Source organism: Porites lutea, chromosome 4 (assembly GCF_958299795.1).
Source record: "Porites lutea chromosome 4, jaPorLute2.1, whole genome shotgun sequence".
NCBI lineage: Eukaryota > Metazoa > Cnidaria > Anthozoa > Scleractinia > Poritidae > Porites > Porites lutea.
The window spans coordinates 45,180,881-45,251,687 of NC_133204.1; the positions used below are offsets into that span (position 1 = coordinate 45,180,881).

Sequence of the window (70,807 nt, forward strand, 5' to 3'; positions counted from 1 at the left end):
TTGAACTTAGCATGTGAACACCCTATTCCTAAAACAAGATAAATCGAAAAGAATTAATCATACAGAAGTCCAAGTTGTTTGCCTAACCTCAACACATATTAGTTGTTTTCATTCAACCCCTGTTCAATAAGAGGCGGCTCCTTTTGACTCCTGTTTTGTCACAACCCAAAACCTATTATTATCATTGGTATCATTATTATTCCTATCATTACGATACTGAGTTTACGTGTTTTTTTTTTTGTTTTATACTTTTAAATTTTTTTTGGAATATTTTCCCCAAATTTTATCTCTTATCATAAACTGAATAAATATGATCCCCTTAGTAAAAACATTCCCCAGTATAAATACTTCAAAAGTAAAATGATTAAATATTTGAAACTTAAAATGATTAAACGTTCGGGTGTAGGTTAAAAGCAAAGGACAATATGTGTAGACACTTCAATTTCAACTCCTTTAATTTTATGTGTTGAATTTGAACCGGCACTTCTGTCGCACCTCGCTCTGACATTTTTGTCATCCTTCGTTTGAAGTGGTCCTCAATGCGACTATAGCTCTACCCAACAACCCGACGTCATGTTTGTTTGCTCAAGAGACCTTTGTCCTAAGCACAAGGTAAAATAGTGAACACAAAATAAATAAAGATCCAAATAGAAAATAAAATGTGCGAAAAATGTGTGTCTACAATTTAAGCGCAAAAATAAACGGAAATCAGGTTTTTAGTTGCAACACGGTTTAAATTCGCGTTTTTAAAATCGCGATTCGTTCACGATGAAATAAGAGTGAGATCGATTTTGTAGCCTACCCCAAAAATACAAAATGGTGCGCGACAGGAGAGTTCAAGGAGCAGGTTTAAATTTGGATTATCAAAGTGAAAGCTACCGTTCTATGCTTCCTATCATGCATTTCTATGACGCTTAATACTCAAGGAATAAGATTAGACATGTTTCGGCTGTTCCCCTTAAGTGAGGCCCGTTTCAAACGTCGTGCTACTGCCGTGCTAAGCTGGCTCGACTGTAGCTCGACTGCAGCACGACACTAGCACGACTTGGTTTTAGATGTCGAATTTAATTCAGTCGAATAGAACGGCTGTTGCCGAAAACAAAACACAGTAATAAAGAAACGGTTCAGCAAACTTTTAAAAGTATTCTAATGCATTTGTAATTTATGAATTGAGTTTGGCACGGCGATAGCACGACGTTTGAAACCAAGTCGAGCTACTGCCGTGTAGCACGGCAAGGCTTGCCGTGCTACACGGCAGTAGCACGACTTGGTTTCAAACGTCGCGTTACTGCCACGCTAAAGTGGAATTTGATTCGATCAATTGAGTTCGGCACGACAGTAACACGAAGTTTGAAACTGGCCTGAGCCATAAACCTTAATTTTCGGGTCTCAGCTGATAGACTAGAAGATTGCCTTACCTCATCTGGAGGTCTATGATTTTCCACTTCATAAACCAACGCCCTTTTAATCTTGTGAAGGCTGATTCGGCCGTGCGTCGATCTGTCTTGGCTTGCTTTAATGCGGGTTCGTCCATATGCTTTTCTTGTCGACCAGTGTTTTAGTAATCACAGGAGTTTCTTTTTCTGGCGGCTTGCAGAAATTGAATGAAATTTTCCGCGTAGAAAGTACTGCCAATGAACGGATCCACCACAAATCGTATAATTTGATTGTTGTTTATTAAGGTGATATTGCAATTATTCGATCTGGCAAAAGGATAATACAAAATCGTTTTGTAACCAGGGAGGTAACTATCTCATACAATGATTTGACTCCAAACTAGCGCAAAAATATAATTCGACAATCATATTCTACTTGCTTATGTGACGGGCCGTTGGCCACAGGTTAGCCTGATTCGGGTTAGCAAATTAAAACTAGACCTTTCCTGACTGAAATGTGATCTAAAGTACAAAAGCTTAAATGTCAATCAATGTTCTTAATCCTCTATTCAAATCAATGTTCTAAATCACGTGATTGTCATTCATTGTGAATTTTAAGCTCAGTCATGTTTTAACTTGTATGAAGGACCCTTTTTAATAATTCCCCTTCCCTAAAGACACAATTTTAAGCCCCTCCCTCCCCTCACCTTAACAACAGAATAAAATACAAGACAATAAAGAAAACATTTTGTCAAATGAGGACAACCCTGATTACAGATATAATTAGCACTTTCATATGTGCCGTTTTCAAAGTATTGACAATACGATTTGTATGCTGAAATCTGCATATTAAGCAGTCCCCTTCTCCCATTCTCCTCTTCAGAAACTATAGGAAGAATGGGTACAAACTTTCAGCGCAACGATTCGTGGGATCGTTTGGATGGACAAGGGTTACTTGTGATTGGTTAATGGTTGCCTTGAAAACCATCGACCAAACATAGATCCCCAACACACAGATCGGATCAAAATCCACCAATCACGGATCACAAACCTTGACCTTTTGAACCTGTGTTTCCTAAGAGGTCCGTTAAGATGATTGACGGCAGCGAAAAACGCAAACGTCAGTTGGTTTTTTAACTTCAGAGTTCGTGTGTTTATGAAAAGCGCAGTAAGCATAAAAATACTGCTGTATACCTGAAATTAAATTTGAAAATATTCTAAATTGTTGTAAATCCGAACTCTAATTTAACTTTCTTACCATACGAGTAGCGTAGAAGCCGTATATAGCCAAGTATTTTTCCTTTTTATGTTAAAACAGTGAAACCGCTATTAAGAGGACACCTTTAGGACCTTCCCAAGTGTCCGCTTAATAGAGGTTGTAAAAATTGCGCAATGTTTGTTAACGAACAAGATTCAACAGTAACTCTGTACTGTGATAAAGCTGCTTGTTGTTAAGGAAGCTGAGATCGGAGTTCAAGTTCATTACCTTTCAGTACCAACTTTAATTTGTTTGTAAATCCCAAAAAAATTAACTGATTTCAGCACGTATTTCAAGGACGTAATCCAATACTACTATTGTCAATTTAGTCCGGTGTCCGCTAAGTAGAGGTTTTTAACAATAGAAATTAACCAAATTCAACTTATTTTACTGTCCGCGTCCGCTTAATAGAGGTGTCCGCTCAATAGGGGTTCGTTATAAAGGGAAATGTAAGACGTTAATTTCGGGACCCGGCTTAGTGTCCGCTTAATAGAGGGTGTCCGCTTAAATGGGGGTCCGCTTAATAGAGGTTTCACCGTATTCAATATATAGTTGTTGTTGTTGTGAGAAAGTTGATTTACATAACACACTCGTAATTTGAGCTTGGGATACCTGTGGTGTTTCTAACAGAGATGTGAACGCCTAGAACGGGCATCCCCGTTTTTTGGGCGTCTGCATTCCCAGAAACCCTAGTGATATGGGCATTCCCTTCTTCTATTACTTTAGGATGCCCACTTCACTAAGGTTTTGGGAATGGTGATGCCCTGAACGCAGGGGATGCCTATATCATTGTGACACCGCCACCATGTTAGGGAGCTTTAGCAACGACGACAGCGAGGACCTCAAAAAAGCAATAGGTTTATTGCGCAAAACAACAAGTTTGCCCGCGCATCACGCTTTTTTGTACATTTCTTTACCGTCCTTGCACGACTACGACGTGAAAATGCCTAATTGCAAGTTTATCTCTTTTTCTCTCTCTAAACTTGAGTGCGGTCCTCTGGAAATCAACTCCAGGGAAATTCGCCTACACTTGCCATTTTCAGCAAATTGGAATTAACGCGTCAAAGTTTGAAAAAACGGGAATTCATTTTAAAACTGACGTTTTCGCTGCAGTTGCCGTCGTCGATGCTAAAGCTCCCTAACGACAATCGAAAATACGCGAAGACAACCTCGTCCCCAGGATCTTCTTGGAAAGCGAGAAGACCCTGGGGACGAGGTTGACGAGAAGACCCTCCTTGCGTGACAACATCTACGGCATTCACGAGTTTTTTAGTCACGAGAGTCCCCTCTCTCGTTTGGTTGAGACAGCTTCGGTATGGCTCGGATACTTTTGGTTCTTGCAGTTTTAGTCCCTCTTCTGTGCTTTTTGCTTGCGAAATATCAGGACGCAGATTTTATGCTCATGATTTATGAACTGATCGGTCAAAATCCCGCCGTAGAGTTGCGCGGGAAAGTTGTGTGGATCACTGGAGCTTCAAGTGGCATCGGTGAATATTTAGCTTACGAACTGGCTAAATGTGGCTGTAAGTTGGTGCTTTCTGCACGACGAAAGGATGAATTAGAGAGAGTCAAGAAAAACTGCGCTGGTAAGCTATAAAGCACAACATATACTGTTCGTTTGCAACTAGCTGATTAATAATGTGACTTTTTCGAAAATCCGTTGGAGAGGTCTTGGAACTTGTTGTTGATTGAGGTTCCGCCGGCCGGCATTTCGTTCAGCGTCCAAAGCAAAGGCGTATGCAACAGCTGACCACGATTGATTTCAAAACAATCCAAGGAGATGAAAATTTATAATTAGAACTTAGGAGTAAAAAATAGAAACAGGCTAAATACGCTAAAGCGTAATTTTTGGAATTTGTATACACATGTATATATATGTTGAAGGAATCCAGCCGTGAAATTATGACTAACTAAGCTCATTTTGGACAATTTTAAAAAGCTTGTGTTAGTTCCATTATTGGCAAACCCATTTTGTTCTCGTACGCTTTTGGCAAACGGCGTCAACACAATTCCCCGATGAATAAAACCAATTTGGCCTGAAATTGAATGCATGCCGGACATATTACTTGTTGTGCCACTACACAAGTACTCAGGTTATCTCTGGTGATCTGGGTCAATTTTAAGACTGTTCGTGGGTGATTTATTCACCATTTTAGAGAAAGAAATGGCGGTTCCTGCCATGCTGATGAAGGGCTTCTTTTAGAGCGATTTTAACCTAACCCGTAAAGTAGGTTAGTAGAATAGTATGCTCTATTATGCAATAATTCCATTGTCTTTTGTTCACGGGTCAAGTAAAATCACTCTATTCCCATTATCCAGTTTTTCATGAAAACACATTACATGTAGTAGTGCAAGTGGAATGGTAATTAATGAAGACTGCGTGTTAGAGTTCTTTGGCATATATTTTTGTGTGCTTTTTTTTGTTTGGACTTAATAGCATTATCATTTTTATCTTATTGACCATTCAAAACGTCGTGTGATTTATTCAGTCACATGCAATTATATTGTTATTTTATCAACAAAAATCAAAGAATTATGCAGAGTCAGGGACCTCCCAACAATAACTGCATCATCACTGTTTTTATCTGTGATGTTTGCTAAAGCAAAACATCCTTTCCTGAGAAAAAAATCAAAATTTTCTTTGTTACTGCTGCATTCAAGAATATTCTCACTAGTTACAAAGTTTTGTTTGCATATTCAGAGTACCATATGAATCAGATATACAGTCAACTCTCTCTAAGATGGACACCTTTGAGCCCAGCACTAAGTGTCCATCTTAGAGAGGTGTCCATCTTATAGAGAGTCGAATAAAGGGAGTAAAGAAAGGCAGGGACCAACTGTAAGTGTCCGTTTTACGGAGGTGTCCATCTTATAGAGGTGTCCGTTAAGAGAGTGTCGACTGTCTCCCCTTTTCTATTTTTGTTATTAAGCACCCTGTTCAGAAGTGCTTGAAAAAAAAAAGCCCAACCTCTCCCCTCCAAGATGGGTAATAGTTGATTTATGGTAGTTCATCATTTGAGATATAATAAAATCAAGCCTTAGGATTTCAAATCCCATGAATAACAATTTTTCTTGGTGTGCAAAGAGATCATAGGAAACCATTTGCATCTGTAACAATTTTTTGGTTCCTTGAAAATGTAAAATTAAAGGACATCATTGTGTACCATTATGATCCAGCAAAAGAAGTATAGTCACTTGAAATGTTCCGCGCTACAGATCTTGTCTTTTCATAAACAGATTTGGGCCTCATCATTAGTTTCAACTGTGAAATCATCACTAAAAAGACTGCCTTCTAAATGTTTTTAAACTTTTGGAGTCATATAGTTTTTCTTGGCACTGGAAGTCATAACAATTACTGTTGTTAACTGGAAAACATCTTTTATACGTGAGTCATCAGTAACATGCAATGCACTTTGAGAACATGCAAAATAAAAATAAAAGATGCTCTACTACTATATTTGTGCAATTATGATCCCTTAGTCTGAATATATCAGGATACGTCACTGGGAAACTATTTTTCGGTTCCGTTATTTTAAGGTCACGGTAATGACAAAGTACTGGAAACGATGGTTACTGTGAAATCCTACGGCTTGTAAAATTATGAACTTTACATCTTCCATAGAATGCTGCAAGGGTAGTGCCTGCCATGTACCATTGGACAGGGTATGGTTTTTGACCTGTCTGCAGCATGTAAAGAAAGTCGTGGCCGATAGCCCGGGGCTATTGGATTTTGCTATCGGGCTAGTGATTTTTGTTCTTAACTTGCCCAACAGGCAAGTGCTGTTTTTTGGGAAAATTCAAATTACAGAAGGATTGTAATCAATCCTGCTAATCAAAAAGGGTTTAGGGGCTAGTTCAAATGACTTGTGGGCTGGTACATGCTAGCTACAGCTTGCCTAAATGGCTGGCTGTAAAACTGGCTTCCTTCTCAGCCTGGTCTGTCCCAAACAGGGTATATAATTTTGTTTGAGTCTGTCAACAGATAGATAGATAGTTTATTGATCAAAAACATGGCAGCCATGCAGAGGCTGAATTACCGGTACATATGATTTACAATAAAAACAAAAACTTGAAATCTAAAATCGTGAATTTAAAAAATATATTTGGGACTATTGACATTATTGCCGTATTGACATAGTTATGGATAAACCCTTGCTAGCACTGCATGATGGTGTGGGGGCACCTTGTGGTAAAAGTTCACTTGTTCCTTAAATTGACCTCGCATTTGTTGAGGGTAGTGCCTGTATGATTGATTTGATTTGCTAGATGGATTTTCTTTGTACTCCAAGTATACAGAGGTAATGACTAGAACATGAATTTGCTTTGTTGCAATTTCAATTAATAAATGGCTTAAAAACAAAACACTTGAACATTTTGTCCTTTGTCCTAAAAAGGGAAATAAATAAACAGCTGGGTATGTATTTTAGGATTTTTTTGTCCTACAAAGGGTCAGGGTTTCAAACTCTCATCGGCTCACCTATACTCAAATTAATATTGGTCAAGTACCACCCAGGACTGCTTAAGTCTCCTACCACCACTAACACATTTATGAACTTTTAATCATGTTCCAGGTATTTCAAATAGTCAAGATATTCTTGTTCTTCCTCTGGACCTGCAAAAATTTGACACACATGAGCAACTAGCTCAAGATGTTCTGAAACATTTTGGAAAGGTTTAGAAAAAGTTACTTATTATTTTTATGATAATTAATACTGGGATGGAAAGGGAAGGGCATATATTACACTTTTAAAATTTTATAAACAGTTTTGTATATAAATTCTCTTGATAAAATTTTTATTTTCCTCTTTTTTTTGTTGAAAATGGGTTAATTGAATCTGAAACAGCACAGAAAATGAAATGCTGTTTTCACCACAATTACTGAACCTTGCCGTACTGTTATAAGTGCAAGTGCTTGTATAAGTTAAACAGAACAAAAAGGATGACTATAAGGATTACTATAAAGTAACCTGCAAAGGAGAACATGTCATGGTAAGTTTTCTGTGCATTATTATTTTTGTTGGGTTCCTTGATACACCTTTTACTTGCATGACACCGGAATATAAACAAAGCAATACACTAGCTATAACTTCTGTACTTTAAGTAATAATTAACAATTATTCTTCGAGCCCGAATGGGCTATTGACTCAGAGACCATGAGGGCGAGAGGAATAATTGTTTTAGTAAAATCCAACTAGTTGGTCAAAAATATCAAGGATAAAAAAAATTTAGCTGGTTAAAGCTAGAATCCTTTTTTCCCACCAAAAAGCCCACGCTTTTCGCTACTAGTAGGCTATAACATATAGCCTAGTAGTAGCTCAACCAATCAGAATGGAGCATTGATAATAGACCACTAATTGGATTTTACTAATTACTGTCATTATGCCCTTGTGCTCCATCAATCCCTCTGTAGCTCAATGGATGAGTATTTTCCTGATGTTGGGCAGGTCTAGCTTAGGTGATATTGCAAGATCTCATGATATATCTTATCACTTTTATGCTGATGATACACAGTTATATTTATCTTTTGAACATTATTGCCTGAGGATTTGTCAACATGAAAATCTGGTATTGAAGAGGAAATTCACCTTTGGATGTTAGAAAATAAACTAGAAATTCACCTTTGGATGTTAGAAAATAAACTGAACTTTCTTTGCACTGTCATCTTTCAGATTCATTTTCCAGCTTTAGGTTATTTTTCTGAGTAATACCTTGTTTGCTTTTTAGGTCGATATTCTAGTCAACAATGGTGCTCGATCACAGAGGTCATTAGTGAAAAAAACATCCCTAGAGGTAGACAGATCACTTTTGGATTTGAACACTGTAGGAACAATATCCTTAACTAAGGCCATCCTACCACACATGATCAAGCGTCGTGAGGGAGAGGTTGTTATCGTGAGCAGTGTCTTGGGAAAGTTTGGTAATTGTTACTTCTTTCTGACTGAAGCACATAATTTGTTAATGTTAGTGTATGATTTTATTGAAATACTGTATCTGGTATATTATTTCTGATAGGAGTGCCTTATGAAGCTACATACTGTGCCAGTAAGCATGCACTGCAGGTATGGAGTTACAGTTAACCCTTTAAGCCCCAGTATCCAAATACAAATTCTCCAAACTGATCTCTATACATTTTCTTGAAGAATAAGTAGAGAGAATTTGATAATAGATCAAGGCATTTTTTCTTGTGTGATCATTTTATTAATTCTTATAACTTATCTCTTGACAGTGTATGGATATTGTGAGGAGAAAATTGATCTTGGTCACTATTGGGACTTAAAGGGGTAATCGGATTCTAATAGGTTATTATTGTGGATAAATTATTACAGCCCTAACACTCAGGGCCAGGCAGGGGCTGGGCATTTCCCACGGCGCTTTCATAGGAAACTAAAGAAAATAAAACCAAATGGACTTCTCAGGAGTTCAATTCCCCGCATACTTATTTCGTATACTCAGCATCATGAAATCCTAGTTTTAATTTTATTCTCAAATAGAACAAAAGAAAAGTGACTGAAAATCCTGAGAAGTGCCTGGATACAAGGCAGAAAACACTCACTTTAAAACTTAGCGCTCCTTAATCACTTGCTATAAAATTACACCTGTGCTGATCCTTACATGTTGTTTGTCTTTGACTTTTCTTTCAGGGCTACTTCGACACAGCTCGCATTGAGTTGGCTGAGTACAACATTGGAGTCCAGACAGTCCTTCCGGGGCCTGTCAAGTCAGAGATATCTAAGTATGCTTACACCGAGGACATAAATGTGGTATGTAATAAGGAGTTTAAAAGTTGCTGCATCCTTTCAACATTCTCACAATTAAATTGAAGATCTTAGCCAAATTAAGTAGGTACACTGGGTTCATCAGCAAGTGCAACCACAAAGATGATAACAGTGTAGCTATTTTTAAAAACTATACCTGACACTGTTCAATTTAGTTTAGTAAGTGAATTTTATTGGATTGAAGCTTGGTTGAACAACATTTTTTTGAGAGCAAAACTGTGTTGCTACCAAATATTTCAGCATGTTGCAACATCTCAAGCCAAGGTACACTTACAACATTTTTCTCAAAATCATTTTTTCAAGATGCCAAGTACTGGCATATATATATATATATTTATGGCCGCAAAGTATGTTTCAGCATGCCCTTAAACAAGCATTTTGTCACTTTTGCAGGCTTTTAAAGACTCACCTCATTACTTTGATGGAATGGCACGAATGCCAACAGAACGCTGTGCGAGACTGATGGCAGTAAGCATGGCAAACAAATTGGATGAAGTCTGGATATCAGAATATCCAAGTCTACTTAATGTCTATCTAAACCAGTACTTCCCAAACCTCTTTAGATGGTATGTGTGTCTTGTAGTACATGTAGTAGTTTTTCAGAATTGTTCACTTTGATCCAGTCTAAAATTTACAGTTTTCAATAGAAATTTATCACTATTAATTTGAGTTAAAATGAAACTGGATATACCTGTAAGTATGCGAAGTAAGATGTCTATCCTTCAACACTTACGTATCGTTTCCCCCTCCCTCAATCTCTTTCCCTTCCCCATTCTTCTTTCCCCCCTTCCCCTCCCCATTTCCCATTTCCTCCTTCCCCCTTTCTCTACTTCCCTTCCCCCTCATTCTGTTTCTCTTATCTTCCGCTTCATCTTTTCTCTAACCCCATTTCAGCTTTTCCCCTTTCCATTTTCCCTTCTCCCATTCCCCTTCCCTTTCCCCCTCTCCTCTCCCCGCCCCACTTCTTCCCCTTGTGCCTGACTAATAAATTTGAACCTTATCCTGAACGTGATTGTTATTTTTTCTTTAGGATTTCCAAGAAATATATGTTGAAAATTATGACAGAACTGTACATGAATGCTGGAGCAAAAACCACTGCATAGTCTCAGAAAATAACTTGCAGTAATCCAAGGACCGCATCAATACTGAGCAGCTGGGGAGTGAAGCTGAATCTCGGTGTGGGGACCTTACTATGATAAGACTTTAAACAGACCTGCCAACTTCTAATGAAGGGAAATCTGGAGACTCATGAAAACAATCTGTAGATTCTACACAAAGTAGTGAAATTATATTTTTCCTCGATCAATATTAAACGAACCTTTTTTTCCATTGGGTAAATTAACTCGTTATTTATATATTACCTTGCTTTATTTGTGGTCCCTCTCAACAAGATGGGAATTGAGGGCATATAAACTGAGACAAAACTTGCAGCAAGGGGTCCGGCGTTCGATTCCGGATATTAAAAGCAACTTCATGGCCAAAATGTTTAGGTAACGTGCCATCAAAAATGATATTATCCCAAAAGAGGCTTGTCGGGAGGCCATGAGAAAGAAAATCTTAAGACTCACGGCAGTATAAGCGTGAGAGTTGGCAGGTGTGCTTAAAACCAAATGCAAGGCTAATCAGACAAACTTGTATTTTTGATAATGATGGCACTTAATTTTGTCGAGCTATAGTACTGTCATGTTCTGATAACAAGCCTCCAAAATTCGAAACGCACGAAAATCCCTTCTGTAGAATGCGCCTTCTTATGCAAATGCAAATAAACCACATCATGTCAAAACTATAGAAGAAGCCATTCTCGACGCCAGTGCTTACGGGTTTGGGAAGGCTCTTGATCGTTAATCCCTCTCCTCTACATGTGCAGAAGAGCTCTGGGTCGAGATTGCCTGCCAAGCAAGCTTTTCCACTCTCGTACAAACAACCGCACAAACGCTATTTTTCCTTTGTCCCTTCCCATGAGTCCCTGCGCGCCTGATCATCATCATCATCATCATCATCATCATCATCATCATGTCTCGTCGCTTCTTAAGGCCTCCACGCTGTCTGACCAACACTTTCTGTCTCCTGCAACCGCTTTGGCTACTTCCCACCTCTTCTTTCTTGACAGTCCTTCTCCAAGTAGTTTTTGGTCTTCCTCTCGCCCTCCGACCTTCTTGTATGTCCTTCTTGTGTCCACCCTAATATAATGTAGCCTGCACCACAGACGAAACTAAACTCTGCTTATAAGTCCGTTTGCGAAACAGCGCCGAAATCCTTGTTCTGGGACTCCTTTTCTGGTTTCCTTCCTTTCTTCCCCGCCCCCTCCCCGCTCTTTTACTTGCGCCATTTTTCGCGCGGTCTCCGACTCTCGTTCCTAGTTCTTTGCTCCTAAACCGCGCTAACCTGCGATCAGGCGTTTTTTTTTTTTTTTTTTTGAAGGGCGGACGAGGGGAGAGGAATATAAAAGGGATAATAGGGAGAGGGCATGATCTCAGGCTAAAACCGCGCGGAAACGCTTGCTACGCAGGCTAAACTCTCCTTAAGAATATTGTTAAAATTACCACAATATAATACACAAGAAGCAAGACTGATTTTACCGTAGAGAATATATATATATATTTTTACCAATATTTCGGAAGGCATAGCCTTCCTTCTTCAGAGTCTTCTGTATATATCCCCGACTGTTACATCAGCCTTGCTTATATTGTTTTTTATTTTCACTTATTGCTGATCAGATCCTTTATTAGGATCCAGTCCTCCTTTTTTGTAAGCTGGTCCTTGCTTCAAAAATTGAATTTTTAAAATTACCACTCTCCCCCCCACTGATAAAGAAGAATTGCTCACCCGCCCCTTCCTTAAACTGGTGCAAAAAATGGTCTAAAAAATACTCTTCTTGTGAGTATGTCTAAATGTCGCGGGTTGCGACTCGCGCGTAGGGGTCGCGGGTGCAGGTAAAGGTCGCGGGTAAACATAAATCACCAAATTTAACATTAAATTGTTAATAAAATAAAGGAAAATTTGATTATCTTTCGAAGAAGATTTGCAATACTTTAAAGCTAACAAAGGGCGATACAAAGGAAAAAGTCACTAAAGAAAAATCCACATGATTAAAACTACATTGGCTAGTTAACATTGCACTAAGTAACCGAGCTACCTGCGTTTGGGATTTGTTGGGGAGGAGGTTAAAGTTCTGATAGAGAAAAGAAAAGTATCAATGGATATGTGATGACTTGTCTTGGTGGTTGATTCAAAAAACCTTCCGGGGATTTCACCCACTCCCCTATCTTGTACGCCCAGGGGTTCTGAGGGTTTAAGGATACTAAGTTGCAATATTACAAAAAAAGTAGTTGGTCCTTTGCTGACCTCTATATTACCTATATGTAGCAGCGAAGTGTATTGAAAAGGGAGTGTAAAAATTCAGTGCCCGCCTTAAACAGCCGAAACCGTATCGGACTGAAAACTAACTTTAAAAAAATCCTTCTTTTTTTCTTTTTTCTGCAAATCAAGACAAATAAAATTAATTTTGGTCGCGTAAATGCGTAATCTCCCAGAAGGTTTTTTTTATCATTACATGTTACGAGTAATCATTCTTAAATCTTGTTTCCTCTATGCCTAGTGCATTTTTATCTTCATTTTTGAGGAAAAATGGAAAAATCCAAATTTCGTCAACACCTCCCTCCCCGCCCTATGACCTGGAAATGGCAAGTGAAACTAGGGTTTAGCGCTGTGATAGATTAGACAGGAAAGAGTTAGAAATAGCAATTACATTTAAGAAGATCTTATAATACTTCAATAAGAACTTTTTTTTTTTAACTACGAGCTCTTGAAATTAAATACATAGAGATGATTAAGACCTCCAGCAAGATCTTACAAAGGTGCCTACTTCTTTGAAGAAAGAATTCTCCCCTCCCCTTGAACGACATTCTTGACCACCCCTATGTTTCTCTCTCCCTCTTGACCCTTTCTTTATTCAGTGTAGGCGTTCGCAGTGTCAGCTTATGTGACTTGTTTACTTAAAAGAAATGGTTTTCAGCCCTATGTATATATGATTCAGAAGACACAATTTGGTTCATCGAAAATACAGCTTTGACTTTTTTTTTTGCACTAAATGAGACTTGCGTGTACTTAATTCCTCACCAAAAAGTATGAATTGAGAGTTGTCATTCGTCGTTCGTGCTCAATTTTGGCGCGATAGCACGAAAGAATTTGCCATCCTGGTAAATCGAATTTTTCCCACGTTACTGGCGGCTTGATCACGGCAACAATACCCGTGCACGTGGGTAAAACTTTCACACTGACAAAAAGGAAGAATATTTCCAGGTTTACTTCGATCCATTCTTTATCCTGATGGAGTTCGATAGTTCCGTTGAGTTTTGGGGGGCCATACGATTAGCGCTGATCGTATGGCCCCCAAAATATAACAACACGCAATAACATTTCGTATAACGTCCGTTTACAGCATAGTTAAGTTATTATTCAAACTTCTATCGGAAATTTTACTTACGCAGAAAACGTGTTATATATGCTGTTCTTTGTCAGTTGTATTCATTCCCTGAAGAAGTCTTAGTAGGAGACGAAAAGTGTCGGAGATAAACGAAAAAGCGTATAACTACAGTAAGTCTTCCTTAGTGTTGCTAACTAGTCTTCGTTAAAAAATTTAAAAAAATTTTTTTTGTTGTTGTTTATTTTATCTTTTTGTTAAATTTGGTGATTTATTTTTACCCGCGACACTTACCCGCACCCGCGAGTCGCGACCCGCGACATTTAGACATACTCCTCCAAGAAATACTCCAGCAGTCCAAGGGTCCATTGGTCCAGTCCGCTCCTGTTTGCACTTTGGATTGTGTCACGCGATTGGTCACACACCCTTGTTTATTTGGTGGTCTTTTCATTTAGCATCATGGCTCGAACACTTGGTTCTTGCAGTTTTAGTTCCTCTTGTGTGCGTCTTGCTCGTGAAATATCAGGATGCAGATTTTGTGCTTATGATTTATGAACTGATCGGCCAAAATCCCGCCGTAGCGTTGCGCGGGAAAGTTGTGTGGATCACTGGAGCTTCAAGTGGTATCGGTGAATATTTAGCTTACGAACTGGCTAAATATGGTTGTAAGTTGGTGCTTTCTGCACGAAGAGAAGGTGAATTAGAAAGAGTCAAGAAAAATTGTGCAGGTAAGATCAACACCTTAAAAAATATGTTTATGTTTAAAAAATATATTTCCAAAATTTACGGGACCTTGGTAATCAGGTCACCATGTAACGCGATGAATCCGGTGAAACAGGGAACGTCAATAAAACGAACCTCGAAGTCCTCTTTGTAACGAAAGATTTATAGTATAATATATAAAAAAGTTCCTCGATATAACGAACCTTCACCACATTCATGGACTATGAATCGTTTAGTTATTCAGCTTACACCCTTATTTAGCAGCCATAAAGGGCTTTACGCCTCAAGAGAGGTCAAAGAAGTCAAAGAAAAATAAAGCTCTTGCATCACAGGGAAAATACTGCCGACCAGAAATCAATATGCCTGCCATGATCTCTAAGTGTGAAACAAGCGGCAAAAATCACATTTGCTCAGCCGAAACGTAGAACCCTCTGGAGCATAATGTACCCGTCAGAGCTGAAAAAAATTTTTGGAACAAGCAGCATTTTGGCACGAGGTTAAAGTTGTGTACAGTCGAACCTCGCTTTTCGGACACCTCTCCAATACCGACAGTTTCCTATGTACCGACAAAATTCTCATACATTTCCTCTAAAAGAAACCTCTATAATACGGACCCTCTCGAATACGGACAACGGACACAAAATCTCGGCCCTTGGGAGCAAATCTATACAAACTTAAGCTTAACCTCTTTATTACGGCCACTCCGGGGACCAGGTGTCGTTAATTTGTGGTATGTACGTCCTGTCGGCGGTTACACAAACATTAAAATTTTATCACTTTATCTTGAGGGCAGTATTTAGTTTGTTCCAAAATTCGTTTGTACATCATGTAACTGAGAAATACAAATAATTTTAATCACTTTTGAATCAGAAATTAACAATACACTGAATTTTGGGCTTGATTTTAGATCATTTTAGTTACTGAACACTTAAACCTGTCAGTGGGGTCTTAAAAGTGACGTCATCATAGTGACCTCTCTTATATGTACACCTCCCTAATTCACTCTGTCCCATCGGGGTCCATTAGAGAGGTTCAACTGTAGGCCTACCAACCTCTTTTATCAAACACACAAACACAAAACAAAATTGACAGTGTTAGGTTTTAAAGAATGGTTGGTTTATTAAGATACAGCCAGTTTGAGATGAGGGTTTTAACATCAATTACTACTTACACGGGGTTTTAACATGTTCAAATTTTTCATGATACATTTTTTTCTTCTTCAGCTCCCTTTTGAGGCCCCTGAGATAGTTGATGATATGCCTGTCAACTCCATGGGCTTGTACTCAGCTTTAGTGTGACCGTTTGTGTGCAAAATGTTGAGAGTGGGGGCACTTGACCCAAGTTTTAGAGTATAGCTAAAGCAAACTTACTGAGGGTTTGGAAGTTGTGATGGGGGGTGGGGGCAGGGTTTAAATCTGCCACCTTCTACACTTGCATTCCCCATTTCCCTTGGCTTTCTCTATTTACCCTTTTTTTATTGCAAAATATTAAGCTTTGTTGAATAAATTCTCTCTATTTCTGCCACTTTCCACTTTAAAGAACTCCCTGCCTTTGGCTCTTTCCTCTTTCACCTCCTGACCTCTCCTGCTTCCTATTCTCTCAGGTTCTCACCCCTGTCCTCCCCTACGAAGATGACCCTCAGACCTGCCAACTCTAACGATTTTTTGAGTTTTCTCATGGCCTCACAACAAGCCTCCCAATCTCACATTTTTGGTGGAAATATTGTTTTGAATGAAAAGTTACCTTGCTGAATAAAAAGAGAAATTTAAAAGGGGAATGCTAGTACCTGTTTAAGCCTTGATGGTACTTAGTTTAACATCTTTGGCCATGAACTTGCTCATCCAAAATCAAGTGACCCCTTGCTATAAGTTTCTAATTCCCAGTTAAATGTGCCCCCATCCGTCAGGCCTCTTAGAGTCATCAAAGAAAGCGACATCTTGTTAAAAGAATGATCACAAATAAAACAAGGTAATATTTGAATAAACAGTCAATTCACCCAATGGAAAAAAATGTTTGTTTAATTCGATTGGGAAAAAAATAGATTCTCACTACTTTTGGTAGAATCTCCAGATTTTCCTTTGTCAGGGGTTAACGGATTTCAGGACCTGGGAGAAAAAAAAACATTTGCCAGGTACACAACAACCACCTCCCTGTTTGAGCTCTGTTTAGGGAAATGGACAATGGACAAGTAAACATTCATGCCCTGTTCTTGAATATAGCCTGTGAGTAAGCTCTCTGGAATGCTCTGGTGGTGGGGCGGGAAAAGGAAGGAGAGCTTGCAACCGTGTCTCTGGAATTTGAATTCCACCTCCAGTTCCCCTGTAGCTCCCCGTTGACTGAGCTTTTAGATTTCTGTCAATCAGCGTGAAGAGAAAACGAGCACGAATGTAAACAAACATTGAAAAACACGTGCCAAGGGTAATGTTTTGATTGCAAATGTCATCTCCGCCAATCAGCATTTCTCAATGCAGATAATCAAATTCCAGAGATGTAGTTGCAAGCACTCCTTCCTTTTCCTGTCCCGCAGCCAGAGTGCCCGGAGAGCTTGCTGGCAGGTTATGTTCTGGACGATAGAGAAGCAACAAAAACACACCTTGTCCAGCAGCATAGATATATTGACAAAGAACCCCATCCCCTTGAGGCCCTTGAAGTCTAAATGATGCCTCAAAACATTGGGCAGAAGCAAAGACTTTTTTATATGCTGAGCTTGATCTTACTATTTCTTTCTCATCAGCAATTTCCCTTGCCCATGATTCATCGTTTAAAAAAGATCAAGATATTCTAGTCCTTCCATTGGACTTGCAAAAATTTGATACACATGAAAAAATGGCTCAAGATGTCCTCAAGCATTTTGGAAAGGTAAAAAGAAACAAGTATATAGAGGGTTGAATTCAACAGCAGTTGGTCTGAGTGGACAATGTCAGTCCAACCGTGGGTATAACTGCTTTTAATTGAGTAGTCCCATCATTGGCCAGCAGGCCATGCTGTCTGATAATTACTGTCAGTTTGAATATACAACACCAGACTTCAAAACAAAACAAACTTACATCTATTTGCAAAATTCATAAATATAAAAGCTTATTGTTAGTTATATAATTACAAACTTTGGTTTTCTCAGCAAGAAAAAACAAACAGCTTTAACTGTCAATGGTCGCCATTATGACAGATGCATAAATATCAATTAGTGCTGAATCCACATCGGACAAAGACACTCATATTGATTTTCATAATTTCCATGACACATGCTAGATATACAGTTGACCTCATATTTTGACAAGACAGACAGTAATATAACTATGCCCCAACAGACCAGCAAATGGCATGCTGCCAGGTCAAGAGAGCACGTGAAGAATGTAGAAAATTTTATTGACTTTTTCACAGCCATGAATAATTTTCTTCTATCAGCTCTTTAGGTCTTTAATTTACAAATGAAAATGATAGATTTTCCCTACCTATCCATGAAATCCCTACCCTTTTTTATACCTGAGGCCTACACGTAGACTGTGTGGTAGTGCAAAAAGGGGAAGCAGTTGGGGATAGGGAAAAAAGTGCAAAAGGGAAGGGAGTGCCTGCTATTTAAGAGCCGGTGTTTTTGTATTCTGCCAACCAATATCTTAACTAATCTGATAACTTCAATAACCATGACCAATAACGAGGAGGGAGCTCTTCTCAGGATGGTCCAGACTTAATGTTGTTACTTTGTTTGGACCAGAAATTGTCAAGTCGAGATGCTATTTTCAAGTGATATCATAATCAAGCCAAATAAAACATTTTTACTGTTCTTGCACAGCAAACACGACAAGCATGCAATGATCAATTTTGTGTGAATAAAGGAAAAACTTTTGGCCTTGCCTCATCAAACACATTTGGTCACAAGTACAGAACAGTCACCAGCCTGAAACGTGAATAATTTATAAAAGAAGAATAATAATCATTTGTCAAAAAGCTCAACAGACAGCTGTTACCGAAGCTTCAGCACTCTCCTTACGAACCATTTTGAAGGTCATTCAAGGTGGTATTAGATTTTGCGGAAAAGTCCTGTCTCCAGCTTCTAAAATTCTTCCAATGCTAAATAATATTATTGTAACCCGGTGCTCTTGTGAATATCAGCTTTGTAGTTACCTGACAAGAATAGCAATCACTTTGAACTGCTGCTCAGTGCTTGGACAAATCCAGTGTACAAAACCTCCTGAATATCTGCTGCTTCATAAACAAGCTATTACAGTTGGTTCTAGTTCGGGTTTCAGCATTAAGTTCCTACACGACTGACGTAAGTTTGATCTTCCAAAGCTTTACGCCAGTAAAACACACATACTTGCATTATCATGATGGTTGTTTCTCATTAATACATGCTACTAAGTTACTCATCTCGGATCAGCCAATTAGGAATTTGCGGACGCCAGCAGGTGCAAAAATGAACAAAAGGGGATTCTTATAGCAGGCATCCCTTACCCTCTCTTTCTCCAATCCCCCTCCCTTTTTTCCTTCCTCCCAACCCCTACCCCATTAGCTGCCTGTAACACAGGCTACCTGAGGCCTAAAAAACGTACCCTTTAGGGTGGAGCTCCCTGTATAGGCCATTATAAGGAGTACCCTCTGGGCTTTCCATGTAGTTTTATTAAGCTGTCTTGATTTCTTCCCAGGTTGATATTTTGGTCAATAATGGCGCAAGGGGCCAGTTTGGCTTATTGAGGAAGACGTCACTGGAAGTTGACCGAGCAATTCTGGATTTGAATACTGTTGGCACTATTTCCCTGACAAAAGCAATTCTTCCCCACATGATTGAACGCCGTGAAGGACAGATTGTTATTGTTAGCAGCCTTTCTGGAAAGATCGGTAATGTTCCTATAAGTCTGTACACTGTTACCATATTAACTCCTGATCAAAAGCTGACAGTAATACTTTTGGAGACTTAAATGGCTTAAGCTCAAATCATGTCTCTGATTGATTTGTTTACCCTGCAATCACCCCACCCATGTACCCTCTCCCTAATTTTGTAGTTTTTTCACCCAGTCACACACCTACTCATTTGCTTAAGTTAGCTCTTCCCTACAGTCACACGTACACCCACCTTGACAGACACATGCACTCTCTCACTCTATACTAGCTCTATTACTTAGTGGCACATCTACTCACCTGTGTAAGACCTCTTTCGGCCCATAGTCACACACCTACCTAACCATAAATTATGTTCATCTGCTAACTGTCACCTCCTTACTAGCTCTTTTACTTACCCACACACCCACCCACCCCTGCATCAGAAGCCTGTTCAGACAGGGGTTGACCGGGGTCAAAGACTGGCCACAGTCATTTGTGTGCAATTGCACATTCACATACTTGCACCACAGCCCATATACATAATTCTTAGCTACAGCGAATACATACATGCAGTTTATGTTGTGTTATATAAATTAAAAAAAAAAAACAAGCATTTATTCAATGCAAGCTATTGTGAATGACCATGAACATTATTTTTTTGCAAAACTTGCAAAGTATGCACATATATAAAAATGCATATGACTACTTTAATATATTTCTGTAAAATTATCTGGCAACCCATTTCTGGCGTTTTTGTATAAACCTTGTAGGTTTATTTTTTAGAACTCTGTAAGTTCATTTTCTGGAGATATGATTATAAGAATGCAGAAATGAATATTTAATACTATTATTCTTGTGCTTTTATGTTGACATTTATCTTTTTTCAGGGTCGCCTTATACCAGTACATACTCTGCCAGTAAACATGCATTGCACGTATGTATTCCTCAAAAAAACAATCAGATGTTTCTTTATTGTTGTGAATGTGTAGCCAATGTGTGTGATGACTCATTTAAGGAAAAAATTAATAACCCATGGACCCTTGATCTTTTACCCTTGGTATTTAACAGAAATAGCGTTTAACATTTCATTAATTCCTAATTTACATATTGATTTCCAAGAAATGAACATGTGTACAACAATACACTTAAAACGTTTGGCTTGACAACTAGCTTGCATGATGCCCAACTTTTGTTTCAAGCAAACACAAGCTTAAATGTTACTCTCAATGTTCATGAATATTCAATTGGAAAGTTATTTTCCAAGCACCTCGTTTTTATTCTTCAGTGTAAATGATGAAATATTTTTCTACTGACATTAGTTATTATACAAATTTCTTTTCCAGGGTTACTTTGATACAGCTCGCATTGAGTTGTCAGAGTACAACATTGGTGTCCAGATTATCTGTCCAGGACCTGTCAAGTCTGACATTATAAAGGTTGCCTTTACTGAAGACATTAACAAGGTAATAAAACCTGGCTTTTGTTATAGAACTGTGCAAAACAGGATCAGTCTATAGAATTTGTATATGGATATTAACAAGGCTTAAAGGGTTCAGGTCACGTACAATAAAACATCTTCACAGTAGCTTCGTAACCACAGCTGAAGCTCACGGAAGGATACATGTAGATAGTAGATTTTTTTGCTCATGGCATCTTGGAGACAAATCAAGGTAACTGGCCGTCGTAAGATTGCAGAGGAGGTTAAAACAAGTGATTAATGCAACATTTGGGAGAATACATCTACGTTAAAGCTTGGCTAAATATATGCAAAACAGTATGCATACTGTCAAGAAGCAAATTACATGAATTAATTCATTTGTATGTAAAGCTGTTTCTGTCATTTAGTCTATAGGTGATTATAGCGTCAAATGTACCCTGTAAAACAGCTGCACCTGAAATTCAAACTTAAAGACAACAGCACAAAAATACTAGTTATTAATTATTCTTTCCTTTTCCGCTTGGTGAAGTATCATTAAGCAAAACTGGCTCCGCAGGGAGGTTATCTCAATGGACAATTTATTCCTAGCTTGCGAGCAAGCTCTCCGGGGCGCTTTTTCCGCAGCCCACCCCTATACCCACGAGAGACCAGGGAGAGCTTGCTCGCTGGCTAATTTATTTGTCTTTCAGGCTCCCCCATCCGAGGATTTTATAAAGAAAGTAGCCAAAATTCCAACTATGCCAACTGAACGCTGTGCGAAGTTGATGGCCGTAACCATGGCAAACAATTTGGATGAAGTCTGGATAGCAGAATATCCAGCTCTTCCAGGTCCTTACTTAAACCAGTACTTTCCAAACTTCTTCAAATGGTATGTTAAAATATTTAATACTTTCATCATAGAAGGGGCGTAGCCAGGATTTTTCCAGAGGTACGCACAAGCAAGTAGGAGTCAAGTAGTATCATTTACAAATGAGTGATTTTTTGCGTCCTTTTGCACATTGTTTTGACTGACAGAGTGAACCTGCGAACACATGTTGTGGTGCAAAGAACGCGTTCACGCTTTACGTCATACAGCTTGCTCCTTTCGCCTTTTTCCCGCTTTTTTCTCGAGCCACCAATAATTGCCACCAATGAATCGGATTTGAGGAAAACGACACTTGGGTGTTTGGCAAAAATATATATTTCAAAGAAACAAGTAGAATTAAATGAATTGAGGCAAACTGTTCCTTTGAAAATGACCAACCTTTTTTATTTGCTTTTTTTCTCTTTTTTATGTTTTTTTTTTCAGGTACGCACGTGCGTACCGTGCGTACGAGTGGCTACCCCCCTATTATCATAGGTGATGCGGTGCAGTGCAAAATGTTTATGAAGTTTATGAATCTTTGTCAGATTTCCTTTTTATTGAACTGGACCATGCAAAATCTTGAACAAAAAAAAAGAGGTTTCAATAACATTCCTATCATTTTGACTTACAGTGCGTTTACCGTAACCGTGCCACGGAGACAAAGTTGACCAATCTGGTTACAGAAATATAACAGTACATTATTAATGAAGTTGATTTTGGCCAATTTGCAGCAATAAGTTTTACTAGAAGCATAAAATTTAAATATTGATAGCAAACGATTCCAAGAAAGCAAAATTTTTCGTCATACAATGTTTGGCTATCCAAAACTTCATTACATATATTGCCCACAGGACATATTTGTTTGGCGCATGACCCAAGCTGTTATTTTGCCATCTACCAGTAATTTCTTCGCTAACATTGCCGCACTTTGCAGTAACATGCGAAATCAGGTCGCAAATATAACTCATAATGTTTACGTTTTTTGCCTCGACAATTATTCTAAGGGATTTCTCAGGAAACAGACTTTCTTCAGCGGGTTCACGGCACGTCTGTAGGTTTTAATCGATTTCGATCCTTCATGTTTATTTCGTCTCGTGGTTATTAGGATTGACAATATCTATTTTTCTGTACTCCAGTTGGTCAATAATCAGGGTCTGGAATAGGGGTCTAAATCACGAATCACGGGTTAAATTTCCGTACATTCACGAATCACGTTACCTTTTGGAGTCATTTCACGAATCACGTGATTAGGTGACGAACTGATCAAGTCCATCAACGATCCTTAGTGGTTTCTGGACTACTGTAGGCAAGAGTTTGTCTTAAAAGACGCTATGATGGGAAGGAAACATAAAGTATGGTGCATATCAAACTGGCAATTCTCTGCTTTTTGTTTGACCACTACAAAGTTAACTGCCAATGAATTTTATTGCTATAAAATCGAAGCTCTACAATTTTTCACTTATACATGGTTTAACTACGAACCCTCGTCACAACACTTACATCTGTTTCATGAGTTTTTCCGATTCACAGTGTTTAACGGTCATCACACGGATCACGCGAAACCCCTTCCAGACCCTGAATAAGAGGGAACTTAAACGACGGCGACGGCTCGAAAACGTCACTTAAAAAGTGAATTCGGGTTGCTTCAAACTTGATCTTATTCCATCTCGTTCAATTTGTGAAATGTTGGGATTTTTTTCTGGAGTTGAATTCTAAAAGACTGTATCGAAGTTCAGGAGAAGAAATTTAAAAAGTCGTTGTCTTGTGTTCACGTCCTTCACAAAACGTGAAATTAGAGACCTTAAGGTGACTCGACCCAGTTTTTTTAGGGAGTACCATCCTACTTTGAAGCTCTCTGGTATCCCCATCTTTACTTTTATCGTAAGTATAACACATAGAATGGATAACATATAGATCAATCTACAATATAACATAAAATTTTTGGCGATCGGAGTAAATGTCACGTGGTTATAATGCCACGCCCCTTTAAGGTCTGAGTCGAAAATCTGCTGTTGCCAGCATTTTTTCGTGAAAATCTCTCGGCTACACATAGTGCGCATTAGTGCCTTGCGCTGAACAGAGTTTCACCAAAATCGCAAAGACCCAATTCGAGAAATTCAGCGGTTTCCAAATTTAGGTCATAATTTATGCGAAAATGATAAGCAAACTTTACACGGATTATATCTAATAAACTATGAGATTCATCTCTGTATTTTGGGCATCCTTATAACAGATGGGTCCTTGAAAGTCAGCAAAACGCTTTAGGGCCTTGTAAATGCGCGCGATTTCGAGCAAAGCAAACATATAGAAATTATAGTTTTCGCTATTTGTGTCTTGCTATTTAGCGATATTCTGATCTTATTTTTCCTTACCTAGAACCAATTTGCACGGTTTTTACCAAAGTAGTCCGTAGTCCGTATTTTATACCCAGTCCGCAGTCCGCGTTTTATACCTTGTCCGTGTTTTATACCCAGTCCGTATTTTCTAGTCCGCGTTTTATACCTAGTCCATATTTTATACCCAGTCCGCAGTCCGTAGTCCGCAATCCGCAGTCCATGTTTTATACTGACCGATTATTTTAGTATAGTTGTTGCACATTTCACTTTTTTGAACTCTCTCCTTTCTCGTACTACCTCCAGGCTTGGGAAGAAAATTTCGATGAAGATGGCCAAACAGATGTTGGATCTTCCTCAAGACAAAGCGTAAATTACAACGTAACAGTGAAAGGGACGGCCTCTGGTGTACCTCTTGAAACCTTGTCTTTTGCATAATCCGAGACCCCGCGCGATCAATAGGCCATTTCCGAGTTCCCCCGGGTCTCTGTTTCAAAACGAGGGTAGGTGCTCAGCCTTTGATATGGAAATCATTTTTCATTCTCATGCAAATAAAACTAGGTTGTGCACCTAGCCTCATTTTGAAAGTGAGGGTTTTTGGAACTCGGAAGTAGCCTATTGACCGTGCTAGTTTATTAGTGTCCCTGTCAACAGTCTAGACCAATCTAATTGCAATGTCAAACATAAAAAATTCCAATCCTTCCATTTCATTTTAATAGAAATAAACCATTGTTAGAATGCAGTCTAAACCGCAGTTCATGTCAGAAGGTGATCGTCCAGGGGCCAATGAGATAAAACTTTCACAAATGTGATTTACAATTGTGCCCATTGTTCTAGTGTCTAAAAACAATAGCTTAACTTGTAAACTGCACTTGCAAAAGTTTAATTAAATTGACCCCAGATTTGAAGTACTCGTAGCTATAGTTTCTACAATCATGGACTGAAGTCTATACATTTGCACATGTGTAAGTCTTTCTCACGTACACCACACACACGTTTGCACGCGACCGAAACTGTTCTGAAACTGGCTTAGTGATACACATATGTATCTTCTAGTTAGCGTTATGAACATTAAGGTATACTGTTATCTATTAAAGGATTATTTACCTTGACGAAAATGTAAAGTCTTCTCACAGCATACAATTGATATAAAGTAGTATTTTCTGATTTAGAGAAGTGAAGTAACCTCGAATTTGAGTGTAAAAATATTTCTCGCGTTTCCAGAAGTCGTACCGTCCTTGTCGTGACATCCGTGATGACGCTTTGTTTTTGCAAAAAACCGCAAAGTTTCCCTTTACTGGGGCATTACATAAACTGCTGTGGGGACTCTATCGCGGCTTACAAACTTTGGAAATACTGTTATTGTACAGTAACAGTACTTCCATAGCCTGTAAGCCGCAATGTAAACAACACAGAAAGCAGGGAAAACTGGCTGCTTAAGAAAGTTTTAGACTTCCGTTGTTTACGTCACAATTATCGTCATTTAAAAGAATATGGAACGCAGAGCGAGAAGTTCGTTTATCTTCGTCATCTGTTTATGGAAATCGAACCTCTTAGAGAGTAAAGCCTTTTTTACCATTAAGAATTTTTTTTAACGCTCGGGAAGTGGAAAATGCATTTTACTGACCCCATAGTAATCTGTTCTGCTTTTGTCGCCTCCATACATGCGCACTAGAGAAGAGCCCTGCGGTCGGTTTGCCTGCCAGTATGAACATCGTGTGCGCACGCTCTGTATAAAATTTTTTCAACGTTGTCGTAGCCTAGATGTCTCCAACTGTCCCCACAGCAGAACCAAGAGTAGATTTAACCACTGGGTTACCCCAATCTGTGTGTGTAACCGATGTTACTATACAGTAAACGTACTGGATTTACAGTTTTCCTCACCTATAGCGATATCTCTTTATGTATATAGATCAATGTTAAATAAATGTTGAATTACCTTACCTGTGGTATATAGTCGTCCTTTTGCCCCAAAAGCGGTTTTTGAGCAATTTTGAAGGAGTTTGAGTTCGCCCTTTAGGAACAGTAAAGGGCGAACTCAAACTACTTCAAAATCGCTCAAAAACCGCTTTTGAGGCAAAAGGACGACTATATACCACAGGTAACTAATTCAACTTTATTTTACATTGATTTATGAAAATGAAAATGCATTTATATAGCGCCATACTCCACTAATTGTGCGTAGCGCTTTACAATCATAACTCTTAATACATTATTCAAGACAATTCAGGCTAATAATAAAACTATAAATCAAAAGAATTCGTAAATAGATATGTCTTAAGCTTAGTTTTAAATACAGTAAGTGACGATGATAGCCTGATGTCCGATGGTAACTTATTCAGCTGACTTAACTCCACAATTTTTGAGCAGCAACGGAGTATGCCCTATCACCATAGGTCTTAAATTTAGCCACGGGCTCATCATGCAAATGCTTGTTTGAAGATCGTAATACGCAGCAGGAGTTCTTATACTTCAGCAGATCTTTGATGAAGGTAGTTGCTTGACCATTGAGAACCTTATGAGCCAGTGTAAACACCCAAGAATCGGTGTAATATGTTCATGCTTTCTTGACACGGGAACAAGGCGTGCTGCTGAATTCTGAAGTTGAAGTCTATCAATCAGGCACTTTAAAAGACCATAGTACAGGGCAATTTATGTACATACTTAGCGATATATCGCTATGGGTGAGGCAAACGGTAAATCCAGTACATTTACTGTAAAATAAAATCGGCTACACACACAGATTGTGTGGACGCCCTGTTATTTAACAATAGAACAAGAATAGAGGGCCATGTATGGGAGATTCCCTTTTTGAGCTCATTCTCTCATGCTACAGTTTAGGGAATGTCAGTTCCAATTGTAAGGGCGGGCCGGTGATTTTTTAACCAAGTCTAAGCATATTAAAAAGGTACCCCCAAAAAGTGTCTACATCCAAAACTTACCCCCCGGTTTATGCGACGGCCCAAAATGTATCCCCCGCTCCCACTAAAAAAAAGCAAGAAAAAAAGGATTAAATAATAAACAATTAATGAATGAGGCTGAGTATCTTAGGAAAGAATTATGGAAATCGAGGAGGGTGTTATCCGTCGAGGCCGTAGGCCGAGGCGGATAACACCCTCCGAGATCTCCATAATTCTTCATGTGTTACGAAAGCCGAATTCAATATTCATTCAAAATAATTCCTGGTTTAAAAACAAAGCTAAAACATACTTACCTCCATCGATGTTAAGTTCACCTTCGATAGTGCACGCTTAGGGTTGGTTCAGCTCAGCAAATATTCTCCAAATAGCAGATGTCGCCCTTCGAGTTGTGTTCTTGCCATGTTTTTAGCTATAATTTCGCCTAGGTCTTACTCTTGAAACGAGTGAAATGTTCATATTTTTTTCAGAACAGCCGTTCTACGGAAATTATTCGACATTAGATTCTCATACAAACACTGCACTGTAATTTCTCACGGGTTTGCTTACTCGTCAAGATTGCGTCGAAAACCGTGACAAGGTCTATTATATGACAAAAATAAAAGTAGATTTACCAGGCAACTTCAAGGAAAAAGCAGAAACAATAACAGATCCAACAGAAATAGCAAATAAATTTAATGACCACTTTATCATTTGGCCATTTAAACGTATCTCAAAAAATGATGAAAGCTATACCACCTATACTTAAGGACAGTTAACAAACGGATATTTAAATTCCTTCTCTTTAGATGCAGTCACTGAGAAAGAGGTTGAAATTGAAATAATATCATATAAATCAGGTGACAACCAAAATATCAAAAATGACAGGAATAACTACAATATACAATACTATGATATATCCATACTTACTATACTGTAACACAATCTGGACTATGACATAGCTATCTTTTTGATACAGAAAAAAAAAATTACGATTATGACGTTTTCTATGTTTAATGAAGAGTCAAAACATTTGTTTCAATCTCTAGATCTATTGAATATTTAGGCGAACTCAATACCTAATTTATAGCCCTATTTATGTTTTCATATTTCAGTGGAACATTACCTACTATTTTTGAAGATTATTTCACACCAAAGAAAGAGCATTTACATTATGACAATACCCGATCAGCTTCTAATATACACATAGATTATCAAAGAACGAATTATGGTAAATTCTCAGTAAAACACAGACCCCGGGGAGGGGGGGTACTCCCATACATTACCTATACGGGTATGTGCCGCCCAACGGGGTCGTGATTTTGAAGCTCCTGATTTAGAACGGGGTATCCATTTCAGAGGCGTTTTCTGGAACGGGGTATAATATTTCGAACGCACGAAAGCTCCAGTTTTGTAAGCAGCCATTTGAAATTATTCAAGGACAGATTGCTTTTAAAAATACGGCTCAATGCGTTAACAAGCAAACTGTTGTACTCTTTGCACCCCTTAGAACGGAATATAGAACGGGGTATCAATTTTAGGGGAAATTCTGGGTGCCAATTTGGAGTCCCGGGCGGCACACACCCACCCAAAAAATACCCAAGTGCCCCCCCCCCCCCGGGGTTGGGGCTTCATAGTGACTCGGGCTGCGCTAGCTCAAGACGTACTTAGAATACGATTTGTATCAGTTTGGTTTGCCTGCGGGCATGAACATCGTGCGCACACGCACCGTAAATAGAAATGTTTTCATCGTTGTCGTAGCTTGTGGTAACCTAGATGCGTCCAACTGTCCCCGCAGCAGAACCAAGAATAGATTTCATGAATAGTTTTCATAGGAGGAGGGCCATGTATGGGAGATTCGCTCTCTTAGCTCATTCTCTCTTGCTACGCTTGTTTTGGAGTCTGCAAACAATAGCTACCTTGTAGATTACCCTCCTTTTTTGCAAAAGTGTTATTGAATTGACCCCTGCACCTTAGCGCCACCGGTGTCAAGCTTTTGAAAGGTAAGGGAAAATTGGCGGGGAGGACCCCATTGAAGCGTTGCGTGACAAAGACTGTCTTCTGTCAACCATATTAGGAGGCAACATTCGTCACGGGGGTGATTAGTTTTGCATCATGGCTCGAACACTTTTGGTTCTTGCAGTTTTAGTTCCTCTTTTGTGCTTTTTGCTTGTAAAATATCAGGATGCAGATTTTGTCCTTATGATTTACGAACTGATAGGTGAAAATCCCTCCGTAGCGCTGCGAGGGAAAGTTGTGTGGATCACTGGAGCTTCAAGCGGTATCGGTGAATATTTAGCTTACGAATTGGCTAAATGTGGCTGCAAGTTGGTCCTCTCTGCACGAAGAAAAGATGAATTAGAAAGAGTCAAGAAAAACTGTGCAGGTAGGTCAAAAACGATATAAATGTGAGTAAGCTTATGATATAACTGCTTAGAGCTTGTGGTTGAAATAGTCTGATACAGGTGAGCTTGATTAGTCTGGAAACGAGCAATTATTTCTTGGGATGAGGCTGTGTAATTATCCGCCGAGGTTGATAACACCTTCGTGCCTTACAGTCGACCTGTATTGAGCGGTAACTGTCCGGGAAAACCAACTCACTGCTTGATTCTTTAGCTGGTTGACCGAAGATGGTGACAAAGCTAAATATTTATCACGTGACAAATTGCCTTTTAAAGAGATTTACTTTGTACATCTTCTTGTGCCAAAAGAAAGCGAATGACCACTTCAGGTAAATGCCATGCACATCGTGGTGCCTTTCACTGGCCAAAACCTGTTTTGATAAGGATACATTTTTAGAGCAAGTCTCACCCTGGGTGTGTGTGTGTTGGTAGGGATGGAGGCGGGGTGGGGGGTAACTGTTCTAAGTATGGGTGAGGGGATGTGTCTGAGGGTGACTCTGTTTAAGGATAAAAATGGAACCTGATTTCTTGCCCAGCAGTGTGTGATCGCTGTTTAGAGCAGCGGACAGATACATGGAAACCCAGATGTAGTGGTATGGCCTGCTCTTGACAGAGAGTAAAAAATGCTCCACTTTGTGTAGGAGTATGTAATATAGGTGAAAACATAAGAATGTACCCTATCCCCAAAGGTCGACTCCTGAAGTCTGAATGCAGGTAGAAGCAAAGATTTTTATTTATGTACTGAGTTTGTTTTTACCATTTCTTTCCTACCAGCAATTTCCCTTGCCATTGACTCATCATTTAAAAAAGATCAAGAAATTCTAGTCCTTCCATTGGACTTGCAAAAATTTGATACACATGAAAAACTGGCCCAAGATGTCCTCAAGCATTTTGGAAAGGTAAAAAGAAACTAGTATATATAGGTCTTGAATTTAACAGCAGCTGGTCTGAGTGGACAGCCGGATAAGGGTTGACAACTGACATCAAAGCTGATTATTAGTGTTGACCCATGGGCAGCCTGACACTTCATTGTGTGGCTGCCTCATGTCATGCTGTTCCAGGTTCTACATTAGTGTGATTTATCCAGCACCACTAGCTAGACTGCAAGACAGAAAAAAAAAACACTAGCTTCTAATTTTAATAAATCACATTTTTATATAAGCAGCATCAAACTAATAATATAAAATTTGGTATATCTTATAAGTTTCTCCCTTTTATGTTCAGTTAAAGGGGCAACCATCTTAACGCTCTTCTGTATGTCAGTTCGTTCTTATGGCAATGTAATTAAAGACTGTTGTCTTCTTGATGCTTAATTCTGTATGTCTCGGTTTTTTTGTACACTGTAAGTTAAGTGTTTTCTCTTAAATATTTAAATTTCTGTGTGTTTATACATTGTGTAGTTTGTGCCAATTATGTCAATGACCATGATGTTAACTTCTTAAGTAAACCTCTTTTCAATTAGTTCCATATTAACAGGTTGTCTGTTGAATTTAGGTTGAATTTAGAGAAAATGCAGCCCCAGTAGGCAGTGTCTGTGGTATTGTGTTACTGTTTGCGCGTAGGTTTTCCTCTTCTTGTGTGTTCGTATCGTATTCATCTTGTACTTCGAGCTGTTAGAGTTTCTTCGTTAGATGTTCCTGTCTTTTCAACATTGGTGTGAGGGCTGTCTTTTCCCAGGAACAAGAAATTATTGATTATTATTGAATTGTCTGTAATAATGAGGTGTCCTTAAGCCGGTGTCTGTAAAGTGGGGTTTGACTGTATTATAAATACAGAATTTTCTAGCGATGCATTTTCCTTCTAGAATTATGAAGAGCATGGTTACGGTAACTGAAAAAATGACAAAAAAAATATTGTTACAAAGTTACTGGCTTTTTTTTATTGGTGATTATATTTGTCTTTGGCAAAAAAGGTTTTAAAAAAGTGTTACATTACATTTATCTATTTGAGTGCAGAACACAGACTTAACCAAAACTAGGTGGTTTAAAATATGCCAGGAGGAAAATCAATGTATTGATTTATTTTAAAGGTACTGTATAATGTTTCAAACCACTAGGTGCTGTCCTAACCAAGTTTTTATGCGTAGAAGCTTTCCATATGATCCTACGCACAGTGTCTTCGTCTCTTTTCAGGTTGATATTTTGGTTAATAATGGTGCAAGGGCACAACTGGGTTTGATAAGTAAGACGTCACTGGAAGTTGACCAAGCAATTCTGGATTTGAATACTGTTGGCGCTATTTCCCTGACAAAAGCAATTCTTCCCCACATGATTGAACGCCGAAACGGACAGATTGTTGTTGTGAGCAGCCTTTCTGGAAAGTTTGGTAAAAATTTAAGTCTGTAGAATATTTTAATCCAAAAAGTGATGAAAATGCTTCCATTAAATGCTAAAAGTGGCTCAAGCTCCAATGACATGTTTCATCTCACCAGCCATGTACCCATTCCCGCACCACTCTTCCTTCAGTTAACCTTTTAAGTTCCAAGAGTGCATGACCAACATCAATTTTTCCCCAGGAATATTAGATGTACATCATCAAGAAAGATCCTATGAGAATTAATAAAATAATTTCCAGAAGGAAAATATTTTAATCTTTTATCAAATTATCTTAAGTAATTCTTTACGGAATGTTTGGAGATCAGTATGGAGCATTTGTACATGTATACATTTGTTGGCTTAAAGGGTTAAGTTCTTTCACCCAGTTACACACCCATTCAGGCACACACACATGCACTCATCTTATTATTACATTACCCTCAACCACAATTTTGAATATAAAAGAGGCCTTTTCCGGCCCTTTGTTGAATTTTTAGAACTGTGTCAGCTCATATAATAGAAATTTAAAAAGATGGTATCAATCTTTTAAGAATAATTTTTGGAATCCCTTTTTATTCTGAGTTTAATTTTATACGTCTTGTGTTGTTAAAATGATATTTACTAATTTTTTTCAGGGTCCCCTTACACTGGTACATACTGTGCCAGTAAACATGCATTGCACGTATGTATTCCAAGTTTATATATATAATTAAGACTTGTGTTTATTCAGTGTAGTGTCAGTGTTGTGTATGTTAATAAGCATCTTGTTTGAGTCAGTTTCACTTTAGTTTTATTTCTTCTGTCCATATTTAGAGGTAAGAATTAGATGGATGTACATTTTTATGTTTCTGCAGAGACTTTAATTATCTCCAGGCAAATTGTTCTTAGACTTGTTTCTCCTGTTCTCAGATATATACAAAAATAATATGCTATATACTCCTCCATGTATGTCAAAGACTTTTGTACAGAAAATTACTGGAGATGGGGGACTGCAGATTCCCCAGGAAAATTGTTTCCAGTATGTGACAGCTAAAGAGAAAGAGAAAATTTCCTTACAGTATTTTGAAAATCATCGAGCACACCTGGCCAAAATATCGAAAACCTCACATGCGGTGTTCCCAATATTTTTTACTTCTGACTGCAACTCAAGGAACACACAAGAACAAGTGATATATTGAGAGATGTTTAATGTAACTTATAAATGTCTGCTTGATGTTTCATCAAAAAAGGGTGTAAGCTATTAATTTGCAAAGTAAGCAAATTTCTTCATTTTTCCACTGTATGGAAAATTTGCAGACTATTATAAGCAGAAGTAATTTTGGTTGGCTGCTTCAGCTTATATCAGGCTTTCTTTTCATTATTACTCAGTGCCCATCATAGAGCCTGATCTGTGGTTAGATAAAACCTAGACTGTGAGGTCTTAATGATTGAAGGCCTCAATTTTTGAAAAGCCTGCATGGTGTAATGGTTTTCCAAAAGTACAAAAACATCAATTTTTGAAAAAAGTATTCCTTAGTTTCTGCTTCATTTTCCAGAAAACACATCCACTTTGCAATAATATTATCAACAACAACCCCCCTACCCCCTCCCCAATGGAAACAGTCCCCTTGTTCACTGTTTGATCAGGTGCAGTGTGATAGACAGTAGTAACAGATAACTAGTGTGTTTAAGAAACTTTGTTTGGACCTGATATCCAAGTTTTAGCCTTGAGTTATAAGGCATGATGCCAGACAAACACAAACTTAGTTATTAAATACCATTAAAATATTTTTTTCTGTTTACATCAGCAATAATGAATGTCTTTTCTAGGGTTACTTTGACACAGCTCGTCTTGAGTTATCAGAGTACAACATCGGTGTCCAGATCATCTGTCCAGGACCTGTCAAGTCTGAAATAACAAAAAATGCATTGTCTGAAGATGTTAACAAGGTATAAAACAGAATTTTTAAAATCCTAATTAATATGGAAACCAATCGGGATTGAGTCAGATGTGTGCAATGAAGAAATAAAATCGAGTATACTTTGTTTTGTTTTGGCCCCTGGCAATGATTTCTGCAAAATTTTGATTTCTGCAAAATCAGTTTGCTGTACTTGTTGCTTCAGTTTCCCCCAGTAGTCTTGTTAGTAGTACAGCACGCACCATTTATTACTGCTTTTTTGAAGTGGATGATCAACGTCATTTCCTTTTGCCTTTATCTCGTGAATGAAATGCGGAGGAATCTCATTAAGATAACGTCACATGCTATTTTTAGGTGGTTCACCTCTTTTGACAGGTTTAGCCAATGATGTCACCTGTGATTTAAATTCACTGCATCCGAACGTTCATTGGCCATTCAGCATTTTCACATAGACCATAATGCACCTTGTTTACCCCCTCCCAAAATTTTACATAACCATTTGTTTCCAATTTCTCTTAGGGATTCCTACATGTAGGCCTAGTTACAAAAATCTATCCGGAAATTTTTTAAACAATCACGTAATTTGCATAACATGCGGGATTCTTGTGACCTGTGGTCAAATTGCATGCAAACACTTTCAAACTGATTCAAAATGGTAATTTATTTACTAGACAGTGTAAGTGGTTCGTCTCGTTTACATATTGCTCTTTCAAACAAACGATAACGACAATAAGCACGTAGTAGAGTTTGACATTTCATGTGGCAACTCAGGGAACATGAGAACTTCCGCTAACACAAAACTACCTGGCAAAGAACCATTTGGAACTGTACACACTTAACACTAACGACCATTGACTCTGAACACTAAGGCTGCCTCAATGGCATGGTCCTGTTGATCGCCAAATATCGTAGTCAGTAGTGACGCAACCCTCTCAGCACTAGCGGATGAAGGTTCCACGAGTACAACCTTTTGCACTGCAGCAGACCATGCCGGGAGCTCTTGATCATTGGATTTCTACCATAGCCACAGTTCCGTACGAAGATCAAAAACATCAGGGATATTTGCGGCCTTAACGAGGTATACCGGTAGTTCATCCTTTAATGACTGGATCACATTGTTGTCTAGGAAGGGTGTGGCATCTAGCCGATTGATGTCTACATTGTTGGGTCTTGATATTTTCACAAACAGAGGGTTAAAAATCTGTGCTGCCTTGAACACGCGGATGGAACGTGCGTGCTACCACTCAATCATTCATCGCCGTCTGGGAGTAGTACTGAAATGCAGGCGTAAGGCACTCCCCAAGGGCACACTGGTACCACCCTCGTTGTTCAGCCGCATTCACAGGAAAAACGTTATGAATGGCTTGAGCCAAAGTAGGGAAGTTCTGCACATGAATAAATGCACTTAGCTCCTGCAACTTTTCAAACACAATAAATACCAAAGTGCCGTCTCCCTCCAAAGTATAGGTCGCTTGCACAAACTTCCCAAGTTCCATAAAAGCTGTGAATTCAACTCTTAGCTGAACTGGATTGCGGAGAAGTGCGTCAGATAGCTTCTGTCTGGAAGCCTTCGCAAAGTCTTCATCATGCGCCAAGAACGCAGGGATGTGTGCTCACTCCTCGAACACTACCTTGGTGCATACCTACAGACTCCACCATCGAATGGAGTTGTAGTCCGGCATGACTCTTGTAGTCCGGTTCTTCCAGACGTATCTTGCTTTCATACTGGTAGTAAAGATCACATTCCATGAAGACATGAATGGTGTCAAAGACTGGAGTTACTGATTTAACACCCACTCGATTGAGAAAGTAGGAAATACAGCATGCCCGGATATAAAATGGACACTTTCCCAATGGTCTTGTGTTCACCGGGGCTCTATCTCGCATTCCAGCCGACAGTTGACTCTGTAATTCGAACTAGCTCATCTCCATTCACTGTGCTGTGGGTGATTTGGAAGCTAATCATAACAATAACAAAATTGTCAAATCTGATTGGCCATCAACTGCCCTGAGTTCAGCCTTAATTGGACAGTTTAATAGGACAGTACGCGCCATCACGCGCGCGCTTAAATGGCTTTTTTTTTCACTGCTAGCAAAACAAAATTTCGAATTTCCTGTGTTTTGATTTAAAAAATATTCTATTATATCACAAATTTTGTTAAAGTTATGATTAACTGGTAACAGAACTTCGTGTCGTCCAATTCGGTCTGTAATCATACTAGTCAGGTCGCTTAGCGTCAGTATCGTTACTGGCCGGATACAAGCACCAATTTTTGTATGCACTGTTTTTTCGATGTAAGATTTAAATTTAGTCGTGGATCCATCGAAAATATTTCCTCTATCTCATCAAAAAGAGCGTGGAAAAATTAGGTTAATTTGCATAAATTCAAAATGGCGTCGCTAAGTACTAAAATTTTAAACAACTCCAAATTCGTCGCACTTGTAATGCAATTATAACCCGTGTTTGTTAAAGTAATGAAAAATGATAGTGCGGACTGAGTGCTGCAGTCCAATTCGCTCTTCAGTCATACGAGTTTAAAACATGATTACGATTACAGACCGGCATGGACAACACGAAGATCTTAGTTCACCAATCAGTCAAAACTATAACAAAATGTTTCATAACTTTAGCCTTTCCAAACATTAGAATATAACTTTTTCGAGAGTTCTTTTGCTAGACGTTTAAAAAGAATCTACTCAAGAGCGCGTGGGCGAGATGGCGCGTACTGTTTGATTACTTACGCATGACGCTTTCTGATCTATTAAACTGTTCATTAAGCTGAAATCAGCACCTCCGTAGGCCAATCAAACTAGAGAATTTTTTTGGGTAGGCATGATTTAAATAATAAAAATATTATTAAATTAATGACAAAAAATCAATTGATTTTTTGTTCAATAAATTTTAATTACCCTTTTTTTAATTACTCTGAGTTAACACGCTCTCGAGCGAAATTAAATGATCGTCATAAGTTGTTTTAATAAGGCATTCCAGTTAAACAGAATATTTTCCTGGCAATTGCGGGGAGTATCCAGGAACTTTCGAAAACTAGTTACTTGGGCAACTAAAGAAGAACGTTCTTAGTGCCTCCTTCTTCCTCTTAGATCAGTTACTAAAACTACTCCTGATTTGAAAAATACGAATGACAGTTACTGTAAATCGGTATGTACTTTGAACATCTTAAGTTTCACCTCCTTTCATCTCACTTGTCTGCGATCGCTGCAATACGAATTGCAATTACAATTGCAAAGCGGGAAACACTTCAAGTTCGCTTTGCCACATTTGCAGTTGGAACAGTCTCCCTTGCATGTACACTTGATCAAATCTTGACAGGCTTTAGAAAGCTCTGGAACAGTTAGCCAAAGTGGGCTCCACACATTGTCTACTTGTCGCCAGCCATAGTCGCTTGGGGAATGAATCATCTGCTGTACTTCGGTACTTGTAACCCAGATAGAAGCTTGGTAAACAGCCCTCTTCGTGTGTTGTAGGAGGGCATTCTGCGTTGGTGGCATCCTTTCCATCGTGACGTTCTTTAGACAGAACAGTTCCCTCCTTGTCTGGTTGATTGAAAGTGAAGTGCTCGTTTTGTCGTAGACGAGGACGATCAGCCGCTCAATCTTACGAAAGTTCTCACAGTTGGAATCAAGAGGCTCAAAAGGATGTGAAGGTAGGGAGACAAAAGTGTCTGTAACCTCTTCAAACGCCATCCAAGCTTGCCAGAACGACTTCTTCCCTTTTCCCCAAAAAGCAGAGGTTGTGTCGCATCCAGAAATCGCGTGAAGCATTGGTAGTGCTTGTGACCTTTTTGTGCCAAGGCTGGTGGACAGAGCATTGATGCTGTAATGTCTGTAGTTCTTTCCCACTCCAAAGGCGACCCAAATATCAGCCTTGGGCTGTGACAGTAACAGCTTGTGAAAGACACCAATAAGGACAACAACAACATCAGTGTCCACAGTGCGAACTTGCACAGTCGTCAATCCCTGCTGAAGTGCGTGTAGTACATGAACCACAATTCTTGTGTCGGCCTCTTCATGATTGCAGTTTTGCATGGGACTGGAAGAGCATACCGTTAGCACTGACTCTTCCGAAGTGATGTAAACCGCCTTTCCCTCGGGGAAGACAAAGTTTGCCACTTTATAGGTAAGAAAGTCCGACCAGTTTCGTGGTAACTTGGTTTCTCCGGATACCTTTCTGCGGTCCCCCTTTCCTCTCTTCTGACGAGTCGACTCCTTTAAACTTTCCGGTCTGTATGTGTCCCATACAACGTCCAGCCTTTCTGTTCCTTGTAGATGACTCGGAAGATGAGGGATGAAAGCCTTCTCTGCGTATTCTTTGAATGTTGTAATTCCAGCGATGGACAAGCAGTGTACGATGACAGCACCATCCAATACTTTACAGCTGAATGTTTCAGGCGGCGTAGATTCATGTAGTGGCTCAAGGCATTTCATCAGTTCAGACTTTGTGCCCGGCAAATAAAGTTTGCCGAATTCTGACAATGAGGGAGGAAAGGATTGGACTTCATGAGAAAAGAATTCTTCCAAATCCCCTTCACGGCTCTGCATTGAGATATACAACTGACCAAAAAGAGACACATTATTTTCTAGAGCTTTAATCTTCTTTCCTTGCTTCGACTTAATCTTTGGACTGGGTTTCCTGAATAGTGCTGGTTTGTTTAATTTAATGGGTTCATGAATAGATCGTTTTCGTTCCTCCAGTACTTCTTTGACAAAGTTACTGTATTGTCCCTTCCCTGTGTCTTCAAGGGTGTACAATGCAGCTACGACTGATTCATCAGCGCAATCTCGACTGTCTAGGGATACAAGATCTGAAAAATCGGCCAAGAAAGGGTTCCCCATCTTCCTTGATGCTAGAGAGACTAGTGACCTGCCTTTGGAAGGTTTTCTGTGTTGATAGACCTTGCTCATGATTCAGAAAGTTTTGGGGATTATCTGGATCGTTATCAGAAAAGTATTGGCTCTCGAACTGTTTTCGAAGTCTTGACAGCTCTGGTCCTGACAGCATCCAGCGTCTGAAGGCAACAGGGTTTTCTGTAAGACCAATACAACCCCCCGAGCCTTTCACGTTGCGGTTTTCTTGCTCGTGTGCTTGATCGAACGGAATTCCAGAGAATGTATTGGCCGTTTTCGAAATAACCCAGTTGCCCTGAATCTCAAACTCTTCTTTGATTGGCCGAGGCAAAGATTTCATATCTCTTATATGAACGGGTAGCCACCTTGCGTAATTGACATGGTCTAAGGCAAAGAACAGAAGTGCTAGTTCTTCCAAAACGTTCGCGTACAAATGAAAGTTTTCTCCCTGTGAGCCCGGACAAAGATGAGAATAAGAGTTTCGTATCGCAAAATAAGGTCCTAGAACATAAATGTTGGACTTTTAGCTATCATCTGTAATCTCCAGGCTTCGGCTGTTTCTTCGTGTTCAGAGCCAATACAACTTAAGAAAGCTTCGCGTTGAAGGATATGCAAGGTTAACAGTGTGACTTGGTGGGCGTGTCTGGTACGGGTAAGGTGAGCCGCGTTCAACATCGACTGTGCAGTCCCGGCAGAAGTTACTTCAGCTTCTGATAGAGCTAATGTCCACCCAGAGCCTTCCAGTAAATCTCCAAGTACGTTCCAAAGAGCCATCTCTGTGTGCAAGCCTCCCAACATGGCTACATACTGTCCTTCGCCGTGAGTGGCTGGAAAATGCCATTGGACCAGCTTTGCCAGGGCGAAGAGTGGCTGATCAAACGTAATGACTGGAATCTGACCAGGGTTAAGTAAATTTGTCGCTTGCTTCACTACATCCATACCGTGCTTAATCATTGCGGGTGTAGCAGACTTCTCATAGAAGAGAGGTAGCATTGCACACAAGGCTGGAAGCCCATGTGTAGGCGTTTTTTGAGAGGCGTGATAAGCTGCCCATGCAATAGCGTCTCCTTTCTCTATTTCTTCTTTTTTCAAAAGTCGCGTGGAGATCTGCACCCATTCATTTTCCGCTTCTAGGGCTTTATCCAGGCAGACCTTTGTTTGCTCCACCTTTACCTCTGGGACGACAGTGTTAGACTTTGCTATAGCTACAGCCGGGACAGTAGTGTAGATTTCAGGTAGCTGAACATGCTTTCCACTCAGGGAGGGAGGAACCGTAAAAGGCGGTCTACATTCACCCGGCTTGTTTGGGGATGGAAATTGGAACATACTAATACCAGTACCATGGAAAGAGCTTTGTGATGTAGTTGAACTGGGATTATGGTCCAGGTTGTCCAAAGCACCAACGGTAAACAGGCTTCTGTTCAGGCAAACAGGGGATACAACTCCGTCCTCGTCAAAACGTATGCATATTGCTTTGGCAATCCAATCTTCAAGCTGTAAAACCCTTTCGTAAGAAATGCAGATTCCCAGCTGGTGTAACTGATTGATAAGATGCTTACTTCTGGTCAGGCCATGTATGTTCAAGCCAATGTAAACAGGGAGTGGTGGCTCGCGCTCTAACGAATGTCTTGGTTTTGCCTCTGGATCAGCAGTTGATCGTTTCTTAGCGTTAAAGACTATGGCCTGGCCTATAGTGAGGCATGCTTGGGACTCTTGTTTCTCTTGGTTTTTCAAGTTGGATCCATTGAGAATTAAGGAAATGAGGGTCTGGAGACTTGATGGCAGTGACGTGTCCTGACATTTTTCCGGAAAAGATCCGTTGAAGAGAATGCCTTCATGATTAAAAATGTCTTTCCTTATTATGGAAGCAGCCCTGGCGAAAATTAGTGCGTCTTCTGAGAAGTCTCTTTTCTTTAAGGCGTCTTGAATCATGTTACGCATTCCTTCTTTGAAAACTAAGAAAGTGTTCCTGCCGTCGAACTGTTCTTGAGCTTCCTTGAAGTGTTCCAACAAGCGCTCCTTTAGCCTGGTCTTGTTTACTGATTTCGCATTACCTAGATCCTCCAGGCGACTTTCATATAAAGAGTGCAGCTCCGACAATTTAAACAGGAGTTTTCCAGAATTGACTTCTTTTTTGACATAACTTGCAAGCTCGACGAACACGCGGGAGTTACACACGTTTTCATCAATATTTTGCTTATCCTTGTTTGATTTTCTGACGTGACTGCGATATCTGTTTTTCAATTCAATCAAGCATTTCAAGTGATACTTTGCTCCGATCGCAATAAGATCTCCTCCAAATATTCTCACAAGTAGTCGCGAATCATTAAGCTCTGTTATTATTGTTCTTATATTTGCGTCTGTCTCAAATGTAGACACCTGGCGGAGATCTACATTATCTTCTCGAGCTCCCTTCTCACACAAAAAACACACCTCACTGTTCAACCGTTGTCGCTTACCGCGAGAGCTTGTTTCTGTCGAATCATTGCTGCGTTTTCTTTTCAGTTTTGCTCTTTCAAGTTTGCAGCTGCTAAATTTCGCATAGCAAGACTTATGCCACGACGCACGATGAAATTCCCAGTTTTCTGCAGTCTCAGCGCTTCCAAATTTGACTATCACTGGTAAAGAATCAATATCTTGAAACTGCTTTACGTGATTAAGAAAATTCGTATATGCGTCTTTTTTATTTCCTTTCTTTACCGGGTTTTCCAAAGGACATTTTAAAGCTTCTGAGGTTTTCCTCTCGCATATAACACATAGGTTCCAGTCTAGCTCCATGTTTTGCGGTCACAAGCTAAAACAAATAAGGAATTTCTATAACAATGTATGTATGCTACAATGTTGGCTGTTAATTAAAACTGAATTTAAGCTACAGTAAAACGGGCAACAACAAAAAAGGTGCAACTTGTTTTGAAACATTGCTGCAAACGAGTTGGATAGAGGTGTTTCGCGTTTTACCACCGACGTTCGAACCTGTCTTGTAACAAATAAGGTTGCAAGGTTTTTTTCGTAGGTGGTAAAACGTGCAACATTGCTATTCAGCTCGTTTAGTACCAATTTTACAAAACAAGTTGCACTTTTTTGTTGCCCGTTTCACCGTACTTTTAAGGAAAATTTCCGTATAATTCATGATATCTTGGACCTCTATAGGTTTATGAATATAACAACATTGTCTTTTAACTGCAAAACTACAAGTAACATTGTATACGTACCAGGTTAAGAAGCACTGATTTGGTCCCAACATAAAAGCACCACAACAACATGGCGTCTGAAGCAGCGCCCGAGAGTTTGAACATGCTTTTGTTTTGAGGGAAATTATTCAAATTGCACGCAAAAATCCACGTGGATCCACGGAGAAAAATGTTTAATAGTAATTAAGGAAACAATCTGGTGATTTTGATGCTTGTATCCGCTGTGTAACGTTTCCGCGAAAATTTGGAGTTAAGCGACCTGACTATACTCGTGATTAAACAAATTGGACTCCCGCTACGCGGTCGTCCGATTTTGTTAATCACTCGTATCATTACAGACCGAATTGGGCTCCACTCAGTCCTGTTACCATTACGAACAAGTCTTGATTTCACCTCCCATTCATGCACAAAGCGCACCAAGACTACTAGTGCCTCTCCTTCCCTGGTGGTACCATCAAAGATAATACCCACATCCTTGCCCTTTAATTCCTTTTCCAAGGACTTGTATTCCTCTTCTGATATGAAGGGGATAAGCTAGTGTATATTACATGAGGATGACAGACTCATGCCTGCTTCTTCAAAAATTTCTCTGAAGAACTCCAGGCGATTGAGAAGGGTGCCGCTCTTCAAGAACGCTTGAACAACTTTTATGCGAAAGACCCTTGTAGGTGTTGAAAGAGTCTCTCCTTTGGGGTGGTGTTCTTGGTCGTATTTCTGAAGAGCCTGTACAATGTGTTCTTCTCGTTTGCCGATCTTCTTCAGCTTCCCTTTATTAAGCCTATGCTTCTTGCTCATCACGTGAGTCTTCAAGTTTGACCTTTTAGATAGATAGATAAAAATACTGACACTAATTCTGCCTATTATAAACTTAAGTCGTAAAAATGTATTAAAAAGGAAATAGATAAGGATTAAAATATACACAATATTGTGATAAGTTAAGATGCAAAAATCGATATAAAGCTTCACAAAAGCTTCCATCCTTACGTGCTCAAGGTTTTTCCCCCTTTCAAGTGTTTGCTATGCAGAAACTTGGGCTCGTAGTCAGTTGTTGGTTTCCGTTTTTGCCTCGTCGATTTCCCCCTTGGTTAGAAAAAAACTTTTCGCTTTCTTGCCAGCTCACTGTTACTCGCGGCTTTTAGAACGTTCTTCAAAATCGTTTGTACCTCTGTTTCTTTCTTGACTTATATCCTGAGGCTCAGTTGAATCAATCTCAATAGCTTCTTCTTCTGCCGTGTTGGGCCTATGCTTCTAGGCCTTACAGTGATGCTAACAAGGCGTGAACAGTCGACGCGTGAACGAGAGTGAACATAACTTATGGGCTAACCCACTGACCAGTAGTATTTGAATGGCAAGAGCCCGACTGCTCGAAACAGTAAACGTAAGAAGCTCTTTGGAACCACTCAAATTTGTTTTTATGCTATCGGCTGTATTTTTTAAACATTATCGTTTAAGAACTCTTAAATTTTCTAAAAATCTCACTTGACTCTAAAAATCCTAAAAAAGCCGGATTTTTGTAACTAGGCGTACGTCGTCCCAAGGCCAAGGGAAATCAAAGACAGTGGTTATCAAAATTTTAGGGGAGTTATCAAGGTGCATTATGGTCTATGTGCAGATGGTGAATTAAAGGACGGTTGGATAGTCTCTGCAGCTGTATATGAAATTCAAACTTTACAACAATGGTAAAAACAATAAAATGTGTAAAGGAATTATCAGTAAAGAAAGAAAGGTAAGTTTTTGTTTACAGTACCTCATTTAATGTTTAGCGAAGTATCAGTAAGCGAAAATGGCTCTACAAGTTTATCTCAGGGGAAGATTTGTTTGTATTTTAGCCTCCTCCATCCGACTATGCAAAAAAACTTGTCAAAATGCCAACAGAACGCTGTGCGAGGTTGATGGCAGTAAGCATGGCAAACAATTTGGACGAAGTCTGGATAGCAGAATATCCAGTTCTTACAGCTCCTTATTTCAACCAGTATTTTCCAAACTTCTTCAGATGGTATGTTTGGCTTTGTGTAAAATAATAGAAATAAAAACATCGCTGTAATGGTTATAAAAGCTGTGTCAGACTTATTCGTCACATGTTGTTTTGTAAGCTTTGTTGAATTGACAGTACACAATAACTTTCAATGAGGCCTCCTTTTGGGCCCTTTCCAAAAGTCAGAACTGACCGGCCGGACCATAGTCGGACCAGTCATTTTGACGATGAAAAACGCTTTTTTCCAAGAGTTTTTGTTGAAACACCATTTCCTTCGTGTATGCCATTTGGGATCTCTGTGGATAGTTTTGATTAAAAGTGAAATTATCATTATGACTGGAATTTTCTGGCCAGTCAGTTTTGACAAATGGAAAGTGCCCCATAGAAGAGACGTGGGATACATGTGTCTTTAGTGTGAATTTTGAAACCCCTCGTTTCGCTTATTGAGAAGAGAGCCTGGTTTGACCCTGTTGGTATTTCAGTTTTGCCTTTGTGGCTCAATCCAATCTTTGGGTTTTTTGTTACCATTTCATCTGTACCATGTCGCTGTTTGAAGACGATGCTGTTTGTCGGAAACTTACCCTAACAAAAGCACACTCATCATCATCCAACGTTTTTTCATGTAAATAGTTCTATTAGCCCAAAAATTTGACGACGTTTAAATGGTTTCAGCAGTGCATGTTGGATAAACTTGGATCAATATCTTAAAACTGGGAGTCACCGCAGCAATGACGCAGCTTAGCCGTCTTCATTTCACATTTTCATAAATTATATGCAGAGTTAGTGATTGTGTCAGTGTGTTTGGTGCTCACTCTATTCTCATCCATCCCTCCCTTGCCTGTTCTACATTTAGGGGTGTGAAGAAAATTGCGATGAAGGTGATAAGAGAGCTTTTGGACGTTCCCCAAGACAAGGATGCATAAATTACATGTTACGAGTGAAGTGACTTAAGAATGGCTGGTGTACCTCTTGAAACCTTGCAGAATGTTCCTTTTTAAAAGCAATCTAAATCAGCTAATTTTGGCGATCAAGAATTCGACTACTTTGTAGTCAGTTCTACTTAGGAACAAACCATTCTTGACCCGCGATTGACATCCGAATCTAGCTTCAAACTCAGCGTTTCATGGAGGGAACTATAATCATGAACTTACGTCTGGGGACAAATGTTGCTCTTGTGACGCATTTTTACACGCGTCAGGTCGCGGGGCGACTAGTTGCAGCAACACGTTGCGTCCCCACTTAGCCTGCGTAGCCAGCGTTTCCGTGCGAAAATTGACTGTCGTTCCATTTCTCGCGCAGCCAAAACCGACAATCCCGTTCCGCGGTCTTTCCAAACGGAAACGCTTGCTACGCAGGCTAGCGACACATGGCAGCGACAAATCGCTTCTTTTGTACTGGAGAATTTTTGTAAAAATCTTTGTTTCTGCAGCAGAATTTTGTCGCTGCAACGAGTCGCATAAATTCCGTCTGATTTGATTATTTGCGACATGTTTCTGTAACATTTGCAATAAACAACAGGATTTGTAATATCAACCTGATTTGTTTTCAAACTCAATGTGATATGTAATAAGAACAGGATTTGTAATAAACTCAACCTAATATGTCATAAAACAACTAACTGGATTTGTAACCAACTTTCAACCAGATTTGTAATAACGAACTTAACCGGATTTGTAGTAACCTATCAACAGGATTTGTAATAACGCTGCGAAAGGTGACTTAGTGAGTCACTTATTTTTATACTGTCTTGATGTGCATTTCTTAAAGGTACTCGCTATTCTCCCACTCATAGCCTGCGTAGCAGGCGCTTGGAAGTAGTGTCTCTCTCTCGCGCGCCCGTTCTCTCTTTCTCCCACTACTTCTAAGCGCCTGCTACGCAGGCTATCCGACTCATGGAAGGGTATCGATATTCCAAAAAGTTAAGGATCGAAAAGGCCAATTCAAGAGGAGATTAGGGGAGAGGGTGTGGGTTAATATATTGTACATATCAGCCTACACATATGACCTCAGACATGCAAACCTAAAAGGAAGGTACTCGCCACAAAACGAGGTTTATTATAAAAGTAATGGAGGATATTACATGGCCGCTTGGAGATATGAAATTTCTCTTCTCGTGTTGAAAAATATTTCACTCGTTCGATGCGCTCACTCGTGAAATATTTTTTCAACACGGGAAGAGAAATTTCGTATCTCCAAGCGGCCATGTAATGTTCTATTTATTATACAAACACCAATGAAATACCAAACCATTTCACTTTAATAGTCTTTTGATGTGAAAGGCGCGGTTTATTATGTACCCATAGCAAAGGTGATATTTTCACATGTGAAGATATCAAGTTTTCGCGCGAAAGCTCACCTAGTATTTTATTGGTGTTTATATAATAATTAGATTTACTCACTCAATAACAAGAAACATTCTCATTGGTCGAAGATTGCTTTTTTTCACTCATGGCTTCTGATCGTACGACCAATGGGATCGCTTCGTTTTCCCGCCACTGCAGTGGCAGCCGCGCTTGGTTTAGCGGTTCCCTGTTTATCAGTTTGCCATTTCATATTTTTTAAAATTAAATTAACCCCTGCCCCTGCACTTTAGCCCTACCTGTGTCAAGCTTTTGGAAGGTAAGGGGAACTATTGGCGGGGAGGACGCCATTGAAGCGTTGCGTGACAAAGATAAAAGGAATGCCTGCTACCTCGTCGACAAATGTCCAATGGATTGATTGGAACCAGAAACTCAGAAGTGGTTGTTCAACCTTATGAGTTTCTGTTGGAACTTAATTCTTAGGGATTTTAGGAATTTTTAATTTTGAAATTTCAGATTAAAGAGGGCAACATTACAAGGAAATTAACTTTACCTTTAGTTTGTACAGATTTGCTCTTTCTTCCGAGGCTACTTCTCTTTTTTAATAGTCTCCCTCGCAGTCGTTCTTTCGTGACGCAACGCTCCTTTGCATTTAAAAACTGTCACGCAACTGGTAACTTTTACGCAACATTCGTTACGGGGGTAATTTGTACTGCATCATGATGGCTCGAACACTTTTGGTTCTTGCAGTTTTAGTTCCTCTTGTGTGCTTCTTGCTTGTAAAATATCAGGATGCAGATTTTGTGCTTATGATTTACGAATTGATAGGTGAAAATCCCGCCGTAGCGTTACGCGGGAAAGTTGTGTGGATCACAGGAGCTTCAAGCGGTATCGGTGAATATTTAGCTTACGAATTGGCTAAATGTGGCTGTAAGTTGGTGCTTTCTGCACGAAGAAAAGATGAATTAGAAAGAGTCAAGAAAAATTGTGCAGGTAGGTCAAAAACGATATAAATATGAGTAGGCTTATGTATTATAACTGCTCGAAGGTTGACACAAACCCTAACCGTAACCTTAAAACAACATTCTTAAAAAAGGACAGACCCCGGCCCTACCCAACCCCGCGTTTTACTGACATCCGTGACAAAGGCGAAGTGAGAAAGAGGAGGAAATGTATATTACAATTTGAGATAATTCTGCCTAGATTGATGTCCATCATAACGAAAGTTAGAACAATAAAATGGCGAGGGTCCGTATTAGCCGGAGTTTGTTTCAGTCAAATGTCTAATTTATATATGCCGGGGATTTAGCAGCTGTCGGTAAGAGCGAGATGTCCGCAAGGTAAGAGAGTTGACTGTAGTCTGAATCAGGTGAGCTACATTAGTCTGGAAACTAGCAATTTTTGGGATGAGCTGGAGGGCTGTGTATTATATGAAGAATTTTGCAGATCTCGGAGGCTGTTATCCACCGAGGCTGATAACACCTTCGTGCCTTACGGTCGACCTGTATTAAGCGTTAACTGTTTGGGAAAAAGCCAACTGGCCGCTTGATTCTTTAGCTGGTTGACCGAAGATAGCCTGCGCGCAGACGAAATTAAACTCTGGTATAATCAGAGTTTAGTTATCGTCTGCACGCAGGCTAACCGAAGATGGTGACAAAGCAAAATACCTATCACGTGACAAATTGGCCTTAAAGAGTTTGTACATCTTTCTTGTGCCAAAAGAAAGCGAAAGACCACTTCAGGTAAATGCCATGCACTGTCAGCACATTGCAGTTATTGTGCAAGTGTGGTAGATCTTAAGAAAGTGTCTGCTTAATAATTAAATTCAAATATTGGCTTGACAGATCAGAGGCCCTGGGTAAAATTTTGACAAGCAACATGGCCTTGAAACAGCAACAGAAGACTAGATAAAATGGCAACAAACTATATAAAGAGGAGTGATGGCCATATTTGAAATGCAGACTTACAGGGACATACATATATATCCTCCTTTCCCTGACCCCTAGGAGGGCCTTCTAACACAGGTTGAACTCTATTATGCCCGCTTATCATCAGCCATCACCCATGGGTGAAGAAGTTTCAGGGTACTGGACTTGACATAGAATTGACCAAGATTATGATATATAATTTATATAATTTATATAATTATTATAATATATATTATATTTAATAAAAACGAAAAAGGTAAAGTTCTGCAGGAAAGTAAAAAAAGAGCATGGATATAAAAATACAAAATTGTCAAAGATGTAAAGCTAGAAATCTCTTACTTTTGAAGCCTTTCAATGGCCAAAGTGTGTTTTTATAAGGATACAGTTTAAAGGTCAACTTAGTACAAGAGCAAGTCTCACCCTGGGGGGGAGGGGTGGTTGTGTGTTAGTAGGGAATAGTGGAGGGGACGGGCATGACTGTTCTAAGTACGGGCGAGGGGATGTGTCTGAGGGTGACTGTTAAGGATAAAAAAGAAACCTGCAGAATACTTGCCCAGCACATGACAACAATAGCAGTATGTGAGCTCTGTTTAGAGCAGGGGACAAATTAACACATGTAAGCTCTCATAAAGTGTATCCCTGCTCTTGATAGAGAGAGAAAAAAAACACTTTGTTAAAGCTAGAGCATGTGTTCAAAACATAAGGAAGTACACCATCCCCAAGTGACCCCTGATTAGTCTGAATTTTATGCAGGTAGAAGCAAAGATTTTACTTATGTACTGAGTTTGTTTTTACAATTTCTTTCTTTCCAGCAATTTCCCTTGCCATTGACCCATCATTTCAAAAAGATCAAGAAATTCTAGTCCTTCCATTGGACTTGCAAAAATTTGATACACATGAAAAACTGGCCCAAGATGTCCTCAAGCATTTTGGAAAGGTAAAAAGAAACTAGTATATATAGGGCTGGAATTTAACAGCAGATGGTCTGAGTGGACAGGGTTGACAACTGACATCAAAGCTGATTGTTAGTGTTGACCCATGGCCAGCCTGACACTTCATTGTGTGGCTGCTTCAGGTCATGCTGTTCCAGGTTCTGATATATGTTAGTGTGATTTTAATACACAACACGGAAGACTACAAGACAGAAAAAAAACTAGCATCTTAATTAATTATTGCAGTAAATCACATTTTTATAAAAAAGCAACATTTTCTACTTTTTATATTCAGGTAAACCGTCTTAACGCTTTTCTGTACGTCATTTTGTCTTATGGCAATTAAAGTCTGTTGTTCTCTTTATGCTTAAATTCTGTATGTCTGTCTTTTTTGCACACTGTATGTATTAGATTTTCTAATTTCTGTGTGTTTAGATAGATAATTTTGTGATGTCAATGACCATATAATGATGTCAACTTCTTAGTAAACCTCTTTTCCATATCTGCCTGTCAATTGTATGGCATTTACATTGGTTCATCATACATCGGTTAAAGTTTTCTGTCAAAGTGATTATTAATTCATTCAAGCTTGATAGTAATGAGACGAGGCTGATTGTTCCTTCAACTTTGAAAGGTTCATAAGGTAAATTCCTTTTGAAAGCTTTACTAATTTTACACCTTGAGCAGTCCAATGTTAAAGTAGTTAAATATTATTTCACTTCATGGCCAGACAACATGTACTGCAGGTAGATGACGAGATTGCCTACCTAAAGGTTATTTCAAGTCTAGAAAAATGGAGTAAAAAAATGTAAATCTATGTGTTAAAACTACCATCAAACCTCATTATTAATACATTAAACACTGCAGATAGGGTCGTAAGAAATAAAGTGATTTAAATGAAATTTAGAGAAATGTAATGCCAGCAGGCAGTGCCTGCGTTATAAAATTATGTGTTACTGTGACTATTGTATATTGCACATGTATGTTTTCCTCTTCTTGCATTTGTGTGTTCATATCGCATCCATCTTGAAGTGGGAGCGATTTGTTGTTATTAAAGCTGTTAGCTGAGTTCCTTCATTGTGATGTTCCTGTCTTTTCAACATCGGCATAAAGGCTTTCTTTCCCAGGGACAAACCAAACTGTCCGTAATGAGGTGTCCTTAGTAAGCTGGTGTCTGTAAAGTGGGGTTTGACTGTACTATGAAAATACAAAATTTTCCAGTGATTCATTTTCTTTCTGTAGTATTATGATTAGCGTGATTACAGTACGTACCTGAAAAAAAGTAAAAATATCTTGTTAAAAAGTTACTGACTTTTTAATGATTAGTGAATGTCTTTGGAAGAAAAAGTTTTAAAAAAGTGTTACGTCATCATATTAATATATTTGAAGGCAGAATAAAGACTTATCCAAAACTAAGTTGATTGTTTAAAATTATTATATGTAAGTAAAAAAATCAATGTATTGATTTATTGTATACCTAATTATATTAGTGTTTCAAACTGCTTAGTGCTGTCCTAATCAAGTTCTTATGTGTATAGAAGCTTTCCATATGATTCTACAGTACATGCACTAGTGTTTGAGTCTCTTTTCAGGTTGATATTTTGGTTAATAATGGTGCAAGGGGACAACTGGGTTTGATTAGAAAGACCTCACTGGAAGTTGACCGTGCAATTTTGGATTTGAATACTGTTGGCACTATTTCCCTGACAAAAGCAATTCTTCCCTATATGATTGAACGCCGAAAAGGACAGATTGTTGTTGTGAGCAGCCTTTCTGGAAAGTCTGGTAAAAATTTAAGTTTGTTGAATATATTATTTTAACCCAAAACGTGATGAAAATGCTTCCAGATGCTAAAAGTGGCTCAAGCTCCAATGATCGACATGCCTCATCCCAGCCATGTACCCATTCTAGCACTGATCACTCATTCCCTCAATTAACCTTTTAAGTCCCAAGAGTGCATGACAAACATCAATTTTTCCCCAACAATGTTAGACGTGCATCATCAGGAAAGAATCCTATGAGGATTAATACAACAATCACCAGTGGGAAAATAATTTGTCTCAACTAATTCTTTACCGAAATGTTTGGAGATCAGTATGGAGAATTTGTGTACAGGACAGGGGGTTTATTATTTAAATATGACCCTGTTTGATTTCTTAGAACTGTGCCAGCTCATATATATAATAGAAAGTTAAAACAGATGTAATCAATCTTTTAAGTATAATTTTCAGAATCCCTTTCCATATATACTAAATAAATTTAAATTTTATACATCTTGTGTAGTTAAAATGTTTTTTTCTAATTTCCTTCAGGGACCCCTTATACTGCTACATACTCTGCTACCAAACATGCATTGCACGTATGTATTCGAGGTTTATAAAGACTTGTGTTTATTCAGTATTGTGTATATTATGCACCTTAATGTTTGAGTCAGTTTGACTAGTTTTATTTCTTCTGTCCATATTTACAGGTAAGAATTAGATGGATTTATATTGCTTTTCCGAGATCTTAACATCGCCAGCTGAATTTGCAAATTACAAGTGTACTCACACGACTGAGCCAAATTGTTCTGTTTTGTTTCTCCTGTTCTCGATATACACTGAAATAACGTGCAATATATTCCTCCATGCAAGTAATAATTATAAAGATTTGATACTGTACAGAAAGTCAAAGATGGGAGTGGGTCATTAATTGTAAACTATTGTCTGCTATGTTTCGTTTAAAAGGAAAAAAAGATGACCAAGCTATTTTGCAAAGTAAGCAAATTTCTGTACATTTTTTCCACCTGTGGAAGATTTGCATACTATTCAATGAGCAGAAGTAATTTTTATTGGCTGTTTCAACTTGTTTTATGACAATTAACTGGGCAGCTGACCATGTGAGTATCAGGCTTTCCTTTTCATTTTTACTCAGTACCCACCATAGAGCCTAATCTGAGGTTAGATATATCTTAGACTCATTAACTGGTTGAAGGCCTCAATTTTTGAAAAACCTGGATGATGTAATGGTTTTCCCTTAATTAATAATTAACTAAGAGAAAAATTGATGCTTTTGTAATAATTTATTACAAAAACATCAATTTTTGAAAAAAATTGACTCCTAGTTTCTGCATCATTTCCCAGAAAACAGATAATGAGCATATTACAATAATATCGGCAACAAGCCCCCCAACCCCTTTCCAAAAGAAGCGGTTCCCTTCCCCCCAAAGTATTGTGTACTGTTTGATCAGGTGCAGGGTTAGTAATCAGTAATCAGTAATCAGCAGCTGATAGTGTAAATGTTGTGGTTCAATTTTATCCTTGGTTTAAATTTTATTTCCCTTTGTTTTGAAAAATAAAATTTAAACCAAAGATAGAATTGAACTACAACATATATTTCAGAATTTTTTGGACTGATGCCCAAGTTTTAGTCTTGAGTTATAATTAGGCCAAATACAAACTTTATAATCATATCAAAGAAAAATCTCAGTTTTTAAAAGGCAAATTAAAAGTTATCCAGACACAGCCCTTTTTATTTTTAAGTGTATATTTAATACAATAAAATATTTTCCTGTTTACATCAGTAATCATGAATGTCTTTTCCAGGGTTACTTTGACACAGCTCGTCTTGAGTTGTCAGAGTACAACGTTGGTGTCCAGATCATCTGTCCAGGACCTGTCAAGTCTGAAATTAGAAAGTATGCATTTTCTGAAGACGTTAACAAGGTAAACAGAATTTTTTTTAAAAAAAATCCTTATTAATATGGTGACCGATGGGGACTGAGTCAGATGTGTGCAATGAGTAAATAAAATAGAGACGTGTACTTTGTTTTGTTTTAGCCCCTGGTTATGCAGTTTCTGCGAAATCTAGAGCATATTTACAATTTTTTTTTTAAATCTTATTTTCACAGTGAGAATCATTTTGCTGTACTTTGTTGCTTCAGTTTCCCCCAGTAGTCCTGTTAGTAGTACAGCACGCACTATTTACTCCTTTTTTGAAGTGGATGATGTCATTCCCTTTTGTCTTTTATAGCTCACGAATGAAATGCGGAGGAATCTCATTAAGATAATGTCACATGCTTTTGTTAGGTGGTTTAACAGTTTTGACAGGTTTAGCTGATGATGTCATAGTTTATTTGAAGTTGGTCTTGATGTCATCTGTGATTAAAATTCACTGAATCACAATTTTCAATGGCCATTCACCATTTTCACTTAGACCTTAATGCACCTTGTTTACCCCCTCCTCCCTTCCATTTTTTATCGGGTACTGCAGTCGTATCGTGGTCTATGTGAAAATGGTGAATTGGAGGATGTATGGGAAAAACAACAATGGTAAAACGGATAACATTTATAAAGGAATTATCAGTGAAAAAAGAAGGGTAAATTTTTGTTTACAGTACCTCATTTAATGTTTAGTGAAGTGTATCAAAAGCGAGAAAAAGAGAAAATGGCACTACAAGTTTATCTCAGGAGACAATTTTTTTGTATTTTAGCCTCCTCCTCTCACCCATGCAAAAAGACTTCTCAAAATGCCAACAGAACGCTGCGCGAGGTTGATGGTAGTAAGCATGGCAAACAATTTGGACGAAGTCTGGATATCAGAAAATCCATATCTTGCAGCTACTTATATTAACCAGTACTTTCCAAACTTGTTCAGATGGTATGTTTAGCTTGGTGCAAAACAATAATATAATAATTGTATTATCTTGCTAACTTATCATCTGGTTACCTTTATCTTAAAGTAATTAAAAATGTAGCTGCATTATGGTTATGAAACCTGTGTCAGACTTCTTTGTTATATGTTTTTTTCTGCACAACTTTCATTGAAGCCCTCTTAGGGGCCCACCATGCATTTGACTTTTGAGGTGTGGGTGAGTTGGTGATTTTGAAAACAAATTTCCTGCATGAAATAAGCGCGTTTATGTTACCAAGTTATTTTCTCATTTAAAGAGCTTTACAAAACCCCAGCAAAACAAACAAAAAAAATATTGCTTCATATAAGCAATGTATTACAATCAACATATCAAGAAATCTGAGTGTTGTTTTCGGGTAGCCTGTGATTAAGACAGTCGGGCGTCCTGTTTTTTTTTCCGTTTCTTTTTAGTGGCCTGAAAGAGAGTCAGTGCCCAGAAAGTGGCCTGTTTTCACAGCAAAAGGCTTTGCAGCTCCATATCAGGACCATTACTGCAATAGCCACAATGTAAATGTAAATACATTTTTACAAAAACTTGGACTGACCCTCTTTGAGGAAAAAAAATCCTGCAGACAAATGAGAAGGGACAAAAAATATCCTGCCCAGCAGGTTTGCAGGAAAAAAATATTCTTGCTGACCAGAAATTACCAACCCACCGCACCCTCCCCCCACCTCCCACCCCGCCTCAAAAGTTATATGGTCGGCCTCTTGGTAGGGAAGGAGGGATATATATGTCCGTAGCGTGAATTTTGAAGCCGCTCTTTTCGCGTATTGAGAAGAAAGCCTGGTTTGACCCTGTTGGTATTTCATTTTTGTATTTGTGCCATTCTTCATCACTGTCGTCGTAGACTTAACCCAATCTTTGGGTTTTTTGTGACCATTTCATCTGTACCATGTCACTGTTTGAAGACGATGCTGCTTGTCGGAATGTCACCCTAACAATTGGACACTCATCATCACCCAACATTGTTTTATGTAAATAGTGCTAGTAGCCCAAACATTTGACGATGTTTAAATGGTTACAGCAGTGCATGTTGGATAAACTTGGATCAATATGTTTAAACTGGGAGTCACCGCAGCAGTGACGCAACTTAGCCGTCTTCATTTCACATTTTTCATAAATTATATGCAGAGTTAGTGATAGTGTCAGTGTGTTTGTTGCTCACTCTATTCTCATCAATCCCTCCCTTGTCTGTTCAACATTCAGGACTGTGAAGAAAATTGGAATGAAGATGACAAGAGAGCTTTTGGACTTTCCCCAAGACAAGGATGCATAAATTACATATTACGAGTGAAGACGTGACTTAAGAATGGCTGGTGTACCTCTTGAATCGTTGTAGAATGTTCTTTTTACTGAAAAGCACTCTAAATCGGCTAATTTTGGCGATCAAAAATTCGATTACTTTGTAATCAGTTCTATTTAGAAACAAACCATTCTTGACCCGCGATACTCCATATTGACATTTGAATATAGCTTAAGACTCAGCGTTCCATGGAGGGAACTATAATCATGAACTTAAGTCTTGAGACAAATGTTGCACTTGTATAGATAACGCTTGCGACGAGACGTAGCCTGCGTAGCAAGCGTTTTCGTGTGGTTTCCGAACGAGAGTCAAAGACCGTGCGAAAAATTGGCCAAAACCAAAAATCTCGTTCCTCGGTCTTTCTTTCCTCCAAAACCAAACGGAAACGCTTGCTACGCAGGCTAGCGACACATGGCAGCGACAAATCGCTTCGTGTGTACTGGAGAATTTTTGTGAAAATCTTTGTCTCTGCAACAGAATTTTGTCTGACCAGAAATTACCAACCCACCGCACCCTCCCCCCACCTCCCACCCCGCCTCAAAAGTTATATGGTCGGCCTCTTGGTAGGGAAGGAGGGATATATATGTCCGTAGCGTGAATTTTGAAGCCGCTCTTTTCGCGTATTGAGAAGAAAGCCTGGTTTGACCCTGTTGGTATTTCATTTTTGTATTTGTGCCATTCTTCATCACTGTCGTCGTAGACTTAACCCAATCTTTGGGTTTTTTGTGACCATTTCATCTGTACCATGTCACTGTTTGAAGACGATGCTGCTTGTCGGAATGTCACCCTAACAATTGGACACTCATCATCACCCAACATTGTTTTATGTAAATAGTGCTAGTAGCCCAAACATTTGACGATGTTTAAATGGTTACAGCAGTGCATGTTGGATAAACTTGGATCAATATGTTTAAACTGGGAGTCACCGCAGCAGTGACGCAACTTAGCCGTCTTCATTTCACATTTTTCATAAATTATATGCAGAGTTAGTGATAGTGTCAGTGTGTTTGTTGCTCACTCTATTCTCATCAATCCCTCCCTTGTCTGTTCAACATTCAGGACTGTGAAGAAAATTGGAATGAAGATGACAAGAGAGCTTTTGGACTTTCCCCAAGACAAGGATGCATAAATTACATATTACGAGTGAAGACGTGACTTAAGAATGGCTGGTGTACCTCTTGAATCGTTGTAGAATGTTCTTTTTACTGAAAAGCACTCTAAATCGGCTAATTTTGGCGATCAAAAATTCGATTACTTTGTAATCAGTTCTATTTAGAAACAAACCATTCTTGACCCGCGATACTCCATATTGACATTTGAATATAGCTTAAGACTCAGCGTTCCATGGAGGGAACTATAATCATGAACTTAAGTCTTGAGACAAATGTTGCACTTGTATAGATAACGCTTGCGACGAGACGTAGCCTGCGTAGCAAGCGTTTTCGTGTGGTTTCCGAACGAGAGTCAAAGACCGTGCGAAAAATTGGCCAAAACCAAAAATCTCGTTCCTCGGTCTTTCTTTCCTCCAAAACCAAACGGAAACGCTTGCTACGCAGGCTAGCGACACATGGCAGCGACAAATCGCTTCGTGTGTACTGGAGAATTTTTGTGAAAATCTTTGTCTCTGCAACAGAATTTTGTCGCCGCAACAAGTCGCACAAATTCCGTTTAATTTCTCTCTCCTTCGCAGAGGCCTCTTTGTGTTGTAGGGGGGAGCCTCAGCGGGAGCCTCTGGGGAGGAGAGTGGTCTGATTTGATCAAAATTCTGTTGCAGAGACAAAGATTTTGTGGGGAGGGACGAGGGAGGCTACGTCCTTCTTATTTCCTTATTGCTAACCTGTAACATCCTTGACTGACTCTGTCAGCAAGGCACGCGAGGCCCTCCTCATCGACAGAGTTATGACATTAGAACCCCATGGTATAAATAGAGGTGATGAACTCAATTAGTGACATTTATCTTTTAGACCCTGTTTACGTGGAGTGGGGGACCCCGGTCTAGTGGGGTAGGTTTCTTTTGTTTTGTGTCCCCCCAGAGCGTGAAAACAAAAGAAACCAACCCCACTAGACTGGGGTCCCCCACTCCATGTAAACAGGGTCTTAGTCTCTTAGCTCATTCTCTCTTGCTACTGTTATAGAGTTTGGAAACAATAGCTACACTTGTTATGTAAATTACCCCATTTTTTGGCAAAAGTGTTATTAAATTGACCCCTGCACTTTAGCCCCACCGGTGTCAAGCTTTTGAAAGGTAAACGCGAAATTGGCGGGAAGGACGCCATTGAAGCGTTGCGTGACAAAGATTAAAGGAATTTCTGCTAGTTCGTCAACTATAAATGTCCCATTGGATTGATTGGAACTTAATTCTTAGGGTTTTTAGGAATTTTTAATTTTGAAATTTCAAATTAAAGAGGGCAACATTACAAGGAAATTAACTTTACCTTTAGTTTGTACAGATTTGCTCTTTCCCCCGAGGCCACTTCTCTTTTTAATAGTCTCCCTCGCAGTCGTTGTTTCGTCACGCAACGCTCCTGTGCGTTTGAAAAGTGTCACGCAACTGGTCACCATGAAAATCAAAGAATGCTTATGGCTAACTCGTGGATTAAATTATTTTGAAAATAAAAGCTGATAATGAACTTGCAATTAGTCTACCGATATTATTTAAGTCTGTCAAGTTTAAAAAAACAAATCAAACTAATTAAACAAAAGCAAAACGATACCCTGCGAGCAGAGGCTACATTTTCGCGGTATGAGCTGGCGTGCAAAAAGTAGCTACTTTTCGCACGCCAGCTCATACCGCGAAAATGTAGCCTCTGTTAGCAGGGTACTTGCTGACGGCGTCGTACTGCATTTACATGAGAAGAATTACGATTCAACAACAACAAACATTTCTGTTTTTATTCAACAAAGGAGCATTTCATTTCAGAATGATATTTCCCAAAAAACTGTGTGATTAGGAGTCTTGCAGTGGGGCCGTGAGAAAAGTTAAAAAAATCGTGAGACTGACGGCAGAATAGGCCGTTTGCACTAAGAGGTCATGTGACATCGTGTTTATGAAAATGAAAGTTATATGATTTTGCCTTCGAAAAACGATTAGTGGGTCATATCTTAAACAAAATAATAGTGATTTGGTTTTTCAAACCCGCACCATTTCCTTTAAATGAGTAAGTTCGTAGCTGGTCACGTGACCAAAATGTGATTTTTAAAATTAGGAATTACATCTTTCAGAACACAAATTTTGCACTTAAAGTTCAAGGCAAACGTTGAAAAGATGATGTAGTAACGTTTACACATCTGAGCGTAACTATCAAACGGCCGCAAGAGTATGCCCTTCAACATGGCGGCCGATACAAATCATACTGCTTTGTTGAAAAATCAAAGTGCCATAAAATATCTGCCTTAAATGCGTTTCCTCTCAAATTTCGGGAGTAAGATAATTTTTATGTGCTCTGTCAACTTTTGGCATCAGCAAGATTCCAACGCATCGTCTAGAGGAAGCATTGGTCACGTGACCTCTTAGTGCAACTGGCCTATTGTGAGCTTGGATCCGCTTGGGGAGTCGAAGAGCAATTGCGGATCTCCTCATCTTGTTTTTCGCCTGGACGAGTCAAAAAGCTTCAAAAGTTCATAAACGTCTGTCTCAAAGTTGGCCATAGTGCCATAGAGCTAATTTGTAACATTCCAAGTCCTCATGAAGGCAACTTATCGTCCTATGAAAGCTACAATATCATAACATCGAAAGCTCTGGGCACACTGCACGCTCAGCACTTCGTTTGGGAACGATCGATCTGCGACAATTTTCGTTTCGACATCGGGCAATTTCAATAATTACGAAATGCGTCTACATCTGAATGACACATATGCATATCGCAGTGCCCACAATAGCTCCTTCCTTACTCTACGCGTAATCTAACTAGTGGTCTATTATCAACGCTGCGTTCTGATTGGTTGAGCTACTACTAGGCTATATGTTATAGCCTACTAGTGGCGAAAAGCGCGGGCTTTTTGTCGGCAAAAAAGGATCAAAGTCTAGCTTTAACTAGCTAAAATTTTTTTATTCTCGATATTTTTGACCAACTAGTTGGATTTTACTAAACAATTATTCCTCTCGCCCTCATGGCCCCTGAGTCAATAGCCCATTCGGCCTTGGGCCTCATGGGTTATTGACTCAGGGCCCATTCGGGCTCAAGGAATATTTGTTGTCATTGTTAATTAGAGGATTATTCGTCAGGGCGGTGATTCGTGTCGCATTATGGCTCGAACACTTTTGGTTCTTGCAGTCTTAGTTCCTCTTGTGTGCTTCTTGCTCGTGAAATATCAGGATGCAGATTTTGTGCTTATGATTTACAAATTGATAGGTGAGAATCCCGCCGTAGCGTTACGCGGGAAAGTTGTGTGGATCACAGGAGCTTCAAGCGGTATCGGTGAATATTTAGCTTACGAACTGGCTAAATGTGGCTGTAAGTTGGTGCTTTCTGCGCGGAGAAAAGATGAATTAGAAAGAGTCAAGAAAAATTGTGCAGGTAGGTCAAAAACGCTATAAATATGAATACGGTAAGCTTATATCATAACTGCGTCGAGGAACGGAACGACGGTGTACAGCGTCCGTAATAGCGAGAGTCCGAAATAGCGGGGTGCGAGAAAGAAATGTCTTGATATTATAGGAATTACAAATATATATACTGCATATTGTCGCCATAACCAATTGCAGTGCAGTTTTCGCATGTAAAGAGCTTCATAACTTTTCTTACAAGCAAAACGAATCGTAAGCGCACACACTGCACAGCATCTGTAACTGCATCTCTCTTTCGTTCACCACAATAATTATTAAATACAAACGACTAAAGCAACTTTGGAATGCCCTCTCTGAAATTAAAAACGCAGAAATGCTTTGACAATTTGTTAAAAGAGTATATGAGCTGGCTTAGGACTGCGAAATTCAGTTAGGTATTTACAAAATTTATGGCGGAAAGATTTTCCTCGATAAGAATAAAAGACGAAGAACTCTACAGAAATGTCGCCCAGAAGAAGCACAAATGAAAGGAAAGTGACAAAGGGATGTCAGTAAAACGCGGGGTCGAGGTCTATCTTTTTTTGAAAGATGCTGTTTTAGGGTAAAGGTCAACCCTGATCCTAACCCTAACCCTAAAACAGCGTTCTTTAAGAAAAAGGTGGACTCCGACCCCGACCCCGCGTTTATTGACACCCGTGACAAAGGCGAAGTCAAAAGGAGGAGGAAATAAATTATAATTTGAGATAATTCCGCCTAAACGTTTAAAGGTTCAGATTTTGATAAGAATACATTTTAAAGCTCAACTCAGTGCTAGAGCAAGTCTCACCCTGGGGGTGTGTGTGTTGGTAGGGAGGGAAGGGTGGCATAACTGTTCTAAGTATGGGCAAAGGGATGTGTCTGAGTGTGAATCTGTTAAGGATAAAAAAGAAACTTGAATACTTGCCCGGCACATGACAACAATGGCAGTGTGTGAGCTCTGTCTAGAGCAGTGGACAAATACATGTACATGTAAGCCCAGATAAAGTGTATATCCTGCTCTTGATAGAGAGGAAAAACACACTTTGTCAAAGAGCACGTAAAGGTGGAAACATAAGCTGTAAGTACCCCATCCCCAAGTGACCCCTGAAGTCTGAATGCAGGTAGAGGCAAAGATTTCTTTAGAGGGTGTCAATGGGGTATAGCTGTAGTCAGTAAACAGCTAAGAATATGCTAGTTAGTCAGTAAATAGCTCAAAAACACTAGTTAGTCAGTAAGCAGCCGAAAAAAGGTGTTTAGTCAGTTAATTGGCATGGTTATGTGTCCTGCAGACGTTAATATTTTTTATAGGGTGGTGTTTCCAAATCAATCACTCCCCTAAGACTCAAAGGTTCTGTCCCACTTTTCCAGTATGCAATGCACTGGTTTGCAATATTCTTTAACACTTCATCAAATCAGTCTGAAGACAATTATTTCTGACAAATCCAGCCTAACCTGTGATGCCGTTATTTGTTTTCCATGGTTGGGCCTGGGAGACACAACCACTCTCTGCTTCATCCTCTTTCTGTGAATAAAATACAGTCATTGTCCCACTTATATCATAACTAAAATAATATAGGACGGTGTAATCATGCACACGCGCACTCTTGAATGGGTTCAAGGTCAGGAAAGGGAATCGGTAATAAAGCTTTTTGTCCAATAAACAATCTGTAATTGTAATGCTTGTCACTCACTGGGATTAAAAAATTGGATTCTCACTTAATGCAGTCGCGTGTCCAATTTTGATTCATCGTTCCTAAGATTACAGGGGGAACTAGACTTCATTCGTCCTATTACTCCTACTACTCGTATTACTCCTATTACTCCCATATCATCTTTTTATTTCATAAAGTGTTCATTCACTTGTTTGAATCAATTTCTAACTTTTTGGGTTTACTTCGCTCTGTATACGCTTAAAAAATTACCTGTTTTATATGCTTGTCAGTTAATATTTTGTAATTTATACGTTGACGATAGTGAAAAAAGGCATTTATACATTAAGCAGTTAATCCCATTGGCACCCTAGTACTGAGTTTGTTTTTACTATTTCTTTCCTACTAGCAATTTCCCTTGCCATTGACCCATCATTTAAAAAAGATCAAGAAATTCTAGTCCTTCCATTGGACTTGCAAAAATTTGATACACATGAAAAACTGGCCCAAGACGTCCTCAAGCATTTTGGAAAGGTAAAAAGAAACTAGTATGTATAGGGCTTGAATTTAACAGCAGATGGTCTGAGCCCGGGGGGGGGGGGGGGGGGGGTGACTCCACATATGAAAGGGGTGGGGATGCTCATCGGAAATTTTGAATTAAACCTCTAAACCAGACTGATCTGGGTGTGGCCCAAGCTTTTTTTGACCCCTAAAAGAGACCATGTTAAAACACAGGCAAATGAGATAACTTAGATTATATGACTGGAGTAAATAAAACAAATTAAAAATATACATATCAAATATATATTTTTATATTTTTTTTATGTGCGACCTTAAACGAGACCTTCTTGGCTAAATATGATGGCATTTTGCCCAGAACACCCTAAATGAGACCAAAATCCTAAATTTACACCCCTAAACGAGACGACAAGCATCCCAACCCCTTTCATATGCGGAGTCCCCCCTCCCGGGGGTTTGAGTGGACAGGACAGGATAGGGTAGGATAGGATAAGTGCTTTATTATCAACAGAGCACCTACAGACACATGTGTTTACAATGATAACAAAGATTTAGTACAATAATTACAGTGGTGTACATTTGTAGAATTTATACAACTATTAAACAAGGTTATATTTAAGGCGTCTATCTCTTTCGCGGAAGCGATCACATACGTATTTAGCCACAATTTTTTGCATTTTCTCTCCTTGCTTCATACTTATCAACGTTGCAAAGGCAGAGCTTGGAGTCATAGAGTCAAGAAAAAGATTAGTTTCCTTTTTTTAGCGTATTGAACAGCTCTCTCCTAGGATCCCTATAGGCTATGCAATTCATCAAAAAATGCTCCTCGTCTTCTAATCCAGTTTTACATAATGGACAGATTCTTTGGTCTGGTGGTTGATGGGGTTTAACGTAATCGTCCAGTTTCAGTTGCTAGTTTGTGGTTGCTTAATCTTAGCTTTGTGATTGCTACTCTATGACTGATGTTTCTTACATTTGTGTGGTAATTTTCATAGTCATGATGGGTAAGTTTAAATTTCCTAAAAGTTCTTAGTTTGTTTTTTTTGATGCGGGTCCTTTCGTTCATCATTGTGTATTTCGCTAATCCATGTTTGCTGTTCTATGTCTAAGAGTCTCTGTCGTATATAGCTCATGATTGCGGGAGTGTTCGTTTTCGATGACCACATGCCATATGCCAGCCGGGTTAAGGGTTGACAATTGACATCAAAGCTGATTATTAGTGTTGATCCATGGCCCCTCACTTCATTGTGTGGCTGCTTCAGGTCATGCTGTTCCAGGTTCTATGTTAGTGCGATTTTAACATACAACACTAGACTACAAGACAGTAAAAAACTAGCATCTATAATTGCAATAAATCACATTTTTATATAAAAGTAGCAATTAAGTACCGGTAATTGGTATTTCTCAACATTTCCTTCCCTTTAGTATGCAGTTAAACCGTCTTTATGTGCTTCTGTATATGTCATTTTGTTTTTATGGCAATTAAAGACTGTTGTCCTCTTGATGCTTAATTCTGTATGTCTAGGTTTTTTTACACACTGTACATATATGTATTTTAATTTGTGTGTTTATAGATAATTGTGCTTATGATGTCAACAATGGCCATAATGTCAACAATGGCCATAATGTCAACTTCTAAGTAAACCTCTTTTCCATGTCTGCCTGTCATTTGTATGGCATTAATTAACTGGTTCATCATACGTCGGTTAAAGTTTTCTGTCAAAGTGATTAGTAATTCATTCTATCTATTATAAATAGTAGTAAGGCTGATATTGTCCTTTCAACCTTTCTCTACTTTCATAAAGTATCCTTTAGAAAGCTTTTACTAATTTTACAACTTGACCAGCCAAAAATTAAAGTAATTGTGTTAGTTCAGTTCATGGCCACACAGCATATATACAAGTAGATGACATGCCTTCCTATAGGTAATAGCTTATTTCAAGTCTAGAAAAATGGAGTAAAAATAATGTAAATCTGTATGTTAAAACTACCATCAAACCTCGTTAATACGAACACTGAGAGGGTCATAGAAAGTGTCCATAACAGGTTGTCTGTTGAATTTAAGTTGAATTTACAGAAAATTTAATTTCAGCAGTTATTGCCTGCAGCATAAATGTGTTACTGTTTTATATTGTGTGCGCGTGTTTTCCTCTTCTTGTGTGTTCGTATCGCATTCATCTTGAAGTGTGAGCGATTTGTTGTTATTAAAGCTGTTAGAGTTCCTTCACTGTGGCTGAAGACCACGGTAGACCCTCGTTGTGACATTCTTGTCTTTTCAACATTGCCATAAGGGCTTTTTTTTCTCAGGGACAAAGCAAACTGTCAATTAATGATCGAGGTGTCCTTATTAACCTGGTATCTGTATTAAAGTGGGGTTTGACTGTATTATGAAAATATCAAATTTTCCAGTGATGCAATTTTCTTTGTAGTATCTGCATGATTAGCATGGTTACAGTACCTGAAAAAATGTAAAAATCGCTTGTTAAAAAATTACTGACTTTCAATTATTAGTGATGTCTTTGGAAAAAAAGTTTGAAAAAAGTGTTACATCACGTTAATTTATTTGAAGGCAGAATACTTTCACACTTCACCAAAACTAGGTTGATTGTTTAAAATATGTAAGTTTAAAAATTAATGTATTGATTTCTTTAGGTACTCATACCTAGTTATTTTAATGTTTCAAACCACTAAGTACTGTCCTAATCAAGTTTTATGTGTAGAAGCTTTCCATATGATCCTACAGCGTCTTTGTCTCTTTTCAGGTTGATATTTTGGTTAATAATGGTGGAAGGGGCCAGTTTGGCTTAATAAGAAAGACTTCACTGGAAGTTGACAGAGCAATTCTGGATTTGAATACTGTTGGCACTATTTCCCTGACAAAAGCAATTCTTCCCCACATGATTGAACGCCATGAAGGACAGATTGTTATTGTTAGCAGCCTTTCTGGAAAGTATGGTAAAAATTTAAGTCTGTAGAATATTTTGACCCAAAAAGTGATGAAACTGCTTCCAAATGCTAAAAGTGGCTCAAGTTCCAATCACATGCTTCATCCCAGCCAGGTACCCATGCCAGCATTGATCACTCATTCCCCCAATTAACTCTTTAAGTCCCAAGAATGCATGACCAACATCAATTTTTCCCCAACAATGTTAGACGTGCATCATCAAGAGAGATCCTATTGTATGAGAATTATTAATAAAACAATCACCAGTGGGATTAAAATAATTTGATCTTTTATCAAATTCTTTACAGAAATGTTTGTAGATCAGTATGGAGAATTTGTATGTGTGTATATGTTACAGGTCAAATTTATTTTCAGGTTATTTTTCTAGTTTATTTTTTAAACCTAGTTTATTTTTAAAATTTTGTTTACACTAGTTTATTTTTAAACCTGAATAATTTTCGGAATCCCTTCTATGCTAAATTTAATTTTATTCATCTTGTGTAGTTAAAATGATATTTACCAATTTTTTTTCCAGGCTCCCCTTATACTGCTACATACAGTGCTAGTAAACATGCATTGCATGTATGTATTCCAGGTTATATATATAAAGACTTGTGTTAATTCAGTGTTGTGTAGGTTAATATGCACCTTGTTTGAGTCAGTTTCACTTTAGTTTTATTTCTTCTGTCCATATTTACAGTTAAGAATTAGATAGATTTATATCTCTATTTTTCCAAGATTGTAATAATCTCCAGTCAAATTGTTCTTCTTGTTTCTCCTGTTCTCAGATATATGCTGAAATAATGTGCAATATATTCCTCCAAGTATTTTAAAGATTTTTGTATGGAAAATCAATGGGAACGGGGGGCCGCGGATTGCCCAGGAAAATTGTTTCCAATATGTGACAGCTAGAATGTATAAGAGAAAATTTCATTACAGTATTTAAAACTCATTGAGCACACTGGGCCAAAATATTGAAAACCTCACATGCAGTGTTCCAATCCTTTTACTTCTAGCTGCAACTCAAGTAACACACACGAACAAGTTATATTTTGCAAGACATAATTTAATGTAACATATAAATGGTTCAGCCATTAAATTTGCAACTTAAGCAAATTTCTACATTTTATCTGCTTTATAGAAAATTTGCATACTATTATAAGCAGAAGTAATTTTGAAAGACTGCTTCAGCTTATGTAAGGCTTTCTTTTCATTTTTACTCAGTGCCTTAACTATAGAGCCTAATCTCAGGTTAGATAAAACTTAGACTGCAAGGTCTTAATAATTGAAGGCCTTGATATTTGAAAGACCTGTATGGTGTAATGGTTTTCCCTTAAGTACAAAAACAACAATTTTTTAAAAAAAAAATTAATCCCTAGTTTCTGCATCATTTCCTAGAAAACACATCCACTATACAATAATATTGGCAACAACAGCCCCCTACCCCCTCCCCAGTGGAAATAGTCCCCTTGTTCACTGTTTGGTCAGGTGCAGTGTGATAGACAGTAGTATCAGATAGTCTGTCTAAGAAAATTTGTTTGGACCTGATATCCAGGTTTTAGTCTTGATTTATAAGGCTTGATGCCAGACAAACACAAACTTAATTATGTCAAAGAAATATATCAGTTTTTAAAAAGTCAAACTAACAGCTATCCAGACACGGTCCTTTTTATAAAAGTGTTTAAATACTATTAAAATATTTTCCTGTTTACATCACTAATAATGAATGTCTTTTCCAGGGTTACTTTGATACAGCTCGTCTTGAGTTATCAGAGTACAATATTGGTGTCCAGATCATCTGTCCAGGACCTGTCAAGTCTGAAATATCAAAGAAAGCATTGTCTGAAGATGTTAACAAGGTAAACAGAATTTTTTACAAAATCCTAATTAATATGGGCACCAATGGGAATTGAGTCAGATGTGTGCAATGAATAAATAAAATAGAGACATAAACTGTGTTTTGTTTTAGCCCCTGGCAATGATTTCTGTGAAATCTTGGAAACATTTAAAAGTTTTTTTCAATTTTATTTTGGAGTTTCCCTTTTTTTCACTGTGAGAATCATTTTGCTGTACTTTGTTGCTTCAGTTCGCCCCAGTAGTCTTGTTAGTAGTACGGCACACTGCTATTTACTCCTTTTTTGAAGTGGATGATCAATGTCATTTCCTTTTGTCTTTATGTCATGAATGAAATGCGGAGGAATCTCATTAAGATTTATATAATAATGTCACGTGCTATTTTCTGGTGGTTTAACTTTTTTGAAAGGTTTAGCCAATGATTTTTTGATTTTTGATTTTTAATGCCTTTTTACATATAAATGAAAGGAAAAAACATTTCATTACATGAAATTCACATGAAACTAAGAATAATCTCAAAGGCAAGGAAGTCTCAAGAAGCCATGAACGCTTCATAGTTTATTTGAAATTGGTCTTGATGTCACCTGTGATTAAAATTCACTGAATCACAATTTTCATTGGCCATTCACCATTTTCACATAGACCTTGTTTACCCCTCCCCCCAAATTTTACATAACCATTTGTTTCCAAATTTACAGTTGTATTATGGTCTATGTGAAAATGGTGAATTGGAGGATGGTTGGATAGTCTCTGCAGCTGTATATGAAATTCAAACTAAACAACAATGGTCAAAACGATAACATTTATAAAGGAATTATCAGTAAAGAAAGAAAGGTAACTTTTTGTTTACAGTACCTCATTTAATATTTAGCGAAGTATCAAAAAGCGAGAAAAAGCGAAAATAGCTCTACAAGTTTATCTCAGCGGAAAATTTGTTTGTATTTTAGCCTCCCTCATCTGACTATGCAAAAAACCTTCCCAATATGCCAACAGAACGCTGTGCGAGGTTGATGGTAGTAAGCATGGCAAACAATTTGGACGAAGTCTGGATAACAGAATATCCAATTCTTACAGCTCCTTATTTCAACCAGTATTTTCCAAACTTCTTCAGATGGTATGCTTAGCTTAGTGCAAAAAAATTAATAATTATATTATCTTACTATCTTAGAGCGGTTTTCACTTGACTGTCGTAAAACCAAAACCAAAGTAAATACACTAGCCAACCAAAGGACGTAGTAAAACCAAAACCAAAACCAAAACCAATCCCAATTCGACAGTCAAGTGAAAACCGCTCTATTATCTAGTTATATTACCTTTATCTTCCTAATGAAAAAGATGGCTGCAATGGTTATGAGCCTGCGCCACATTGACCTTGCACAACTCTCATTGAAGCCCTCTTAGGGACCGACCATTTAACTTTTGAAGGGGGGGGGGGGGAGGGTGGGTGATTTTGAAAAAAAAAACTTCCTGCAAGCACTTGTCGGAAGAAAAAAAAATTGCTTCCGCACAAATGGAATAGAAAAAGAATTCTTGCACTGCCGTAAGAAAGAAAAAAAAATGTTACCAAGTTATTTCCTCTTTCAGAGAGCTTTGCAAAATCCCCGCAAAACTGCAACCATTCTTCCCTTGCTCCCTTTTAAACTCTGGATTTGCAGAATTATTGCTCCCTATAAGCAATGCATTACATGTACGATCAACATATCAAGAAATCTGAGTATCGTTTTCAGGTAGCCTGTGGTTAAGAAAGTCGGGCTTCCTATTTTTCCCTCTTTCTTTTCGGTGGCCTGAAAGAGAATCTGTGCCCAGGAGGTGGCCTGTTTTCACAGCAAAAAGCATAAGGAACACCATCACTTTGTTTTTATTTTCAACTCTGAGGTACTCAATTTAGAAGTGAACTGAAAAAAGGTTGAGAAAAATTATTAGAGCTATTTTTCATATAATATACAAACCACGATCCACTATAAATTGCAATTCTGCTTTCACACCTTTTCTGGAGATTTCAGTCCACTTTTAAATTATAAGTGATGATTCTAGCTGCATTTATCAAACTATGAACATTTCTGGCTATTTTTATTCTTTAATTAAGAATCTAAGCATTTCCATATTTGTTTGATGTTCATCACCTGTAATTATAATGACTTCATCAGTGTAAAGAATGACTTTCTGAAAACATAACTATACAAGAATGATTTTGTATAGCTTGCTAAATTTTTAGACTTTTGCAACTCCATATCAGGATCGTTACTGCAATAGCCACAATGTAAATGTAAATACATATTTACAAAAACTTGGACTGACCCTTTTTTAGGGAAAAAAATTCCTGCAGAGAAATGAGAAGGGTAAAAAAGGTTTGCGAAAAAAAAATTCTTGCTGACCAGAAATCACCCCCCCCCCCCCCCACCACCACCACCCCTCCCCTCAAAAGTTAAATGGTCGGCCACTTGGTAGGGAAGGAAGGATATGTATGTCCTTAGCGTGAATTTTGAAACTCCTCTTTTCGCGTATTGAGAAGAAAGCCTGGTTTGACCCTGTTGGTATTTCATTTTTGTATTTGTGCCATTCTTCATCACTGTCGTTGTAGACTTAACCCAATCTTTGGCTTTTTTGTGACCATTTCATCTGTACCATGTCACTGTTTGAAGACGATGCTGCTTGTGGGAATCTTACCCTAACAATGGCACACTCATCATCACCCAACATTGTTTTATGTAAATAGTGCTAGTAGTCCAAACATTTGACGATGCTAAATGGTTCCAGCAGTGCATGTTGGATAACCTTGGATCAATATGTTAAAACTGGGAGTTATCGCAGCACGGTAGCCGTCTTCATTTCAAGTGAGCTTACGCGGCAGGACGGGAGAGGAAAGAAGACTACAAACCTTGTGTGACAAGTGTGATAATAATTTTGTTTGAAATAACTTTTCGCTAAACTTCACCCTCCTTTAAACAGATTTTTCTGTACAGACCAGAAAGCATTAATTTTAGGTGAATTTCACGACAAAACACGCTCTTAATAGCCCTGCCATGTCTTTTCACGCACTGGTGTTTTGCCGTCCTCTTCTTCCTGCCGTCCTGTTGCGTAAACTCACTAATTATTTCACAAAATATGCAGAGTTCGTGATTGTGTCAGTGTGTTTGTTGTTCACTCTATTCTCATCCATCCCTCCCTTGCCTGTTCTACATTCAGGGTTGTGAAGAAAATTGCGATGAAGGGGACAAGGGAGCTTTTGGACCTTCCTCAAGACAAGGATGCATAAATTACATGTTATGAGTGAAGTGACTTAAGGATGGCTAGTGTACCTATTGAAGCCTTGTTGAATGTTTCTTTTAAAAGCAATCTAAATCGGCTTATTTCGGCGATCAAAAATTCGATTACTTTGTAGTCAGTGGTATTTAAAAACAAACCATTGTTGGAAACAGCCTGTACCTGCCATCCTCCAGATTGACATCCGAATCTAGCTTAAGACTCAGCGTTCCATGGAGGGAACTATAATCATGAACTTAAGTCTTGGGACAAATGTTGCACTTGTAACGCTTTTTCACATTTCTTCACATGCGCCAGGTCGCGGGGGGACTAGTTGCAGCAACACGTTGCGTCGCCACATAGCCTGCCTAGCCAGCGTTTCTGTGCGGTTTCGGAACGAGAGTCAAAGACCGTGCGAAGATTGGCTGTCGTTCCATTTCTCGCGCGGCCAAAACCGAAAATCCCGTTCCTCGGTCTTTCTTTCCTCCAAAACCAAACGGAAACGCTTGCTACGCAGGCTAGCGACACATGGCTTCGTGTATACTGGAAAATTTTTGTGAAAATCTTTGTCTCTGCAACAAAATTTGGTCGCCACAACAAGTCGCACAAATTCCGTCTGGTTTGATTATTTGCGGCATGTTGCTGTAACAAAATTCTGTTGCGGAGACAAAGATTTTGTGGGAAGGGACGAAATACGAGCTCTCCTAAAAACGCCTGCGTGGGAGGCTACGTCCTTCTTATTCCCTTAGAACTAATCCGTAACAACTTTGACCGACTCTGTCAGAAAGGCACGCGAGGCTCTCCTCATCGACAAAGTTATGACATCAGAACCCCGTGGTATAAATAGAGGTGATAAACTCAATTAGTGACATTCATCTTTTAGTCTCTTAGCTCATTCTCTCTTGCTATTGTTATAGAGTCTGGAAACAATAGCTACACTTGTAAATTACCCCATTTTTTGGCAAAAGTGTTATTAAATTGACCGCTGCACTTTAGCCCCAACGGTGTCAAGCTTTTGAAAGGTAAAGGGGAAATTTGCGGGAAGGACGTCATTGAAAGGAATTCCTGCTAGTTCGTCAACTATAAATGTCCCATTGGATTGATTGAAACTTAATTCTTAGGGTTTTTAGGAATTTTTAATTTTGAAATTTCAAATTAAAGAGGGCAACATGACAAGGAAATTAACTTTACCTTTAGTTTGTACAGATTTGCTCTTTCCTCCGAGGCCACTTCTCTTTTTTAATGGTCTCCCTCGCAGTCGTTCTTTTCCGGCGTTCTTTCGTCACGCATCGCTCCTTTGCGTGGTCACTATTTAAAACAAAGACAAAAGGAGGCAACATTCGTCACGGGGGTAATTCGTATATTGCATCATGGCTCGAACACTTTTGGTTCTTGCAGTTTTAGT

At 38.8% G+C, this 70,807-nt stretch overlaps 5 protein-coding genes and 2 pseudogenes across 8 annotated transcripts in view; 5 read left to right on the top strand and 2 right to left on the bottom strand.

Moving 5' to 3' along the window:
* Positions 1-3,911: 3,911 nt before the first annotated feature.
* Positions 3,912-10,739, top strand: LOC140933771 (dehydrogenase/reductase SDR family member 7-like). Its single transcript, XM_073383410.1, has 7 exons — positions 3,912-4,220; positions 7,206-7,306; positions 8,359-8,551; positions 8,647-8,693; positions 9,276-9,395; positions 9,804-9,976; positions 10,441-10,739. Exons 1-7 carry the CDS (start codon positions 3,950-3,952, stop codon positions 10,511-10,513), a joined length of 978 nt encoding a protein of 325 aa, XP_073239511.1. The 5' UTR covers positions 3,912-3,949; the 3' UTR covers positions 10,514-10,739.
* Positions 10,740-14,252: 3,513 nt separating this feature from the next.
* On the top strand, positions 14,253-25,107 carry LOC140933772 (dehydrogenase/reductase SDR family member 7-like). Of its 2 annotated transcripts, none has more exons than XM_073383411.1 (7): positions 14,253-14,561; positions 17,291-17,415; positions 19,200-19,392; positions 20,262-20,308; positions 20,718-20,837; positions 21,502-21,680; positions 24,296-25,107. In XM_073383411.1, the coding sequence occupies exons 1-7, from the start codon at positions 14,378-14,380 to the stop codon at positions 24,360-24,362; spliced, it is 915 nt and encodes a 304-aa protein (XP_073239512.1). In that variant the 5' UTR covers positions 14,253-14,377; the 3' UTR covers positions 24,363-25,107. The 2 variants fall into 2 exon arrangements, with proteins under 2 accessions (XP_073239512.1, XP_073239513.1); XM_073383412.1 differs by having other exon boundaries at positions 21,502-21,640.
* Positions 25,108-28,974: 3,867 nt separating this feature from the next.
* On the top strand, positions 28,975-55,612 carry LOC140933773 (dehydrogenase/reductase SDR family member 7-like). 3 transcript variants are annotated; one of them, XM_073383414.1, is made up of 7 exons: positions 28,975-29,272; positions 30,063-30,187; positions 31,421-31,613; positions 32,239-32,285; positions 33,413-33,532; positions 43,388-43,554; positions 54,572-55,612. In XM_073383414.1, the coding sequence occupies exons 1-7, from the start codon at positions 29,002-29,004 to the stop codon at positions 54,639-54,641; spliced, it is 993 nt and encodes a 330-aa protein (XP_073239515.1). In that variant the 5' UTR covers positions 28,975-29,001; the 3' UTR covers positions 54,642-55,612. The 3 variants fall into 3 exon arrangements, with proteins under 3 accessions (XP_073239515.1, XP_073239516.1, XP_073239514.1); XM_073383415.1 differs by lacking the exon at positions 54,572-55,612 and adding an exon at positions 44,387-45,056; XM_073383413.1 differs by lacking the exons at positions 28,975-29,272; positions 30,063-30,187; positions 31,421-31,613; ... (1 more) ...; positions 33,413-33,532; positions 43,388-43,554 and adding exons at positions 46,524-46,826; positions 48,574-48,698; positions 50,286-50,478; ... (1 more) ...; positions 52,278-52,397; positions 53,165-53,331 and having other exon boundaries at positions 54,572-55,113.
* On the bottom strand, positions 34,315-43,154 carry LOC140933067 (uncharacterized; annotated as a pseudogene).
* Positions 36,697-39,619, bottom strand: LOC140933068 (uncharacterized; annotated as a pseudogene).
* A 3,277-nt stretch (positions 55,613-58,889) lies between the features above and the next one.
* LOC140933777 (dehydrogenase/reductase SDR family member 7-like) lies at positions 58,890-67,283 on the top strand. The gene is made up of 6 exons (XM_073383417.1): positions 58,890-59,185; positions 61,252-61,376; positions 64,124-64,316; positions 64,841-64,887; positions 66,045-66,164; positions 67,107-67,283. Exons 1-6 carry the CDS (start codon positions 58,915-58,917, stop codon positions 67,281-67,283), a joined length of 933 nt encoding a protein of 310 aa, XP_073239518.1. The 5' UTR covers positions 58,890-58,914.
* A 3,447-nt stretch (positions 67,284-70,730) lies between these two features.
* The window catches only part of LOC140933775 (dehydrogenase/reductase SDR family member 7-like), an 11,776-nt gene continuing 11,699 nt past the window's right edge, over positions 70,731-70,807 (top strand). The window contains exon 1 of the mRNA XM_073383416.1: positions 70,731-70,807. This exon is cut by the window's right edge and continues 236 nt beyond it. Coding sequence (XP_073239517.1) covers positions 70,773-70,807 — 35 coding nt within the window. The 5' untranslated portion in view covers positions 70,731-70,772.

Bases quoted from the DNA above. Each gene is read 5' to 3' on its own strand.
- LOC140933772 (XM_073383411.1), top strand. From the start codon at position 14,378: ATGATTTATGAACTGATCGGCCAAAATCCCGCCGTAGCGTTGCGCGGG. The intron at 14,562-17,290 runs GTAAGATCAACA...CTTTCTCATCAG, and splicing joins AGTCAAGAAAAATTGTGCAG to CAATTTCCCTTGCCCATGAT. The intron at 20,309-20,717 runs GTATGTATTCCT...TTTCTTTTCCAG, and splicing joins CCAGTAAACATGCATTGCAC to GGTTACTTTGATACAGCTCG.
- LOC140933777 (XM_073383417.1), top strand. From the start codon at position 58,915: ATGGCTCGAACACTTTTGGTTCTTGCAGTCTTAGTTCCTCTTGTGTGC. The intron at 59,186-61,251 runs GTAGGTCAAAAA...CTTTCCTACTAG, and splicing joins AGTCAAGAAAAATTGTGCAG to CAATTTCCCTTGCCATTGAC. The intron at 61,377-64,123 runs GTAAAAAGAAAC...GTCTCTTTTCAG, and splicing joins TCCTCAAGCATTTTGGAAAG to GTTGATATTTTGGTTAATAA.
- LOC140933771 (XM_073383410.1), top strand. From the start codon at position 3,950: ATGGCTCGGATACTTTTGGTTCTTGCAGTTTTAGTCCCTCTTCTGTGC. The intron at 8,552-8,646 runs GTAATTGTTACT...TATTTCTGATAG, and splicing joins CAGTGTCTTGGGAAAGTTTG to GAGTGCCTTATGAAGCTACA. The intron at 9,977-10,440 runs GTATGTGTGTCT...TTTTTTCTTTAG, and splicing joins TTCCCAAACCTCTTTAGATG to GATTTCCAAGAAATATATGT.
- LOC140933773 (XM_073383413.1), top strand. From the start codon at position 46,553: ATGATGGCTCGAACACTTTTGGTTCTTGCAGTTTTAGTTCCTCTTGTG. The intron at 46,827-48,573 runs GTAGGTCAAAAA...CTTTCTTTCCAG, and splicing joins AGTCAAGAAAAATTGTGCAG to CAATTTCCCTTGCCATTGAC. The intron at 50,479-51,005 runs GTAAAAATTTAA...AATTTCCTTCAG, and splicing joins CAGCCTTTCTGGAAAGTCTG to GGACCCCTTATACTGCTACA.